This window comes from Gigantopelta aegis, chromosome 10 (genome assembly GCF_016097555.1).
Source record: "Gigantopelta aegis isolate Gae_Host chromosome 10, Gae_host_genome, whole genome shotgun sequence".
Taxonomy (NCBI): Eukaryota; Metazoa; Mollusca; class Gastropoda; order Neomphalida; family Peltospiridae; genus Gigantopelta; species Gigantopelta aegis.
This window is the reverse complement of record NC_054708.1, coordinates 19,343,531-19,415,619: the sequence shown is the minus strand read 5'-3', so window position 1 is coordinate 19,415,619 and position 72,089 is coordinate 19,343,531. Positions and strand designations below refer to the sequence as shown.

Below are 72,089 nucleotides of genomic sequence, written 5' to 3'. Positions count from 1 at the left end.
TCCCATCTACAACTCAAACTAAAGAGAATTGTAAAGTTGATCATAACCAGGTTTGTATTTTGTGTTAATCTTACAAGGCTTATTTTGATGCCCGTTTCAAATTATCCCAAATCATTTAATATAGTACCAACTGACCTATTTTAAGGTGCTCTTATATAAAAATGTCATATTTTAATATATTCTTTTAGCTAGCTGCTTAACACAAGTTTTCAGTATTTTTCATTCCTCTTTTTGGAATTCAATCCTTGGAATGTCAAAATATAAGCATAATGACGATGATAATATTTGAACAAAAACCCATGAATGTGAACAAAAAGTTCAAAGATGGCTGAATTCTTAAAATGAAAAAATCCCTCATAATTGTATATATTTCTTTTATTACAATAATCCATAAATACACATCTTAAAAACTTAATCTAACACACACCTGTGTTATCAATGAGTCAAATCAATAAACTGTGGACAAAAACAACTCTGTTTTTCGATGGGGGAAGACTAACAATTGTTCAAAATATGTTTGTTAATCTGAAAACAAGATGGCAGCTTGGAACTTGCGTTACCCATGAACAAACAGAAAACAGCGCAGTAATTGGGTGACAAGAATTTGCAGAGACATGTCTCACAAACATGACAATTGTCCTTATGGCTCAGCCGCAATTCTTAGCAAACATTTCCAAGCATCAGCATATTAGTGATTACAATGGCTTTAACATCTGAACTCCAGTTACCAATATTTATATATAAATATTTTTATTTGAAAAGACGAATCAAGAAAATAAATATATGTATATAAATATATATATATATATATATATATATTATTTCAATAAATGATTAAAGATTAAAAAAGAATGAAATTTCATTAAACTTTGAAAGCTGTGTGTAAAAGTGTACTAAGTAAAAAGGATCATAAAAAGATTTAGTGATAACAGATGACTCAGTCTGATTAGCCTTTTGCAATCAGGAGAGCTTGTACAAGCATTTTGTTTACTTCATGGGTGGTATTCTTTTTCTGTTGGATAGTAATCAGTTTCATATATTCAGTACCTTTAGCTTATTTAAGTAATGAACTTTTAAAAACATGTATTTACATGTATTAAAATAAAATATTATTTTAAAACATAAATAATTTTTATAATAATAATTGGAACTTGAAGTACATAATATCTTGGATGTATATTTGACAAGACATTTTCATTAACTGTAAAATGACTAAAATAACCAGTTTACTAATTGGTCATTTCATCACAATGTAACTTGTACTCACAAATAAGTAAACCTTTTAGGGAAAGGATTTTGTTTACAATGAAAAACAAATCTTCCAAATATTGGAAACTAAAAATATTATAGCAACAAAGAGAGGAATAAAACATGGAAGTGATCAAAATATTAAATCACTTCTTTAGACAAGTACGAATTATTCACATCAGTTCATAACCAATTTACTAATATGTCATTTCATCATATATAATGTAACTTGCAATAACAAATAAGTCAACCTTTTATGGAAAGGATTTTCTTTACAATGAAAAAACAAATTCTTCTAAATATTGGAAAATGAAAAATTTTAACAACAGGAAGAAAAAAACCCCATAGAAGATATTAAAGAACTTCTTTGGAAAAAATAAAAAATTATAGTGAAAAGGAGAAAAAAACCAATATGGAATAATTTTTAAAGTACTTCTTTGGAAAAAATGAAGAAAAATCATAGTGACAAGAAGGAAAAAAACCCATGCAAAAACTTTAAAACATTAAAGCACTTCTTTGGACAAAATTAAAAATCACAGTAACAAGGAGAAAAAAAAAATCTTTTAGAAGACCTTAAAGCACTTCTTTGGCCAAGTAAGAATAGTTGACACATCAGTTCATCTTGCTTGAATTCATTCTTCATGATGGAGATCAGAAATGCTCATCACCCCATAATGAGATATGGTCCTCTGCCGCCTGTCTGACAAGTCGTACAACTCAAGAGTAAATTCCCAGCGATCACTCACAGAGTCGTACAACTCAGAGTAGATTTCCAGCGATCACTCACAGGTACTGACTGATACTGCATAAAGTTTTATGAAGAAAAATGAGACAAAATTCCATGCTGCTATGCCACACATGAAGATGAATAAGTCACGATAAAATTGCAATGACACTTTTATATGACGTTCATTTTGATATATGTAATGATAACAACATGTAAATTTATACAGGTTTATCATATATTTTAACAAACTTTATTACTTCAGTAACCTGTTTAGTTAGCCTCTTGAATCTGGTTGAAGGAAAGTAGGAATCAGGGCACAGATTTTCGAACCTATTTCAGCACTATGATATCGTAAAACCGTCATAGGCTATGGCATGTCCAATTGCGACGTCATAACTTATGATGGTTTTACGATATTGTAGCACTAAGATACCTTCAAAAATCTGTAGTCAAGTTTTTAAATGTTCTACAATATTCAGCATACAGAACAAAAGGTGAACAAAAAGTAATTCATATTTTAATTATATTCATTAAATTTTCATCTTTATCCATAATAAATCTTACAATTATGAAGTGTTAATTAGTACAAATATAACTAATTGCCAAAATGACAGAAAAAGTCTAAATTTCCAAATAATTCTTAGTAAAATTAAGTATTTTATATGCATATCATGGAGCAAGATTCCCAAAGGGAAAGGAGCATAATCATTAAGAATTTCCACAATACCAAACTATTTATAATGAGATCACATTGGGAGACATGGCTGAAGAATTGGGTCTGTAAAATTCTGACACCCTCTAATAATTCTTAATTCAAAGAAAAGCAAGTCTATCACCATGAAACACAAAACAACTGTCATTACTTTGGCAAGGTACATTTAGTGTGAAAGACAGCCTCCGGGTAATACCGATGTTTTAACAATAGACACGAGTCTGGCCCTGAGTTATACTTTGCCTGGCTGCAGATGCATGATAACTGCTAATTTGGGCATGCGGTCGGATAACCCGACTAATTTTTCTGCAATTGTCACCCTGGGCCATTTTATTTCATTAACTGGATTACAGACATGCTTTTGGCCATCTTTAAACTTTCCCTTCTTTCCAAATTTGGAAACCCAATATGGCTGCTGAGATTTTTATTGTCTGCAGGCATTACTTCCTTGCGTAACAAATCAGGACTGGATTCCTGTCAGGGTTTTTTCATGTTTAAATTTACCAGCTGAGGTGTTGCGTTACGACATAAATATTCACACTTCATTTTCTAGTTCTTCAATATTGGAAAGCCATAATGAAACAAAATCAGGAACAGGAGAATGATGCATTTTACTTGTGCATACAAGACAATGAGACAATGGTCACGTAACCCAGTATATGTGGAAAACAATCCAAGACATTTTGCCTCGGATCCAGCACCTGGCAAAGTCAGAGGCTGAACCAAGGGTGGGTGTTTGATCCTTCAGTGGATATAGGTACTAAGTATAGTTATGGCAAAGTATCCCCAGTCATCAACATGCTAAAATGACAAATTTCTACTAATGTCTACTTTTATAAATAATTGCATTGTTGCTATTATAATGCATATATGTCCCTAGTGGAGATTAAAAAATGTGTTTAATATGATGTAGTATAAAATACGAAGAAACACTATTTCAATTTTTATTTAAAGTGATTTTAATCCAATGACCCTATTAAATAAATAAATGTATGCACACATCATATTTAAGTTCCATACATTAAAATGAATTCAGCAGTTTCAACCTATATTGAAATAACATATATTAAACACCAAATAACGTGCTTAGGTGTTTTAACTATTATTCGTAATTTTCTTTCCCTTTTTTATTGTATTCCCAATATGCTCACTGGTAATCCATCAAAACTGGGATTGCTTCATGGTGAAACAGGATTTCTTGTTTGTAATCAGACAACAACAAAAAAAGAAAGAAAAAAGAAGAAGAAAAAAAAAAATATATCAATGAGACATTGCTATTATTGGACATGAATTGCATCATTTTGCTCATTTCACATTGTTCAACGACTGTCACAAATATCTGACATCTGTGACCCTGCAAAACACAGTGTTGTATTAACTGAAATTGCGGCCCAATACCGGGAAGAGCAGCCAAATAATTACGCAAGCACACTCCACATTCTCTTGTTATGCAAAGTGCTTGTGTCTCCCTCCACCTTTTTTTTTTGTCTCCCTGCATCACCACTGTCTAAAGGACCCATCCTATCTGATTGGATGCCTGCCCCCAGTTGTGCATCGCTTGCGTATTACTCACACCGACTCACTGTGGAACAATGCAATCAAAGTTTTAATCCAATTTGGTGGCATTCGATTAGCACTTCTCTCTGCGTCCGAGTCCCCTCCTCACGATTACAACAGCAATTAACCTCTCCTGCTGGGACTGCAGACTTGAAGGAAAGAAGTTATTATAAATTTCTCAAGTACTTAAGCTTTTCAAGACTCAGACATTTTTAAATGCTTGAAAGACATTTTTTATTAAACGTGACATGAAATCCTGAGAGAGTAAGATATTACGGTTAGCGTCTCATAATATTAAATCATCATAGTTTTGCTCATGCATTAATATTTTTTTGTGATTTTTGTTTTTTTTAGTTTTTTTCAAGTTACAGTTTTATAACAGCCACAAAGTCTTAAAAAGATACAGTCTTGTGAACAAGGGGTAGGTTTTAGCTGTCTGTAGAAAGCTTGCTTGAGGTGCCAGCATCATAGGATCAAACCATCTCAATGGAGAGAAATTCTCTGTCTTTTCATCCCAACCAGTGCACCAGGCCATGGTATGTGCTGTCCTGTCTGTGGGAAAGTGCATATAAAAGATCCCTTGCTGCTAATATGAAACAATTTAGCAAGTTTCCTTTAAGACTTTGTGTCACAAATTACCAAATATTTGACATCCAATAGCTGATGATAAATAAATCAATGTGCTCTAGTGGTATTGTTAAACAAAACAAACTTTAAACTTTAGGAACACCAATGCAAGTTTTTTCCAGTTTATCTAATTGGTTTTTTTAATTCATCCAGTATTTAAAGGTAACCCATTGTCATGGTGGAAGGAAGGAAGGAAGGAAATGTTTTGTGTAACGACGCACTCAACACATTTTATTTACGGTTATATGGCATCGCGCCAATGTCGCTAACATGAAATAGGAAATTGTTTCAGAATTATTTTCGGTGGTAGTAGAATAGATGTTCTGAAAACCATAGCATACAAATATTTTCTTATCATTAGTTGTTTAGGAAATCTGAGATGTTGCTGAAGATTACTGTAAACAGTTTGCATGTTAAATGCATGTTGGTGCTTGTTAAGATTACCGTATTGTTTACAGTTTGCACATATCATGCATTTTAGTGTTTACAGTTTACATATAAGAAAAAAGGAAATGATTTATTTAATGACACGCTCAACACGTTTTATTTACGATTATATGGCATCAGACGCATGGTTAAGGACCACAGTTATTGAGAAAGGCTAATCTTTTCAATTAGCAACAAGGGATCTTTTATATGCACCATCCCACAGACAGGATAACACATACCACGGCCTTTGATATATCAGTCGTGGTGCACTGGCGGGAGTGAGAAATAGCCCAATGGGCCCACCGACAGGGCTGTTATGGACAGACAGAGGTGTATATCCAGAACCGTGTTCTTAAAATTTAATTAGATAAAATCATGGAAATACAGTCAAAATAAAATGAGTTTATATGCTCATTTTAAAGGACTATAAATGTCATCATTAGCCAATAATACTGTATAGTGCTGAATAGGAAAAAATTTACTTTTGGAAACAATGTACCGTAAACAGGATTAATATAGGTTTTTTTCTGTCGTGAATACGCATCTCGGTGCATGTTGGCAGTGTAAATTTTGTGAACAACTTTTTGGTATCTGCAATAAATTCCATGTCTTGAGGCTGAGCACAAACAATGCAAAATTCATATGTTTAAAAATGTTCCCGATATATACTACTACATAAATTAATATTTTTTTACACTTTCCAGATGTCATTTTTATTTCTGAATGGTTATATTAATGTAAAAATGTGTTAATAAATTTCAAAAAATTTGTCTCTGATGTATCGGGTGCATAATGTTTAAAAGACAATTGATCATGTTTTTGACATATTATTCAATTAGAAAACACAATGTTATAGCGTGCCTGTCTTGACGTCACGTGTTATGAATTATCTGCAAACCACTCTTGGCCAGTCAGTGTTTGTACATAAAACTCTAATGCCGTATTAATGGTGAATACAAACATTAACAGAAGATGGTTTAAAGTCTTGACACTCAAACGGTAATCATGAGTCTGGTCTTCCAGTTGAGCAGATTACGTTTTGTGATTTCATTAAATTGTTGACAATGATTTATTCACTCATTTTTCTCCTCTTTTCTTTTTGTCCGATTTTTTTTTTTTTGTCTTCTGATTTTCCTACAATCAGTTGGTGTCTTGTCACCTTAATCTTAGATGACTCTGACACCAGGGTTACTGAAGACAACTTGAGTCATTAATCGAACAATAGTGAATGTCATGTTGCCATGGTGATGTCACAAGATTTTTTTAGGAAAAGTTGACAGGGACTGATTAGATGTTATTGTGGTGACGAAACTTCACTAATTTGTGTTATTTGCAGATCTAAGGATTTGTAGTTAGTTTTGTGATGCTCCTTTAAACAAAGAGGTGAGGATGCAGGATTACATGACCGAATTGGCATCAGCTGTCATTGTGTAATGATAGGCAAGTGACATCAGGATCAAACGGAATGGAACTGAAAAACGTTTGTCTGCAAGTTAATCTAATTAATGTCTGTACCTATAAAATGGAAAAAAATTGCGGGAAACAAAATAAAATTCAAATATTTATTTTATTTCTGTTTAAAGGGACTGTTGTGAGTTTGCAGTCATCACAAGATATAAAATACCATGTTAAACACATTTTCTTATTTACAATACAAGTCACTGTATATCATTATGTTTGCAATCGGGTACAAATGTTTTGTGGCAGTCATTTTTTATAACACATTGTAATAGATATATATTATTTCAGCTAACACAAACATTGGGACAACGACAAACACCTTGTTTATACATGTATACACTGATATTCTAATCATGAAAATATCTTTCATTTGCAATTTTAGTCACCAAAACGGATTCAAATGTCATATACATGTTACAATGGCAGACTCGGGATAGTCCCTGTCATGATGTACATACATAAAATGGAGAAGGTAAATTAGTCATGAACCGGTTTACCAAACTGCATGCACTATCAAAATTCCAGTGTTGGCTCCAACCCAGAATGGGTGTGTACCACTTGGCTCTGTGGGAAGGTGTAAGGTCACATCACAGTTTCACCCACTTCATGAGTGCAATTATGGGTGTGTTTCCCAATGTGTGTATTCCAACAATGGGTGGAGTGGGGGGTGCAGATGATTAATTGTCATATCATGTCATAGGGTTTTACGTGCACATTCAGAACAAGCTGTTGTAGCGCACGCCTGTCGTGGGCACAAGAGCCGGCCTTGGCCGGGTCCTCCGTCTATGACAGGAAAGGTGGGGAGAGGGAGAGGAGGGACTGCCTGCACTGGCAGGTGCAAGGGAGCACCAGCAGCCCAATCAAATTGGTACCAGGTGGGTGGGGGTGGTGGTGGTGCTATGGAATTTGAATGGAGCAGTTAAATGCCAAAGAGAAAAGGGTGCGCAATTTTGATTGAGGGAATTTGGCGCAATTTTGAACGGTCGGTCGAAAGGTAAATGGCCGAGCTAATATAGGTTTTGATATTAGTGAATCAAGAGTAGCTTAATTGGCAGATGCACTACATTTTATACTGGCCTCGGTGGTGTAGTGGTAAAGAAGACATCAGACTTAAGACTGGTAGGTACAGGGTTCACCTCACAATATCTCCCACCCAGAGTGTAAGGCCACTATACACAGACTTCTCTCTCGCTAATCATTAACAAGTAACCACTAATCCATTGTCCAGGATGGACATCCCAGATAACAGAGGTGTATGCCCAGGACAACATGCTTGAATGCTGTGTCCGGTCAGATATTGGATATATCAGCATGAAAATAACTATAAATGAAATGAAATAATAATAATAATAATAATAATAATAATAATAAATTCTTTATTTAGTGAGGGTAACACAGTTAGCAAAAGCTAATCTTCCCTGAGGCCCTCAGGTACAAACAATACAGAATTACAATGCATACATTTATGAACAAATAGAAAATACATATATTGCAATAAACAGATGTACAAATGATATTATTTTAGAAAATATTTCTTGAGTCTATATTTAAAAACAGCAGTATTTGGCAATGATCGGATAGCTTTAGGCAATTTATTCCAAAGTACTGGTCCAGTGTAACTGAAAGCATGTTTAAATAAAGACATTTTAGGTTTTGGAATTACTAGATTTCTATCCTCTACATTTCGAAGGTTGTAGAGATTGTTTTCTCCAACATATATTAATAAGTTTGAAAGATAGTTTGTGGCTTCATTGTATAGACATTTATAAATTTGTAAACATTTGTGATAGTGGATTCATGTTTCCATTGTCATCCATTTTAACTGTTTAAATAGTAGGGCAGATGGATTAATAGGATCTACATCTAATATCATCCTTGCAGCTCTCTTTTGAAGTTTTAGTAAACGTTCTAATCCATCCTGATTACAGTTTCCCCAAATTACACAGCAGTAATCGATGAGCGGTAAAATATACCCATTGTAGAAAAGTTTTCTTGCATCTAAATTTAAATACCTAATGATTTTTTATAACAGATACAGACATTTAGAGATCAGGGAACACACATGTTTAACCTGATTTGTCCATTTTAAATTAATATCAACTTTAATTCCTAAACGTTTTTCACAATCAGTGTGTTGTAGACGTTCTGAATTTATTATAAGAGAAATATCATTTTGGATTGTAACTTTTTGTCTTGTTCCTATAGTCATATATTTGGTCTTTTTTGTGTTTATGAACATTTTATTATAGGAACACCATTTTTCTACACTATTCAGATTTTGCTGTAGTTTATCTTGAATTGGAGTAACAGTTTTCCCTGACATGAACATTGTTGAATCATCTGCATACATACTTGTGGTACAATGTTCAATGTATAGTGGAAGATCATTTATGTACAGTATAAAGAGAAGAGGTCCTAGTATGGAACACCATAAATAATGGATTTAGGTTCTGATGTTGCCATTCCTATAGTGACTTGCTGTGTCCTGTTACTTAAATAAGATTGGAACAAGTTAAGAGATTTCCCTTTGCAGCCATAAATGTTTAACTTTTGAATCAGAATTGAATGGTCTACAACATCAAAAACTTTTTTGAAATCAAGAAATATTACTCCATTTAGATTTCCTTCATTCATTTCATGTAACCATTTATCAGTTATATCAATAAGTGCTGTTTGGCATGAGTGTTTTGGTCTAAAACCTGATTGAGATGAGTGTAAAAGGTTAAATTTTGTTAAGTAATCATAAAATTGCATGGAGATATGTTTTTCTATTAATTTGGACAGCGTTGGCAATACAGATATTGGCCTATAATTTGTAGCTTCAGTTTTGTCACCAGACGTGGGTTTAGTATACCACCAACTCAGGTGATATGGAGATAGGTGACTGTCAGTTGGGTGTGAAACACTGCATTGGCAAGTACTAGTATCTAGTCGCATACCAATAGGGTAAATATCATGGCTTTGCCATTCATCTCCTTATTGTCATCAATAAATGTGCAATATAACATCCTAAAAAACCGTTTGTCTTTATACTGCATGTTTGTGGTGCTTTTTAAAACAAACAACAAGAAATGCACTATTGGAACATGGTGAATGTCTTCATACCTGTACACATCATGGAACATGGTGAATGTCTTCATACCTGTACACAACACTGAACGCCACCTGAAAGTGCAGGTGCAGGTGCACCTGAACATGCAGGTGTAACCACTCAAAAAATGGCTTTTATTGTGTCATAACGCATACTGCTGCCTCAGAACAGAGGCCATCATCTGCACAATCCTGGCACAGAATTTCCATTTATTGTGTTTTTGTGGCCCGACATATAAAACAAGGTATGCTGTAACAAACTATATAACCAAGGTAATGGGAGTTCTCCACTCCCCAACTCTTAGAGAAACAGAAACTATGACAACGTAGTGGGATGGTATCCAGACACTAGCAGTGGTACATATTTGTGTATCACACAAAGAAAGGAATGTTGCTTTAATGACACCCCAGCACATTACTTATTCTCAGTGTCAGACAAATATGGTAACCAATGTGTTTGGTATGAGGTAACAAAAAGACTATTCTTAATTATCACTTTTATATGTACATCTTTATATAAAAGTTAAGTTTGTTTTGTTCAACAACACCACTAGAGCACATTGATTTATTAATCCGTCGGCTACTGGATGTTAAGCATTAGGTAATTTGGACATATAATGTTAGAGAGGAAACCCGCTACATTTAGTAGCAAGGGATCTTTTATATGCACCATCCCACAGACAGGATAGCACATATGTATACCACAGCCTTTGATATACATTGGCTGGACATTTAAATATTTTTATCCTTTGTTACACTAGTTTGGGAGCACTAGCTGGAATGAGAAATAGCCCAATGGGGCCACTGACTGGTATTGATCCTAGACCAAACACATATTAGGTGAGAGCTTTATCACTGGGCTATCTCCCTCCCCATTACATTTTTAGTAAGGTGGTAAAATTTATCAAGCACTGAGACATATTCCATAATTATATCAAGCACTGAGACATATTCCATAATTATATCAAGAACAAAAATTTCTGTTTAAAAAAAAATAAAAAAATAAAACATTATAGCATGACAGTCAATGTTAATGCAAGTTCAAAGGTCATAAAGAACAGGTAGAAATATCCAATTTCTCTGGGATTTTTTATAACTGAAACCAATATTTTGACAACTAGGTGGCCACAAACAACTTCATCCTATATACACCAATGACTCTGGGCTCTCACGAGTATAATACATTACCCAGCCCCAACACTGGAAACCTTTATCTTCCTTTTATGATCACTTTATTCTTGCAGCAAAACACCAAGCAATGTTTATAGTGTGTTCACTGTAAGGCAGAGTTCACCTACCAAGGTATTCCTGTATTGTCTACCTATTTATTTATTCTTAATAGTTGTATTACATTTGGCAGATAATAGCAGGTTGACATTTATGATGGACCAAGTCAAATATAAACATGTGTTCCAGGAATTACGGAGATATTTTTGAGCTTGTGAATTTGATTGCAGCCTTTTATTGGTGTGTGGTGGAAGCATTATTTTGGGATGTGTTAACATAGACAATTATTTTCTGTTTGTATATAAACACTAATGTAGGACACAAGATTTTTTTATTTATTTAATGACACTATATAAACAGTACATAATTAATTTATAGCTATTTTGGTGTCTATCATATCTCTTCTTTGTTTGTTTTTGTTTTTTGGTGTTTTTTGTGTGTATGTCCCACCCCCAGAGTAAACAAAAAGCATCAATTATCTGTTTAAAGAGACCACCTAATATTCTCATAATTCATGTAATTTATGGTATAAAACTAACCTCTATCAATCAGAAATGTTAAATTACTATTCTGGTATGTAGCTCAGTATTCATCTGAGGTGCTTACATCAAAATATTGAATCACCCAAGTACAGGCATCGAAATCAGTCGAGAATGGTTGTTCAGGTTACCCTGCAGAGGTTACCATATGTAAGAAAGAAAAAGTCGAGAACAGTGTTTCATTCTCGACAAAAATTGCAATGTAGTTTCGTTTCCGAACTTAAACCAGGCAATGCATTCCGGACTTTTGCATTTCATTTTCTTGAAAGGAACTGCATCGATGTTCGCACACACTTGTGAAATTACAAGCAGCGTCCACTAGATGTCATACGAAATTGCAGTAATGTTCGTGTGCACTTATGCAATTGCAAGCAATTTCGGCAATCCACATTTAAGCAGAGCTCACTAGATAAATTTACTTCCGGATTTCGTTTCTCATACCAGTGTGGTAACCTATAGGTTACCAGGCTATATTTTGTGGTAACCTGTAAATGGGTTACCAAATACAATGCTTATTTCGATGCCTGCAAGTAGATGTATTTGAGTTGGTTTTCTCCCATTCCAAACACTCCCCTATGACTGGTATGTACTGTCCTGTCTTTTTTTTTTTAAGTTCATATAAAAAAATCCCTTTCTACATATAGAAAATATTGTGGGTTTCCTCTGACTATGTGTCACAATGACCAAACGTTTGATATCCAAAAACCAGTGATTTATAAATCAATGTGCTCTAGTGGTGTCAATAAACAAAACAAACTTTAAACAGTTTCAACATCACTAGATAATAGTAAGATCTAATTTGATATGGAAAAACTGTGATGCAAGCTTACTCCAACAGTCTTCTTAATATTGTGGTCTGAGCTGGGGGAGGGGTTCGAATATAAACTGTGATGCAAGCTTACTCCAACAGTCTTCTTAATATTGTGGTCTGAGCTGGGGGAGGGGTTCGAATATAAACTGTGATGCAAGCTTACTCCAACAGTCTTCTTAATATTGTGGTCTGAGCTGGGGGAGGGGTTCGAATATAAACTGTGATGCAAGCTTACTCCAACAGTCTTCTTAATATTGTGGTCTGAGCTGGGGGAGGGGTTCGAATATAAACTGTGATGCAAGCTTACTCCAACAGTCTTCTTAATATTGTGGTCTGAGCTGGGGGAGGGGTTCGAATATAAACTGTGATGCAAGCTTACTCCAACAGTCTTCTTAATATTGTGGTCTGAGCTGGGGGAGGGGTTCGAATATAAACTGTGATGCAAGCTTACTCCAACAGTCTTCTTAATATTGTGGTCTGAGCTGGGGGAGGGGTTCGAATATAAACTGTGATGCAAGCTTACTCCAACAGTCTTCTTAATATTGTGGTCTGAGCTGGGGGAGGGGTTCGAATATAAACTGTGATGCAAGCTTACTCCAACAGTCTTCTTAATATTGTGGTCTGAGCTGGGGGAGGGGTTCGAATATAAACTGTGATGCAAGCTTACTCCAACAGTCTTCTTAATATTGTGGTCTGAGCTGGGGGAGGGGTTCGAATATAAACTGTGATGCAAGCTTACTCCAACAGTCTTCTTAATATTGTGGTCTGAGCTGGGGGAGGGGTTCGAATATAAACTGTGATGCAAGCTTACTCCAACAGTCTTCTTAATATTGTGGTCTGAGCTGGGGGAGGGGTTCGAATATAAACTGTGATGCAAGCTTACTCCAACAGTCTTCTTAATATTGTGGTCTGAGCTGGGGGAGGGGTTCGAATATAAACTGTGATGCAAGCTTACTCCAACAGTCTTCTTAATATTGTGGTCTGAGCTGGGGGAGGGGTTCGAATATAAACTGTGATGCAAGCTTACTCCAACAGTCTTCTTAATATTGTGGTCTGAGCTGGGGGAGGGGTTCGAATATAAACTGTGATGCAAGCTTACTCCAACAGTCTTCTTAATATTGTGGTCTGAGCTGGGGGAGGGGTTCGAATATAAACTGTGATGCAAGCTTACTCCAACAGTCTTCTTAATATTGTGGTCTGAGCTGGGGGAGGGGTTCGAATATAAACTGTGATGCAAGCTTACTCCAACAGTCTTCTTAATATTGTGGTCTGAGCTGGGGGAGGGGTTCGAATATAAACTGTGATGCAAGCTTACTCCAACAGTCTTCTTAATATTGTGGTCTGAGCTGGGGGAGGGGTTCGAATATAAACTGTGATGCAAGCTTACTCCAACAGTCTTCTTAATATTGTGGTCTGAGCTGGGGGAGGGGTTCGAATAAAAACTGTGATGCAAGCTTACTCCAACAGTCTTCTTAATATTGTGGTCTGAGCTGGGGGAGGGGTTCGAATATAAACTGTGATGCAAGCTTACTCCAACAGTCTTCTTAATATTGTGGTCTGAGCTGGGGGAGGGGTTCGAATATAAACTGTGATGCAAGCTTACTCCAACAGTCTTCTTAATATTGTGGTCTGAGCTGGGGGAGGGGTTCGAATATAAACTGTGATGCAAGCTTACTCCAACAGTCTTCTTAATATTGTGGTCTGAGCTGGGGGAGGGGTTCGAATATAAACTGTGATGCAAGCTTACTCCAACAGTCTTCTTAATATTGTGGTCTGAGCTGGGGGAGGGGTTCGAATATAAACTGTGATGCAAGCTTACTCCAACAGTCTTCTTAATATTGTGGTCTGAGCTGGGGGAGGGGTTCGAATATAAACTGTGATGCAAGCTTACTCCAACAGTCTTCTTAATATTGTGGTCTGAGCTGGGGGAGGGGTTCGAATATAAACTGTGATGCAAGCTTACTCCAACAGTCTTCTTAATATTGTGGTCTGAGCTGGGGGAGGGGTTCGAATATAAACTGTGATGCAAGCTTACTCCAACAGTCTTCTTAATATTGTGGTCTGAGCTGGGGGAGGGGTTCGAATATAAACTGTGATGCAAGCTTACTCCAACAGTCTTCTTAATATTGTGGTCTGAGCTGGGGGAGGGGTTCGAATAAAAACTGTGATGCAAGCTTACTCCAACAGTCTTCTTAATATTGTGGTCTGAGCTGGGGGAGGGGTTCGAATAAAAACTGTGATGCAAGCTTACTCCAACAGTCTTCTTAATATTGTGGTCTGAGCTGGGGGAGGGGTTCGAATATAAACTGTGATGCAAGCTTACTCCAACAGTCTTCTTAATATTGTGGTCTGAGCTGGGGGAGGGGTTCGAATATAAACTGTGATGCAAGCTTACTCCAACAGTCTTCTTAATATTGTGGTCTGAGCTGGGGGAGGGGTTCGAATAAAAACTGTGATGCAAGCTTACTCCAACAGTCTTCTTAATATTGTGGTCTGAGCTGGGGGAGGGGTTCGAATATAAACTGTGATGCAAGCTTACTCCAACAGTCTTCTTAATATTGTGGTCTGAGCTGGGGGAGGGGTTCGAATATAAACTGTGATGCAAGCTTACTCCAACAGTCTTCTTAATATTGTGGTCTGAGCTGGGGGAGGGGTTCGAATATAAACTGTGATGCAAGCTTACTCCAACAGTCTTCTTAATATTGTGGTCTGAGCTGGGGGAGGGGTTCGAATATAAACTGTGATGCAAGCTTACTCCAACAGTCTTCTTAATATTGTGGTCTGAGCTGGGGGAGGGGTTCGAATATAAACTGTGATGCAAGCTTACTCCAACAGTCTTCTTAATATTGTGGTCTGAGCTGGGGGAGGGGTTCGAATATAAACTGTGATGCAAGCTTACTCCAACAGTCTTCTTAATATTGTGGTCTGAGCTGGGGGAGGGGTTCGAATATAAACTGTGATGCAAGCTTACTCCAACAGTCTTCTTAATATTGTGGTCTGAGCTGGGGGAGGGGTTCGAATATAAACTGTGATGCAAGCTTACTCCAACAGTCTTCTTAATATTGTGGTCTGAGCTGGGGGAGGGGTTCGAATATAAACTGTGATGCAAGCTTACTCCAACAGTCTTCTTAATATTGTGGTCTGAGCTGGGGGAGGGGTTCGAATATAAACCTAACACACTCTTTTGTCTACATGTTCCATGGACACCTACATAAATACATTTTTCACTGTAAAAATAGTTTTAGTCTCAGTAGCAGTCTAAACTCCCAACCCCCTCCCCCAGCCTACGTCCCTGGTTACCATGCATATTGAAACAGATCTGTGCAGTGTGTGTGTGTGTGTGTGTTGTGTGTGTGTGGTGGGTCTGAGCCCACAAACGCCCACCCTACATCCGTGGTGACCATGCAATCTGTGAAAAACCTACCCGGTCACCTTAGCAGAATACATGTGGGGTTCATATCACTTGTAAAACATCTGCACATGTAATGAAAATGTCATAGTTTGGGTTGCTGCACTGCCTGAACAGGCAAAAATGTGTTTAGGAAATGATGTATGTATTTCTGTCACCAGCCCACGCTTTATTACGACCAAGTCAAAGGTGTCATCTTGGGTTGCACATTTTACGACTCGGCTGACTTCGTCTCAAAACAAACCAGGGAAAAAGCATACATTTCTTGTATAAACAAGAAAAATGAAATTTGTTTGCAGCATATTTTCTTATTTTTATGTCCATACAACCATGTGTGGTCCAGTTAAGAGAATAAACAAGAGACTACTGAATCAGGCAAACATTTAAGGCATCAGTTAGGAGTGTTTGTGTCTTTGCTAGCATGAGTGGAGGGGGGGGGGGGGGGGCGGGATATTGCTCAGCTGGTTGAAGGAAGGAAGGAAATGTTTTATTTAACGATGCACTCAACACATTTTATTTATGGGTATATGGCGTCAGACATATGGTTAAGGACCACACAGATATTGCGAGAGGAAAGCTGCTGTCACCACTTCATGAGCTACACTTTTCGATTAGCAGCAAGGGTTCTTTTATATGCAACATCCCACAGACAGGATAGTACATACCACGGCCTTTGTTACACCAGTTGTGGAGCACAGCCTGGAATGAGAAATAGCCCATTGGATCCACCCACAGGGATTGATCCTAGACCGACCGTGCATCAAGTGAACGCTTTACCACTGGGCTATGTCCCATCCCCTTCAGTCGGTTGAGTGCTTGCCTGAGGTGCTTGTGTCGCAGGATCCAACCACCTCAGTGGATCCATTCAACTGATTGGGGTTTTTTCTCATTTCCAATCAGTGCACCACAACTGGTCAAAGGCTGTGGTATGTGTGGTGGCAGCAGGTATGCTTTCTCATTATGTGCTGTCCATAACCATATCTCCAACACCATATAACCATAGTTAAAATGTGTGGAAAGTGTTGTTAAATAAAACAGTCTTTTTTTCCTGCATGCACACTCGACCGAGTGCCAAGAGTCCACCCAAGAGCAGGACGCAGCCCAGTGGTAAAGCACTCACTTGATGTGTGCTTGGTCTCGGGCCGATCATCACATGTATTAAAGTGTTCTGGCACCATACATGTACCAATGAACTTTGTTTTCAATCCTTTGAATTATAAATAAATGTTTAATTATTTACTAATTTCTGTCAGTGGGTCCAGCCCATTGGGTTATTTTTGTTCCAGCCAGTACATTATAACTCGCACATCAAAGCCCACAGTATTTGCTATCTTGTCTGTGGGATGGTGTATATAAAAGATCCCTTGCTACTAATGGAAAAATGGGGAAAATGTAGCAGGATTTCTCTCTAAGACTGTGTCAAAATTACCAAATGTTTCACATCCAATAGATGATGATTAATAAATCAATGTGCTCTAGTGGTGTTGTTGAACAAAACAAACTTTAACTTTAACTTTTTCTGTTCACCCGTTCAGTTGAAAATATTCTTAAGTTGGCTTGACCTAGAGTGGGTCACACCAAATCCACAATCTTGAGAACATGAAGGTGATTAAAACATAAAAAATCTCTGCTGACAGTTATTCTGGATAAAACAAGCAAATAATATGACCATTATTTCCTAGCTGTCAGTTCTCAGATATATTCAAAATATTCTTTTTGTCAATCATAATAAAACTGTTTAAGTTAACAGTGAAAAAGTACCAGAATGTTGAGACTTGCATTTCCTTTCAGCAAGAAACGGTAAACCGTGCAGAGTCGAGTTGAGTGATTGTGAGATAAAACCAAAAAATTACTTGTCCTGTAGAGGAAATTATTCTAACACATTTTGAAGAAGAAAAAGTATTGTTTTCTGTAAAAGCATGAATGAATATTACTCCAACAAATACAGATGTATAAGTGTGCATGGCACAAAGACGAAATGTATAAATTAAAAAAACAATTATACATGTATCAAAAAACTTTAAAACGGATTCATTTACATCAACACAGCTTTATTATTAAGTTCAACTTGGTAATAAGTTTACATACTGCTAAATGCTATTTTTTAAAAATCTAGTCAGGATAAATTGTCTTGTTCAGCAATTTGCGTTGAAAGCTACTAATGGTTCCATACATGTATACATGTGAGATTTATGAATACAAATGTATGTTCAGTATGGTATTAATATGACAGACCCTAGTTTTTAAGCACTACAGTATATTTTTCACTATTAAAGGCATTTATAATCACTGAAATCAAACTTTACATATATTTTACTCTTTAGATTATCCATTTCCGTAGAACCGAAGTGTTTCTGGTCATCCTGGTGTTTCTAATATCAAAAAATGCATTTTTCATATTTTTAAAAACATACATGCATCTGAAAAGTAGCGGTTATTGATTTGAATTCTTGTCTATTTTTAAGGATATTTCCTGGTTTCAATATCCATCTGAGATTCTTCTTTCACTCTGTTATAACTTTATCCATATGAGTTACAGGTTTGTAAATTAAATAAACTTAGTGTCCATGTTTTACAGGTTAAAACTATGGTCTACACCTTTAACACATATTGTAAAGCTATATGTGACCACCACAGTAACTATTAATTTTGTCAGTAGAATTTAAAAAAATAAATAAATTCAAAGTGATCATGTTACCAAGCTTCAGAACAATCCAACCGAAACTCTACAAGAAGACAGGCTTTAAAAAGTTGATGGCAAATGAGAAATACTCCACTGAAGAAGCAAATGTAAATATTTTGCTTACGTCTTTTAAATTTAAAACTCTATGAGACAACATTTTGAAAATGTTCTATTATTTTTTTTATTATTCAATAAAAATTCACAAATTCAAAAATATATCTTTATTAATTTGTGAGGACTTCCCTGGAGAATCATTGTACCAAGTTTCAGAACTATTCAATCAAAACTCTAGCAAGAGATACTTTCCAATTTTAAATTTCTATTCAGAATTTAAAAATTTATTCAAAACTGAAACATTCAAAATTTCTCTATTAGTTTGTGAAGACCATCTGAGAATATTTATCCTAGGTTTCAAAACTATCCAATGAAACCTCTAGGAGAAGACAGACTTGTAAATGTTAGGGATAAATTTCTATTTAACATATTTAAAATTAATAGAACTTCACAAATTCAAACTTTCCTAAATATCACTCTATTAGTTTGTGAAGACTGCCTAAAAAAAATCATAGTACTTACCCACTTTCGGAATTATCCATTAAAAATTCTAGGAGAAGATAGACTTTCACATTTTTTATTTAAATTTTAAAAACATTTAATAAAAATTAAGACATTTCAAAATATCTTTGTTAGTTTGTGAAGGCTACCACAGAAAATACTTATACTAAGTTTCAAAACTATCCAATCAAATTCTTTATTATCCTCAGAAAATAGGTCATGTCAGGGTTGGGGAGCCCTGAATCATCACCTTACAATATTCTTGCTTCACAAGTCTCACAAACACTGGGAATAGAACCCTGGAGAAGATAGACTTTGTTGACTGATGGACAAATGGGGCAGATGCCAGACAAATTGGTATTTAAAAAGCTCCACTGATGAAGCTAAAGATGGTCTCTAAGGAAGGTGTCTGTTTAATACAGGTCCATTTGTACTTGATATGGGAGAAATATGTAAGGTGGCATCTTACAATTAAGACATGATGCTGTGTTAATAGAGGTGATCTTTACGGAGTTGGTCACTTGATCAGGTTTGATTGTAAATTGTTTCATATGTGTCAAAAAAGAAAAGAAAAGACCATCAAACATCTACATCAGTAGTCCTATTAAAATTAATTAAACCACTACCTGACATTGTTTCATGTTAGTGACTTGACAAAATTTAAAACTAATTTTGAATTTTCCAAACAGAAAACGTTATGTCAAGCCGAGTATCTATAAAATAATACCAGTTAATTCTCTTTAATGACATTTTTATAAGCTTTCTTATTCAACAAAGAAAAGACAAAAAAAAAATTCCTTTTCATCCAGACAAAATTATAAATTTATGACTTGATTTAATACATCAATAAAAAAGGTTTTTTTATTAAATGTAAAATTGTTTGTTTTATTTGTTATATAAAAAGAGTCATAAAAATGTTTATGGACTGTCTCAACACCGACTTCCAGGTAGTTTAGAACACTACCATAAAGGAAAGGAATGTTTGATAAGATTAATAAACTTTTGACTAAATAATAATCTAGAAGAAGAAAAAAACCTGCTGCCACTATATACTATAGCTAATATGGGATTTTTCCAGGTTAGTTGGTGCAATGTTGGGTTTTTCCAAAACGAGTATCTACTGTATTTTACAGAACACCAAAAGACATTACATAACACAGTCATCAGAAACACCAATATGATTTATATGCAGCATTTGAACTAAGCACTTGTCTGTCTGTCCTGACAAGTGAAAATCTGCTTGGAGCAGCAAAATGTGCTTCAATGGTTATCCAAGAAAGAGCAATCAAAATCAACATCGTCCTGGAACTTGGTAAAAGAACCCATTTATTTAGACAAGTGAAAACATTTGCAGGTAAGTATTTTTCTGGTGGACTAGTAAACATTTCAGCTTTTTTCTATCACTATGTATAGAGTATTTAGTTTTTAGAAACACCAACATGTAACCAACATTATATGTAAACTGGGGGCGGGATGTAGCCCAGTAGTAAAGCGTTTGCTTGATGCGCGGTCGGTCTAGGATCGATCCCTGTTGGTAGGCCCATTGGGCTAATATTTCTCGTCCCAGCCAGTGCACCACGACTGCTATACAAAAGGCTGTGGTATGTGCTATCCTGTCTATGGGATGATGCATATAAATGATCCCTTGCTGCTAATTGAAAAGATTAGCCTTTCTCAATAACTGTGGTCCTTAACCATGCGTCTGATGCCATATAATCGTAAATAAAACGTGTTGAGCGTGTCATTAAATAAATCATTTCCTTTTTTCTTATATGTAAACTGTAAACACTAAAATGCATGATATGTGCAAACTGTAAACAATACGGTAATCTTAACAAGCACCAACATGCATTTAACATGCAAACTGTTTACAGTAATCTTCAGCAACATCTCAGATTTCCTAAACAACTAATGATAAGAAAATATTTGTATGCTATGGTTTTCAGAACATCTATTCTACTACCACCGAAAATAATTCTGAAACAATTTCCTATTTCATGTTAGCGACATTGGCGCCGCACCCCAATAATTAGCCTGTTTTCCTATCAATTAACTGCCATACCAAATATCAATACCGGAGGACAAAAGAACTGAAACCAGCCTGTAGGGGACAAAATAAAAATCTATTCTGTCTCCAAAAAGTTGACAAAAAGTGAACAGAAGATTCAGATTCACATGATGAAATAAATGAACTCTGACAAAAAAAAAGTCTTAGTTTTATTTCCCATTTCCCATTTGATGCATAATATTAAGCCAATTTTCAGTTTTAATCCTCTACTCTTAACTCCCAAACACAGCCACAAAATCCCATACAGATGTTGAAGAAATTGTCAGAAATGAAAGATCTGAATTTTTATTGTCTTGGCGTAACCCATTTGACACAATGGGGACGAGGCACTCATTAATCACACACAAAAATGATGATTAATTAAAGAACACGCCAACCCATCAGTTGAGCTCCTGGCTATAAAGGCAAGACATGGAGATTTCCTTTTCAACAAAAGAGCTACTTTGGAGGGAAGCAATTTGTCAGCTGTATTGTAATTATCGACATCCAAGCCTGATCTCTTTCCACTGCTCACAGAATGTGATGTATAGATTAGGTCATGATCCAAACAAATTTAGAATATACACAAACATATTTAGTTATCAGTATTAGTAGTGTCAGCTAAACATGTTACATTTATTTACTCACAAAAACTAATGGGAATTTCCCTGTTATAGCTTAGGGCACAGTATTTCATGTTAATGGCCATTCTGTTCGCATGTCGGTGATCCAAATTTAAATCTATGCAAAATCAGTTATGTGTTGAACCATGATTCTGAAAATCACTTTACCAAGTATTAAAGAAACTGTTCATTAAAATTTGTAATAAAATATTTAGAGTATCAGTTGGAAATACAATAATTAAAATTAGTTCAATGCAAGTTTGAGGTAATTGATTAGGTTATGCAAATATAATTCACAAAAGTGGACAATCGCTTACCTAGGTAAAAAAATAAATGGAACTGATTCATGGTTACCTAAGATTTTGAAATACAGTATTGTCCCCTGTTAGCTTAGTTACTAAAGCACAGAGGTTTTGTTTGTAGTAGAAATTAAGTTATCTGTTTCACACAAATTTTATTTTAAATGGTTCAAGTTTGACTGTTACCAGAATATTTATAAAACACAAACAAAAAATTAGGTACTTATTTATACACAAATTACTTAAATTTACACGTCACTTTTACAGCATTAAAAGGTGAACTATGCCATCAATTTCCATTCTCTAGCTAGAAATATAAATGGAAATTGAAAAAAAAATGTAATAAGTTTGTTGGAGAAGGAACCAACATGCTGCCATGTAGCAGTCATTTCAGTGAAAAGTGTGGCACAGCACGGGCAGTATTGCATCTGTATCAATTGCCAAATTGTCAATAAAGATTCATAAAAACTGCAATGTGTGATTTGCAACCAGTTCTTGGTAATCTCGACTGACAATTTGACATGTGACCGACAACTGTTAATTGAAAAATATTGCTCAGCTTCTTTGTTGACGGCTGCATTATATTTTCACACATCTCAACATTATTTTGATGTTTATACATGTATATGTGCCAAAACAATTAACATACTTGAATGCACAAGATAATGAGACATAAAATATATAGTAGTCATAACAGTATATGATTCTGTTGGGTATGGATCACCATACTAAGCAATCCAATATATTTTTAAGCAAGTTATTTAATTATATACTTCAAGTACTTGATACAAAGATGGAAGAAAACTACAAATTATGTTTTCACAGACAGAATAGCAAGTGCAATGTTAACATGTTGGGGCACCATTAAACATTAATTCATCACGCCTCTGGGAATGGGAAATCTGTATAATCCATTAATGGTTTACATTTTTTTCTTCAGATAACACATTTCTTATCTGCCCAATGGTTATGACCTAGATTGAATGTACCATGAATGAATGAATGAAACAATCATTCTTTCATTTTCAGAGGTCTGTCATCTATTTATTTTATACCATATGAAATACTGGTTGAAATCATTTTATGGAAGAGGAATCATTCTATGACCAAACAATGGGGAGAATGCCAGATTTTTCTAAGAAATAACATGTACATCTATTATTAAAAAATTAATTAGTACATTTATGGTATTACACTTACAGCCTTACAGGTTGCATTACATTATCATTTGTGGTTAGTGTACCCAAGTACCAAAGACAAGTTTATATAAATTGAATAAATTAATATTAAATTTTTACTATAATGAGGAACGGTGGCGTGGTACTTATTTAAAATCATTATAATGATGCAATAAACATTGTATTTTCATTAATCATGAGTAAAACATCATTACGGACATCGTGTGAAATATACCGGAATTATACCCATTTCCGTGAGTAACTTTATGTCAATGTCAAACACAACATTTTTTAATTGTACAAAAATAATTTCTTGAAGTGTACCCTTATAACCAACATTTTATTGCACAAACATACAAAATTAACTGACACAAGTATGTTTATACAGTTAATTGGTCTTTTCGTTGTCTTGCTGTGACATGTGATTTTAACGTGCATCGTGTGTATCGCTGTCAACTCGGGAGTCTGGCAGTTCAGATTCGTCATAGTTGCATTATGTAATCCAGTGGGAAGACATTTTACAATTCAGAGGTGTTATTAGAACTAAATTGGATAGTTTTATATATGGCAACACTGAATGTCAATACACAGCCTGTTGAATTAGCGGCAACACACTTCGTAGTCATTACGATGACAACAAACATTATAATAACACGTCATTTTATAAACTCCATGTGCTTTTTGAACAATATAAATAGGCTATCCCACAATTCTCACTTCGGCAAAGGTTAAACAGTCTGGACAATTCGGCTTGTTACATTTTCAGAAACTGAAAGTAGTCGACATTTTCCGAATGAGAAAAAAAGGCAGTTACTTCCCTTATGTTATTTTGACAAAAGAGGATAGATTTTTTTTATGCTTACAAAAATATCATTTAAAAGGAGAAATTGTCTCCCGCACAGGTTAAAGGACATTTGATCAAATACCGGTAGACTCCCACGGAATCCGAGAGGGTTGACAGGTCTGATTATGACTGGTTTATCAAAGGCCATGGTATGTGCTGTCCTGTCTGGAAAAATGCCTTTAAAAGAGCTCTTGCTGCTAATGGAAAAATGTAATGCATTTCATCTAAGACAAGATGTTAGAATTACTAAATGTTTGACATCTAATAGCTCATGATTAATAAGGAAACAATGTGCTCTATAGTTGTACCACTTTAAACCTCCCCTCTTACTGCGCCTGCAACACACCTCAAACAGATCAGCGATATACGACCAGTAGGCCACATCCTGCTGTATGAGCTTGACAACGTGGGTAAATCAAATCAGGCATGACAAGAACCTACACAGTAACATCTTGTTTTCAGTGGGCACATCTGAGAACATGGAAATGTAGGTTTGGCTGGCATTTTTAATTTATTTGCTCAGCATGCAACATTACACGAATAAAATTTAGATTTTTATTTTTTTTAACTCGATCACGTTTATAAACCACACCTTTCCTCATTCAGTTTAACTCATTATTTTAATGACAAGGAGTGGGCAAACAGGATGGAGAAATATACAAACATTCTTTAGACTGAGAAATAAACATAACCAAAAAGATAAAATTAACAGATATTAGTGGAAATGAATGAGTGAGTGAGTGAGCGAGTGAATGAATGAACGAATGAATGAATGAATGAATGAATGATAAATGACACCCCATCACAAAAATACACGTCAGCTATTCGGTGTCAAAAATAGCAAGTATATGAAAACTTAATGAAAAGAAAAGTCTATCCATTTAACAAAACCTTAGTACATTTTAAACTATGGCTATCTGGCATGACAACCAGATAGGGCCCTTATCTACATTTAACTTCTGTTCTAACTGGTAAAAAAAAAATTGAAACCTTGGTTTAGGAGCTATCCTGGTTGAAATTTATCCAGTTGTCAGGCATATGAATCCTGGTGTCTAACATATGGATTTTTTTTTTTTTACACTTAGTCATGAAACAAAACAAAAAAACATTTTAAGTTTGTTCCGTTTAATGTCATCCCTAGAACACACCGACTTTCTAAACATTTATAATTTTGACTACCTACTACATTTTTCTCATTAGCAGCAAGGGATCTTTTGTATTTACTTTCACACAGACAGTACAACACATACCATGGCCTTTAATATACCAGTTATGAGGTACTGGTTGGAATGGGGAAAACCGTATTCAGAGAATGAGCTCACCATGGAGGTTCGATCCTGCAATCAAAGCACCTCAGCCAATTACTCTACCGACTGAACTAGATCCCACCCTGAAACAGAGAATAAAGCCACTGCTGCCAAGAAAGGCTACTCTACCAAAAAGACGTAACAAATCCCTAAAATGCACACCCTTATACATTCATTGGTCTTTGATGTGGACTGTAGTGGTAAACAGTATACTTTATTATTATTAACAAAATTTGATTAGTTTGTGAGTACACAAATGTGCTTTACAACAAATACATCTATCAGTGATGATGAAGAGCAAGATGTAACCCTGTAAGAAGGCACCAACTCTTGGTGCAAGTGGTTGTAAGGTCCATCACCCCATGGTGGGGGTGGGGGGGGGGTGTGTGGGACGTAGCCCAGTGGTAAAGCATTCGCTTGATGCGTGATCGGTCTGGGATCGATCCCCGTCGGTGGGCCCACTGGGCTATTTCTCGCTCCAGCCAGTGCACCACAACTAGTATATCAAAGGCCGTGGTATGAACTACCCTGTCTGTGGGAAAGTGCATATAAAAGATCCCTTGCTGCCAACTGAGAAGAGTAACCCATGAAGTGGCCACAGCAGGTTTCCTCTCTCAATATTTGTGTTGTCCTTAACCATATGTCTGACACCATATAACCATAAATAAAATGTGTTGAGTGCATCGTTGAATAAAACATTTCCTTCCTTCCTTCCCATGGTGGATGCAGGTTTTCTCCATTCCAACCAGTGCTTGGTTTGGGGGGTTTTCTCCTATGATTGATGACAGCACATTCAGCATGTGACTGATATATATATGTTACTGGTGTATTACCAAGATTATGATCTCTCTGTCTCAGGAAAACTATCACTTACACAATGCTCCGATTTTATTTTTGTAGAGTGGGAAGCAATCTTTGCTTCTGACAGTTCAAGATGGACGCAAATATTACAAACTTAGAAGCAGGCCTAGAAATTAGTCTAAAAAAATTAGTCTCCTAACTTGGACTTGTAGTTTAAATTTTTTAACAGCAATGTGGAAGACTTGAGACAAACATGGAAAAAAGCACAAGATTTATATTATTGATTCTGAAAGTGAAGAATTCTTGACGTATCTCCAATACTGAATACAAGAAGATAGAAAACAAAAACTGCTTGTGAAACTGGAGCAAATTTTACGTAATAAGTTTACATTTGCAAATATAGCAGTTATACCTGTCATATATTTAAATGTGTTTGGCATCTATTTCACACAGAAAATTTATTTTTTACGGAAGATGGAGCATTGTACAAAAAAAGAGGAAATATTAATGCTACGAAATATTAATACTTCAAACTACATTAGTTAACTGTACGTTAGTAGTAATATGAATTGTGGTTCAGTCATAGATTTACGTTTACATGCAAAATTTGGTTTACAATTTTTGTGTAATTGGTCTCTAGTCCTCAGGAAGCATACTATAAATTTTGAGCAGCATATGTAGTATATACCCAGAGCTTCTAGAATTTTATAAAAATCCACTAGCCATGGGATCAGTGATTTTAAAAATATACTAGCCATGATTGAAAATTCACTAGCCCTACTTTAAATAAATACAGTTTTACTAATACATGTAGTAACAATCAGATAAATCACCTAAAGAGGGAGATAGAGCTTACAAACCATTATATTGGGGTGGGAAGAGGGGCAGAATATTCACATAATTACAAAATAAGACTTAAATGCAGCATTTGACAAGGTATTTGTTTCACTAGCCATCAGGCTAGTTATAGTAGTTATTTACTAGCCCAATACTGAATATCACTAGCCATGGGAGTGGGACTACCATAATCTAGAAACCCTGAGTATACCACTGTTAATTTCAATTAAACCTTGTTGATGCCCTTTAAGTAGCCTTAGTACCGGTAGCAGTTTTGGGAAAGAAATACTGTACAAAAAATAAGCATAAGAAATTTTTGGAAAAGTTTTGTTTAAAATCAAACAAATTAGCTTTGTTTAGTTATCTAGAGAATTTGTGTACAAAATATTTCTATATGTTAATATATATAATTACAAACATTATCATATGAACAGCCATAAAACAATCTTGCAAAACATTATCTTCAAGATGGCTATAGAGCTGGACACAACATAAAAATATTGTTCAAAGCACCCACTAGAGGGCATTCCCCAACACTTATCAAAAGTGAGCAATAATGCCAAATGAGTGGTTTATCACAAACATCAGTGTGACAGGAAATGAAGAATTACCCACCAGCCCACAGGGTTTAGAGATCACACCCTACTGTGTTGCAGAATTTATTTCTAGATGCTGCCAAAACTGTCAGATGTATACCAGCAAATGTTTGATTTAGAGGAAAATGGTGATGAAACCCCCTCCAGGGATTCGAGATATTTTGTGAGGTAAAACACATAAAATAAAATTTCATCTTGTTCTGTCCACTTCTAGATATCAATTCTGCTGTGACTGAATGCACACAAACAGTATTATAATATGGATGGATGGATGGATGGATGGGATGGATGGATGGATGGATGGATGGATGGATGGATGGATGGATGGATGGATGGATGGATGGATGGATGGATGGATGGATGGATGGATGGGATCAATGATGGGATCGATGAATGGATGGATGAGTGGGATGGGATGGGATATGGGATGGGATGGATGGATGGATGGAAGGATGGATGGAGGGAAGGGAGGGAGGGAGGGATGGATGGATGGATGGAGAGATGGATGGATAGGATGAATAGATGGATGGATGGGATCGATGAATGGATGGATGGTTGATGGATGGGTCATAGGTGTTTTGGGTGGATGATGGATGGATGGATGGACAGATAGATAGATGGACGACTGGACAGAAGGATGGAGGGACAGAAAGATGAATGAATTGGTCAGTAAAAACATTAATATGATCAGCTACAAATGTACATTATAAAACAACTACTGTTTTAATGCGAGTTATTATTAAAAATATTACATATTATAATCAAGAGACAAAACTTAGTATGCTATATTTAGACCTACACACCATTTCATTGAACTAAATTAATTTTCAACTACACAAATGACAAGAGTTTAGAAATGGAAACCATATTTATACAGACGTGCACTTTCAAAATTTAATGAAAATGCCTATTTGACATGCAATGTTAACTTTGGATCTCTTTTTTTTCCCCTATCATAGCTGAATCCTATGTTGATCCAACTCTTCCGAGTCCAGGTTTTGGAGTTTGTAAATTACATGTTATTGTTATCAATGCAGCCAAGATGATGTTTAGAATGCTGGTAAACACCGCTAAGCCTTGAAAACCATGCACTGTCAAGTCCAGATCTGGACCAGACCAGAGATCAGGTTACAAACCACTGTGACAAAGATTAAAGAAACCCAACACCAGGTGTAAGAATATTTAGAAAATCATTATTAGATCTTCAGTGATAAACTTATTTTTTTAATATAAATCCAATCAGCTTTGTTCTGTCAACGTCTCCTCATCTCTGATGACTTTTGATTATCATGTGACTCAAAATGTTAAAGTTTGTTTTGTTTAACGATCACAACACCACCATTGTTTTGATTTGTAATCCAGAGGAAACTCACTACATTTTTCATTAGCAGCAATGGATCTTTTATATGCATTTCCCCAGACAGGACATGCCATTTGATATACCAATCATGAAGCACCAATTGATCCATCCTACCTACCACTCTCTCCTTCCCCTCCCTCTCTGTCTCTCTCTCTCCCTCCCTCCCTCCCCCATATACCCCTCCCTCCCCCATATATCCCTCCCTCTCTTTGTTTCTCCCTCCCCCAATTCCTCTCTCCATTCTGTCTGTCTGTCTCTCTCTGTCTCTCTCTCTCTCTCTCTCTCTCTCTCTCTCTCTCTCTCTCTCTCTCTCTCTCTCTCTCTCTCTCTCTCTCTCTCTCTCTCTCACTGAATCACTGTAGTTTAAAATCACACCAAATAGCCATACTTTAAAATATTCCTTTTTTTTCTAACTTCATCATTCCAAAGCTCATTGGTAAAGTCTACCACTTGTGGGGGACATTGGCTGAGAACAACTGACCTTACACTCCATCTGATGAGTGATCTGCTTGTCTGTACAAATTTGCTGAAGTTGTAGACAGAGGTGCAGAAAGTGCATGTCTCATTGGCAAAAGCAAATGAAAATTTTGACGGATGAGTTAAAAAATGTAACCACCAGTCTGTCTGGCTACCTCCTTTTTTATAAGAAAATAATCTGACATATAGCTGTAATTAAAATCTGAGAGTGTCGTTAAAAAAAGCAAATAAAGCATTTATTTTTATTTTTATAATTTTTCTTTATACTTTATTTTATTACTCCTGTTTTACCTATTTTAAATAATTATCAATATAAAGAAACATGGGCGTCAATCCGGCTTTAAAAGTGGGGGGACGTGTTAGTGCGTGTGTGCTAAACGAAAAAGTGGGGGGGGGGAGACATTTATAGAGATTGTCCCCCAGCATTGAAAAGTGAGGGGGGTGCATCCCCGTCCCCCACCGATCGACGTCCATGTAAAGAAAACATAGTTGTAATAAAAAGGAGATTTCAGCTGTTTATTTAATGAATAAGCATTTGAAGATTGTATTATAGCAAAATTAAAATGTCTTGCGGCCTGATGGACTAGCAGAAATTCAGGTGTATTAATAAGTTGTTCAATGGCCTGGTTCTAGCACCATTCGTAGATATTTAGAAGTAATTGCAGTTTGGTGTGCAGAGGGTCGAACCCCCCTGCTCCAAGCAAATTTACTTTTTATCAGGGGCGGGACGTAGCCCAGTGGTAAAGTGTTAGCTTGATGCGCGGTCAGTCTAGGATCAATCCCCGTCGGTGGACCCATTGGGCTATTTCTCGTTCCAGCCAGTGCTCCACGACTGGTGTAACAAAGGCTGTGGTATGTACTATCCTGTCTGTGGGATGGTGCATATAAAAAATCCTTTGCTGCTAATCAAAAAGAGTAGTACATGATGTGGCAACAGCAGGTTTCCTCTCTCAATATCTGTGTGGTCCTTAACCATATGTCTGACACCATATAACCATAAATAAAATGTGTTGAGTGTGTCATTAAATAAAACATTTCCTTCTTTCCTTCCTTTTTTCCAATGGATTTTCCATGGCAGCATATCACCCGACCCCCCTAAAAATTTCACTCACCAGTCTAGACCCCCCTGCACAATTTCCTTAACACGTGTTTAAATTACCAAGGAATACAGACAGCTACAGTCTGTCCCAGCCTCCATGAACAATGTTTTTCATAAATGATTTCACTTTCATTTGATGTAAGAAGAAAAGTAAAAGTAGTTTTAAAATAACAAAAAGACACCATTTTTGTGTGCAATTTAGAAAACAATGGGTTCAAAAATAAATAACTTGTAGTACAAATACCATAGTAATAAAATGGCGCTCCTTGTGAGAAAAACTATAGACACTCAGTTTTCAGTCAGAGGTGTGTGTAAGAGCACATGTGCATGCATGTATGACATGAATGATTACAAAAGACAAGACATGGTTGTGAAAAATGGCACATGGATATCACTGACTGCACTGTCCATCATTCAGCAGATATTTTACTGCACAGCATCATTTCTATCAAAGTGTTCATCATACCTCAACCATCATTCAGTATATATTTTACTGCACAGCATCATTTCTATCAAAGTGTTCATCATACCTCAACCATCATTCAGTATATATTTTACTACACAGCATCATTTCTATCGCACTGTTCATCATACCTCAACCATCATTCAGCAGATATTTTACTGCACAGCATCATTTCTATCAGTGTTCATCATACCTCAACCATCATTCAGTATATATTTTAACTACACAGCATCAGTTCTATCACACTATTCATCATACCTCAACCATCATTCAGCAGATATTTTACTGCACAGCATCATTTCTATCAGTGTTCATCCATCATACCTCAACCATCATTCAGCAGATATTTCACTGCACAGCATCATTTCTATCAGTGTTCAACATACCTTGCCATTATTCAGCAGATATTTTACTACACAGCATTTTCTATCACAGTGTTCATCATACCTCAACCATCATTCAGCAGATATTTTACTGCACAGCATCATTTCTATCAGTGTTCATCATACCTCAACCATCATTCAGTATATATTTTACTACACAGCATCAGTTCTATCACACTGTTCATCATACCTTAACCATCATTCAGCAGATATTTTACCGCACAGCATCATTTCTATCAGTGTTCATCCATCATACCTCAACCATCATTCAGCAGATATTTTACTGCACAGCATCATTTCTATCAGTGTTCAACATACCTCGCCATTATTCAGCAGATATTTTACTACACAGCATCATTTCTATCATAGTGTTCATCATACCTCAACCATCATTCAGCAGATATTTTACTACACAGCATCATTTCTATCATAGTGTTCATCATACCTCAACCATCATTCAGCAGATATTTTACTACACAGCATCATTTCTATCAGTGTTCATCATACCTCAACCATCATTCAGCAGATATTTTACTACACGGCATCATTTCTATCACAGTGTTCATCATACCTCAACCATCATTCAGCAGATATTTTACTGCACAGCATCATTTCTATCAGTGTTCAACATACCTCACCATTATTCAGCAGATATTTTACTACACAGCATCATTTCTATCACAGTGTTCATCATACCTCAACCATCATTTAGCAGATATTTTACTACACAGCGTCATTTCTATCACAGTGTTCATCATACCTCGCCATCATTCAGCAGACATTACATAGCACCATTCCATTCTATGTGCTATCACTGAACACATTATACTTGGTATCTACCGGCTTGTTTATAAGGAATATACATATGAAGAGTTTAGGCACAAAAAAACACGATAATGCCATTTTATCCCAAAACTGACTTCTGCTATCAATACTCAGTTCAAGACGGTATGTTCTGATTTTCATACTTGTTTTCTGAAATTCTGTCCTTTATTTACTTTACTTATTTCAGCTTATTTCCATTGTGGACTGGATATGTTTTACATAGAAAGCATTACAAAAAAGAAAATCTTTTGCAAAAAATTACTAAGATGGATTTATTGTTTTTTGCATCTGAACTCTTCATATAAATCTCTTGTAAGAAGAAGAAGAAAAAAAAAAGGCATCGAAATAAGCACAGTGCATGGTAGCCCAAGTTATCATAAATTAACGACCTGATAGCCTTTAGGTTATAACACATTTAAGAAGTTTATAATGAGGGAGCTAACAGAGATTTGTATTACATCTAGAGTACAAAAGCTTTGAGAGCTAAAATATTTAGTTAGTGGGATGGAAGGAAAGGAAGGAAATGTTTTATTTAACAATGCACTCAACACATTTTATTTACGGTTATATGGCGTCAGACATATGGTTAAGGACCATATTTATTTCAAATGAATAAATATTGTTTAAATTTAAAAAAAGGGACCAATATTGAGAGGAAGCCCGCTGTTACCACTTCATGGGCTATTCTTTTCGATTAGCAGCAAGGGATCTTTTATATGCACCCTCCCACAGACAGGATAGCACATACCATGGCCTTTGATATACCAGTCGTGGTGCACTGGCTGGAGTTAGTGGGATGGGGACCTCCAAATGACCATTCTTAAGTTTTCCAATTGGTGTATTAAGTAGTACTATTACATTCCCATTGCAAAGCTGATACTTTGTTATTCATTCATAACATTGTTCTGTGTGCACGTGCGTGTGCATGTGTCTGTGCATGTGTGCTTTTTATATACTACTCAAAAGAATTTAAGGGTCAAAAATTTATAACCAAATAAGTTTCAGAGTGTATTAGATTGATGATGTAAACTACACCAAAAATTTAATTTATTGTTCCATATTTACAAAAAACACACAAATAAACGTCACTGTATACAAGAAAGTCACATGACATGCTGTCAAAGTTGAAGGTTGTCAAACATGGATTTTACACATTAGAACATTCGTTTAATAGTGTGTGAATCCACCCCTGGCGCGAATACACTCGACACATCGTTGCCTCATGCTGTTGATCAGACGTCTGAAGAACTCTTGGGGAATGGCCTGCCACTCTGCCATAAGAAGTTGACCCATATCATGAAGGTTGGCCGGAGGGGCATGGTTATCCCGAACTCTCCTGCCTAATTCGTCCCAGGCGTTCTCTATTGGGGCCAGGTGAATATGCTGGCCAATCCATCCTGGCGATACCTTGTTGTCTGAGAAAGTCCGGTACCACCCTGGCGCGGTGGGGTCTGGCATTGTCATCCTGCAGAACTGCCCCGCCGCCAATCTGCTGAAGGCCTGGGAGAACCAACGGCCGGATAATCTCATTCAGATAGCGGATTCCATTCAGATTGCCATCCACCACATAGAGGGGGATCCTGTGGTGGATAGAGATGCCGCCCCACACCATGACGCTGCCACCACCGAACCGGTGACGTTCTCTAACGTTAACGTCAGCGAAGCGCTCCCCAGGACATCTGTAGACACAAACCCGACCTCGTTGAACTGGAGACTAAACCTGGACTCATCAGTGAACATCACTCGACCCCAATGAACACGTTGCCACCGCAGATGAAGTGTGCACCAGTGACGTCTGGCCATTCTGTGACGTGGTAGGAGTGGTGGTCGAACAGCCTGGCGACGGCAGCGTAGATTATTGGCTCTCAGACGATTGCGTATGGTTTGATCAGACACTCGAGTTCCAGTCGCAGTCCACAGATTGTCACGCAATCAGCGTGCAGTGGTTGTGCGTTGACGTAGAGCCATATTGGTGATGTAGCGGTCCTCTCTATTTGTAGTGCTTCGGGGTCTTCCCGAATGTGGACGATTTCGAACAGAATTCGTTGCTTGGTACCGTTGCCACAGTCAGCCAACGACACTCTGACTGACACCAAGTCTCAGAGCAACATTTCTTTGCGTATTGCCATCCTGAAGCCAAGCAATAGCCCTTCCTCGATCTTCGATAGTCAGTTGACGTCGTACCATTGTCGAATTTGGAGTGTGCACCGTACACGAACGCAAGCTCCAATTATACGGAAATTCAGCATTGGGAACATGGAATACACATGCAAAGCGTGCAAATGAAGCGCTTTGTGAAAAAGCAAGTTATGGGCACTTAGCAGACCTTTCGCTTTCGCCCTAATTTACGTGCAAATGTAAGCATGTTTTCGCCATTAGAACTAGTCGACAGTGTCAATGACAGTGGATTTTAATTCATTTATGGGTTGCTTAGACCCACTTTCGTCAAAATGGAACAATACCATGCGTGACATTATGGTCTAGCTAATATAATTGACATTCAGAAAATAATGTCGAAAATATCGTCTGACCCTTAAATTCTTTTGAGTAGTATATTTAGGTGCTGGGATTTTTTGTGTAATTTTTTTTATGGAAAATGAAATACCATTCTAGACTTTTTTGACACGTAGTATAAACCTCCTTGTAACCTGAACGACCATTCTCGACTTATTCCGATGACTGAAAAAAACACTCATATCTGGTGGCATTGGATTTCTTTCTGTAGATCACGTGCTGTGATTATCATTGCACAAATAGTATGTTTTTACAGAATATGCTTTTACAGCATGCGGATTTGAATTTATTACAATAATGTATGAGTTTTAAACCATTTTAAAATTCAAAGGTGTTTTTGTAGCATGGCGTATTGACTTTGTTGGCATTCACAAAATAGCAGTCAACATCTTTTTTCATCTCCCCCCTTTTTTTCTGACAGTATTATTATGCACAGCTGCTTTCAAGTTTACGTTTTAGTCTGTGATAGCCATTTCAATTCCATTTAACTCCTTCAGTGGGAAGTGCGACTGGCAAATTACAACAATGACAGGAATAAATTAATCCCCTTTGACAGAAAAGAATGACAAAATCATAAAAACACATTTCGGATGCAAATAAATACGTCACTGATAAGTTTTTATTTTGCATTGTACGGTTTCACATTTGTAAAAAAGGGAGTAGTTTAAAATTTGATCCACACAGAGCGAAACATTAAACCTCCAGTGACATGTTCTAACAGAGGAGAAACAGACACAGCAACTGCTAAATACAAGTTACTGCTTTGTGTCTGGGGTCACCAAGTGATAGAACAGCAAAAAAACAAAATGTCACTAAGCTTAATACCGGTACAAACAGGGGTATTCATTTTAACAGTGCATCTTTGTTAATCGAGACAGCTAGAGCATGCATGCATAATCTGTAATGGTTTAACACTTTTTGAATGACATATTAAAATGGATGTGTAGTGCAACCACCCCGATTTGTTTCTTCAAATATGAATAAGATTTTTTTTTTTTTTAACATTATAACAAAACAAAAAAAAGGGGGGAAAAAAGAGAGAAAAAAAGAAGAGAAAAAAAAGAAAAGAAAAAAGAGGCAATCTTGAATATATATGGATGTACAGTGAAAGGGGTTGAACATGGTAAAAGCGCTAGCCTGATGCATGGTCAGTCTGAGATCGATCCTCATCAGTAGGCCTCATCGGGATAATCTTGTTCCAGCCAGTGCATCATAAAATGCAATGGTATGTGCTATCCTGTCTGTGGGATGATGCATATAAACGATCCCTTGCTACTAATGGAAAAAATTAAGTGGGTTTCTTCTCCAAGACTGAATGTCAAAATGTTCAAACGTTTGACATCCAATAGCCAATGATTAATAATTCAGTGTGCCCTATATATACAGTGAAACCTACTATACAGGATATCCATGGGCCTAGTAAAAACGTCTTATTTTAACCTTCTAACTACTGCAGGCAAGATATCTCCCCCCAGGCGACATACTGTACACTGTTTGTTGTTTTTCAATGGAAAATAACTTTGGAATTTTGAGTTCAAAAAGTGTTTTTTGGCAAGTACTTTTGCTTGACAACAATGGCGGCACGTCGCGGTCATTTTCAGGGATGGATAGCTAATTGTGACAACTAATTTGATAATAAATTTAATTGTTTTATTAAAAATGAAAAACACCAAATATTGGGATATGAATCACAGTTCGTTTTGTTTTGTTTTTGTTTGGGTTTTTTAAAGGGTTAAAAAACCCACTGTTATCGGGAAGAATGGGCATAAATACTGGACAGCTGGTCAGAAATACCCATCAGTATAAAGTTATTTATGTCTGAGCCGATTGTTTTCTAAATTGGACACAAAAATAGTTTTTTTTGTTTTGTTATTTCCAAAATACTTTTACTTTTCTTCTTACATTGATCAAACAAACTGAAATTATTAATAAGAAACATTTTTGTAGAGGATGGGACTGACTGTTCAGTTATGTAAAATGTATTTGTGTATATAACCGGTGAGTTACCTAACCCTAACACAGTGTTGCAGTTCTATTCTACATTGACATTTCAAATATATATATTGTACTGAAACAATGGCCTGATAATACTGTGATGAATGATGAACTACATTCTTATGAACTATTCCAGAAATATGGAAGTAAAAAAACAACTAAATATTGATTCAAATTCAGAACTTGTTTGCCCATCTCTTCGCTCATCTTCAAGGTTGTGTGATCCAACTCGCCTGTCATATGTAATCACAATTATCATTTTTCATCTTCAGCAGAACAATTGTTTTCACTTAAGACACAGAAAAACAATAAACTAAGGCATTAAAAAAAGTGTGCTTTAAGGAATGTACCACATCCCCAAATTAGGTGTTGTTGGTTAATTGGCTTCTTGTTTTAATTAATTTTTTGTATTTAATTCACTCTTTTTACACACATATTAATAAATAATAATAATAATAATAATAATAATAATAATAATTAATAATAATAATAAAATACACTGAAAAAAAAGAGAAGAATTCCATGGAATTAAATGTCTTGCCTACCACAAAAAATTTCAGTGTACTGTGATGAACATCCATAGATGCAACTATAAACCAAGTTTCATTAACCTAGGATTTATAGTTTGTGAGAAACTGATCTAAATTCAAAACTTTAACACAAAAGTTGACGATACTGTTGGCGCCGTTGCCATCACTGTCAGAAATTAGGATCACACATTTTTCTAAAAGTATGGTTGGGTTCCTGGAAACAAAATTCTTCTTTTTAAAAAGTTTGTTTTGTTTAACGACACCACTAGAACACACTGATTTATTAATCATCGGCTACGGGATGTCAAGCCATATATAGTATTAGAGACGAAACCCGCTATATGCACCATCCCATAGATAGGATAGCACATACCACAGACTTTGATATACCAGTTGTGGAGCACGAAAAATAGCCCAATGGGGCCACCAATGGGGATCGATCCCAAACTGACTGCGCATCAACTAAGCGCTTTACCACTGGGCTACGTCCCATCCCTTTTTAATCTAAAGTTTTAGAGAGGAAACCCATTATATTTTTCCATTAGTAGCAAAAGGATCTTTTATATGCACCATCCCATAGACAGGATAGCACATACCACAGACTTTGATATACTAGTTGTGGAGCACTGGCTGGAACGAGAAATAGCCCAATGGGTCCACCAAGGGGGTTCGATCCTAGACTGACCACATATCAAGCGAATACTTTACCACTGGGATACGTCCTGCATCTTTTCTTTTTTATGCCTTTAAGTATACTGTATTTAAAAAAAGAAAAGATAAAAAGAAGACGATTGAACTATAGGCCTATTGTTGATAAAATGAGGGTAAACTGAATCTGCTGGATATGTTACACACCAATAACCTGACACTGACCAATACATCAAAAAACCACCTATTAGCCGAGCTGTCAGGTAGACTTGCTCCGGTCACTGAGATGGATTGCAGACCTCACATTTCTTTCCAGTAAACCACTGAGAATTGATAGCCAATAAAATGAAGACAAATGGCAGACCCTGTGTTAAAACATCACCTCTGATATATTTCACACCATTTAATTCTAGTCCACTTGTAATCAATATATAAATTCATGTATGATGGGTATTTTATCATTGATTTGTAGCTTAAGACAAGAAATAATACTCTGCCTCATAACTCTTTTCATCCCAGAGTCAGTCCATGAAAATGTCAGAGGTGGTGAAGCTTTGATTAGCTAAGAAAATAATACCACCAATACCTCCCCTCCCCTATCTTTTTGTCCCAAACAGTCATGCACTGGTGATGTCAGGAAAAAAGAGAAAAAAAAGAAATGTTTTATTTAATAACACACTGAACACATTTAACTAGTTATATGGTGTTGGACAATTGGTTAATTAAGGAACACAGAAATAATTAGAAAGGAAACCCTTTAGGCTATTCTTTTCAATTAGCAGCAAGGGATCTTTTATATTGGCAATGTCAAAAGTCATGTGCTTACGATTTATGTGCTTGAACCTCAATTGGATATATAGAGGATAATAAACGAGTTACCAGTTATTATCAAATTTATGTCCCAAGTGAAATAATTTTCAGTTGTCACGAGTTTTAGCGAGTGACAAATTAAAATTATTTCATGAGGGACATAAATTTGATAATAACTGGTGCTGAGTTTGTTATTCTATTTATTACCGGAGCTATTTTTTCTCTAAAAGCCTTTATTTTCGACACACACATGCACATACATGTATAGAAACGATATACGCCACTTTACGCACTGTTCTGAGTATTTCTATAACTTTGTAATTTAATCACGTTCATAGATAATTTTCAAAAACAAAAGTTCTCTTTATTCTGGTACAAAATCTATAATGAATTGCATTAAAATGACATTTTGTTATAAATTTAACACCAAAATCAGACAGCCGTAAATGCAAACTCTTTAAACTACATGACGTCATTCACTCATTGTGTGCGTTTGCCAAATCGTGATGACGTCATATTTAGTACCGACAAGATCATTGGTTTGTAAGCATCAAATTATCCAATAGTATTGTTCGTTAGACCAATGCATGATAATTTCTGTGAGAAATTATGATTTTTATTTTCCCCGTTATGAGTGCCTGCTGGGGTAATAAAATGTTGTATCTGGATTTTAAAGTACCCTTACACCCCTCAACAATGTTTAAAGCAAAAATGTAACTACATACTAACTAGTTTTAGGTATTTTTGGAAATGTAATATGTAATAATTATGGGATATTGGACAAGCTTCCATTTTGTATTGTGTTTGTGTCTCAAGTGAAATAGTTTTCAGTTGTCATGAGCTTTAGGGAGTAACAATGAGAATTATTTCACGAGGGACATAGACGTGGTGCGGGGTGGTGGTGAGTTTAATATCCTATTTATTACCCATAATCAATCTTAATTTATATCACCCAAATTGTTTGGTTGATAGTTCCTGTAAGGTTGCAGTGTGTTAATCGATGAGGTCATGGCGTGACGTCGAAGTGTTACATCCCACTTGGTGTTTTAGTGGGACATATCACTTTGATTATGTGCCAAGATATTTTTAAACATATGGGTAATAATAAATTTTTCTATTTTGTGTTGTTTCCAAAACAGCTGGCTAATAATTTGAACAACTGGTACCAAAATATTAATATATATATATATATATATATACCACTTGTATATATGTATATGCAGGGGACAATATTTCAAAATCTTAGGTAACTGGAAGTAGTTCATGTGAGTTTTACTTAGGTAACCGATTGTTTGGTTATGTGAATATAGTTCTCGTAACCGATGAGTCAGGCCTACCTAATCCTAAAACACTTGAACTATGGTTCTGTGCTACATTGGTGGTTCAAATGTATTTAAAAACGATACTTTTAATTATAGAATGTTATTGTTCATCACATAACCGATTGGCAGTTCTTGTGATTTTAAAGTTGCATTACCAACACACAAACAGAACAACGGTTCTTGGGAAATCTTGTGCCCTGTATATGTATTTATGGCCTTATATACCCTAAAAGAATTGAAATGAAAATGAAAATATTAGACTAGTTTGCATATTCATCTACACCAATAGCTACTTAAATGGCTTGCTTCACAGGTCCCCTCAAACTAAACCAGTTCCCATTGGTAATAATGTTAACAGTTTCTAATAAAACTGATATAAGAAGTGTTTTGACCCTGTCCTGCACCCTCTGCCTGTTACCAGCCCCGGTCGGACTGCTGATACTCCCTTGCACCTGCCAGTGCAGGCGGTCTCCTCACCAACCCCTTTCCTGTCCTGAACAGAAGAGCCAGCCGAGGCCAGCACCTATGCCCAGGACAGGTGTGCGCTACAACAGCTTGCTCTGAATGTGCACGTTAAACACTCTGACCTGACTTGTCCTGTCCTGTCCTGCATTACAAATGTATATAACACGAATTCTGCAAAATCATAAACTTAAAATTTAGGTGGTATATATATCACTCGTAGTTGAATCCACAGATATTCATCTTAGTGCTAACAAATATACTTAATTAATTTTTTTAGTTATTAATAATTTTTTAAAATTCAACATTGTAAAATTCAGAATCAATTTAAATCTATAAAACATAATACAAAAATAAATATTTTTAGAAAGGTTTAAAACAATTTTTTAATCTAGTAAAATTGTACAACTGTTTAACGTGCTGAAATAACATTCATAGATGCAACTTTAACCAAGATTCATTGATCTACAACTTATAGTTTGTGAGAAATGGACCTGACCATGAAAATTTAACATTGCAAAAGTTGACGTCATTACACGGTACAGGCCTACTTTCAGAAAAAAAGTAATACCTATAATTATCTCATATCAATGCGAGACAAAAACAGTAACATCATACGTTTAAAGTACCTGCATAACAAAAGTTTATAGCCGTGTCCAATTTAAGTTATCAAACAAAACCAACAAATCAATTCTTTAAGAAAATAACTAATATTTAAGGAACCGAAGGATTTCCATAAGTGATACGCCTTGTCACATTCAGTGAGCCAGCCAGCCGTGAGCTGGCGATTGCGACCAGCCACACGCAATCTTATTGTTCTCGCGATGAACGCACTGACAGAATTATAGCTTTTTGAATTTAAATATTATCCTCCCAAGATATCCGCCATGTCCGGTTCAGTTTTTTACGCCCCAGCTGCAGACAAAATATGGAATTTTAAAATCCTTTCGGTGCATAAAATATCTGTTCTGTCCCACCAGCAAATATTTGCAGCTCCTTTTTGATGAAAACTAATGTCTCTCTCTCAACCTTTGTTCCAGCAAAGTTGTAAAAACTTCAGGCTCTTGTGACATGTTAAGACCTTGATCAATAACGGAAATATAATTTCTCTGCAAAAATGTGGTGAATGAATCTTTTAGCTTTTTCTTTTTTTTTCTTTTCTTTTTTTTCATGTCTGTTAACCAATTACTACAAAAAAATTATTTAATTTATTTGGTACAATTTTGTGGATTCTGAAAATAACATTCTGCATTTATAATATTATATGCTGCCTAAATTTTATGTCTTGCAGCTTTAATTTCAGTCTACAAAACATTTTAAAGACATGAAGGCCCACATGGGTATAGCTAGGGCAGAAAGACAATGGGTCTCTCCCTACATCTGGTTTTGGCAAGAACAATCACACATGCATCGCAAATGCAAATCTAATTTTTGCATCACCTGTTTTTCAATTTTGCATTAAATTTAGGACACCATTTACATGGAAATAACAGGTTATGCAAAAACAAAATGGGTTACCTGAAATTGGCTACAGACATTTTCAATTCTCAGAGGCCTGGCATATCTATTGCTCGGTGTCCTTTCCCTAAAATTCTGAATTTATGACCAAGAACAGAACGAAACGGATCGGAACAAAATGGAACAGAACATAACATAAAAGAACAGAACAGAACAGAACTTCATTACTTTCAAGGTCACCATTCGGTGACATAAGAGGCTACAAAGAACTTCTAATATTTCAATAAAAAAACTTCTGCGTTCGTAATCAGCAAATTTGCTCATAAATAGGTTTACCCTAAGTTTACTCCATACACAGCATCACAAACAGAAGAGTAGGAAACACATTTTAAATTATACAGAGTTAATCTTGCTTGCTTTCGTACCCTCAAAAGATTTTTAAAAATTTCAAATATGATCTCACCTTTCATAAATGGCCCCTTCAGTTCCGGCAACTTCCAACACCTATAGATGTCATGCATCACAATTCCAAGTGTAGCCTTTGTGAAATTGGCAATGTATCAGGTGGGAATTTCACCGTCACTGAAAAATGGAATTTTAATAACAAATTCATGTGTATATGTACCAAATAGGTACATATGTAAATACTGCATAACTTCCATGCACTTCACACATTGTGATAATATCTATATTCCAGTACTGCCATAGGCAAACATAACCACTCCCTTGCAAGTTGTAGATCAAACTGTAAATAAATAAACAATGCCCATTATATAAGCTTGAAAATACTCAAAATCAACATTCAATCTAAATCTAAAGTCAAACATATAAATGATTTTAAGAAAGTAAAACCATCCATTGTCCTAATGTTCTTCAATAATAAAAATATAATATAAAGTGAATTTGTATGTGATCCAAGGGAAACAACTGTTGTAACTTCTAATACACTGCGTATTCCAATGGCTGTAAACTTGGAATAGTCCTCTTAATACTTAGGCCTGTTGTCCAAACATTAGTTACCTTAACCAGTTATTAACAATTTTTAAAGAAAGTTGGTTTTGTTTAATAACACCACTGAAGCACACTGATTAATTAATCATCGGCTACTGGATGTTAAACATTTGGTACTTCTGACATCAGAGGAAACACGCTACATTTTTTCTATATGCACCATCTCACAGACAGGACAGCACATACCACCACCTTTGATATACCATTTGTGGTGCACTGGCTGGAACGAGAAATAGCCCAATGGGTGGACTGGAACAATACAAATAATAATTACAAACAATGTTGAAACTTGATTTAGAACAATCAAAGATATTCATGTATAATAAAATCTAAATTTTATTTTGTATTTGTGCAAAAATAATTGAAAGGAAAACAGAACGAAGGAATGATTTATTGAATGACACACTCAACACATTTTAATTACAGTTATATAATGTTGGACATATGGTTTAGGATTACACAGATAATTAGAGAGGAAACCTGGTGCCACCACTTAATGGACTTTCAGATTAATTAGCAGCAAGGGATCTTTTATATGCAGCATCCCAGACAGGATAGTACATACCACGGCCTTTGTTACAACAATTGTAGAGCACTGGTTGGAACGAGAAATAGCCCAATGGACATAATGATGGGGTACCGACAACTGATTGTCCTCAGACTCCGGTCCCCCTCTCCCTTCTAACCAGTGCTCCACAACTAGTACATTAAACACTGTGGTATGTACTTCTTGCCTTTGGGAAAAGGCATATAAAAGACACCTTGCTGCTTTATCACTAGAAATAGCAGCTAGCCTATGTGTCAGTAGCCAGGGCCGTTCCCTGATCAAAATCCTGGGGGGGGGGGGGACTACTTTTTATAAACAGATGAAACACTATACAAATTAAACCCCGAGATGTATATGCTATTTTCTGGAGTTAAAAAAAAGAAGAGATTCTCTGGGGTGCAAATAATACATTCCAAACAATAAAGTCTGACCTTTTTCTGTAGGTAGGGTTGGGTTCCCGGGGAAAACACTTTTTACTATTGTCATTTTAAAAAATTTAAATCCCTACCGACAAAATACATGTCTACCTCTCGAACGGTAGAGTTAGTAGGGCTATGATCCTACTTTCAAAACTGTACCTAGCAGGGCAGGGGTGTAGGGGGGACGTGCTTTATGATCATGGTTAGTGAACTTTGAAAATCACTCATCCTTGATCCTATATATAGTTTGTAAATTTCTAAAACAAAAAATCGAGAAGCCCAGGGGCCTCATTTTACTAAACATCGTAAGTTTACGTCTGTTACTAGCAGTTTTACCAGTCGTGCATTTGCACATATTTGGCATCAATTTCACGCAGAAAATTACATCATTATAGAAACTGGAGTATTTTAAAGACAAAAGAAAATGAAATATATGTGTGCTCTTATCTATATTTGTTTTATCGCACTATAATAGTAATAAGAATTGTGGTGTAGTCGTAGATTTATGTTTACGTGCAAAACTAGGCTTACGACAGAGACTGCACCGGAAGACTAGTATCGTCACCCACTTCCGTTACACCATTGCTGTATGCGATTTTTGAAAAACATGTTCCATCAACGGGGTATAAAACATTTATGTTTAGTATTGTAAGAACACCAGTACTTGTAACAGGTATGAAATACATTGATAGAATTTTATACCAAATATAGAACTCATGTTACTTGCCACTTTACGTTTTATTCAGTGGCAAATTGAAAAAGTAACAATACCGCCTTTAATTATTGAAAAATAGTGTTGTTGTCGTTATTGCAAGTATTTATTTTTGTGAGCTAATTATATTTAATTTATTACTCATGCAGTACATGACAAAATTTAGATGTTTTGATTTATTGTATAACTTTGATAGCTTGTTACCAACAGCGTCCTATATGTGTTTTCAATGCAATACAAGATGGCAGATATTTGTTTACATTTTCAATGATTTGTTATTATGAATGCATTTGTTGTGGCCCTCACCCATCTGTTGTTAGGGAATCACACAAAAATAACCTCTTATAACCAACCTTTATTATTAACGGATGTAGGACAAAATGTCAGTGGAAAATTTGTCAAGTCAAAATGTCAGCCATTAAAGTGGTACTGAGGTCAAAATGTCAACTTTCAGATTATACCTTCATGTAGAGACTGCATAGGAAGACTGGTAGTGCCACACACTGCCACCAGTCCACTGCAGTGTTTCTTTGGTTGAAAACCACATGTTCGTTTGTAACTGGTATAAAATCCATTGAAATAACTTTGTACAAAATACAGAACTCATTTTAATTGCTATTTTTTATTTTATTCAGTGGCAAAGTCATAATTTAAGGAGACCACCATTAGTGGTGTTGTCATTGTGACTAGTGTCTATTTTTGTCACATAATTGTGGTTAATCCATTGCTGATTGACTACAACACAAAATTTAGATGTTTAGAATTATTAGTAGTCTTATTCAACTTACCGTACTAGCACAACAACAATGCTATACGACCCTGAGTTATAACCTCCACTACAGAATTATCTCCCCTTGATAGATGTATAACCTACACCTGCGCATGGGTAGACCGTATATCCTCGTTTTTGATTCTGCAGTCCTCCATTGCAGTTGTGTTCGAGTTCTGTAGTAAAAACATTTTCAAATTGTCAAATTGTTTATTAATTTGTAATTTTGTTTTACTCTGACATATGAAGTCTTTTGGGTGATTTACACAGGGGGTTAATGTCTGACACGGCTTCCTCGGGCTCCAACCGGTTGGTTGTGTGTGCCGAGGGGGGTTGTCTTAAACGACTGCCCCAGTTTGATCAGCATTTGTTATGTCGGGCATGCCGTTCTCGTTGTTTTGAACATCAGTGTCATATCTGTGTAAATTGGTCCCCCTCCACGTGGGGGAAGGTTAAGAAGCTGTCAAAAGACGCCGAGTGTAAGAGGATGATTAGACGTGAACGTGACAGGCGGAGCACAGTGGCAACCTCCGGGGTCGTGCTCCATACCGATTTGCCGTAGGTCGGCAAGTCGGTGTCCAGTTCAAAGAGCTCGCGGACAAGTGGTAGGCGCAAGGACACCTCCTCGTCTGTTCGCCATTTTCATGGTGATACCAGTAAACCCGAAGCGCCGTTTGGCACGGAGGGGGCGCTGTTTCTTCCAGGTCGGGCTCCGTTCCACCTGGGGATTTGCATTTGTCTCCGTCGGTGGAGGCGGCGCCTGTTACGGTTGTAACGGGGGCGTCAGTCAGAGGGAGTGCAGTCGTGGCAGGAACGACTGTGTCTCTCAGTTCCGACTCCCCATCTTGCTGGTGGGGGCAGGGTTATCGGTCCTTCTGTGGAGGGGTCAATTAGCTCTAGAAAGAAGTCATTTGTCTCACCACATTTCTGGTGCAGGGTTGGTTGTGGTGTCCGAGGGCGCCGTTTCGGCCAACGCGTCTTTCAGCACTACTTCGGTGATCGAGCCACGTTGTCTCGGTTACGGAGCCGGGTGCGACGTCAGTGGGCGACCTTCTGTTGTTGGGGCGCCTGTACAGCGTCATCAACTTTTAGATCGTTCGCATGTGGCTACGTCAACTGGGTTGGCTAATCCACACGTGGTACGTTGGGTTCAGAATTCGGTGCAGGATTCGTACGTGTACGAATTTCCTGACGGTCCAGTTCAACCGACACCACCAGTCCCGTCGTCTGCTTTGGCAGCTTTCTTGGGTGCGCCTGTGTCTACACCGATGGTCAATCCGGACCTGTCAGATCGGGGTAGAGGTTCCAGGCGTTATCCCTCGACTGCGTGGGCGGAACCTTTCGTTCAGGGTCCAATGGTTTTGGGTCGCCCTCAGGGGCAGACCCGGGGGGTCTATGTTTCTCTTTTTGAGAATTTCATGGCCTGGCTAGGGGAATCACCTCTACCAGTCCCTCCACCGCCAGGGTTTCCAGCGAGACCAGGGTTGGATCAGTTTGCAGATTCGGCCATTCCGCATTGTCCTGTCCATGCAGTTTCGTTTCCATTACGGTCAGCGCATGGGTTTCCAGCGAGACCGGGGTTGGATCAGTTTGCAGATTCGGCCATTCCGCATTGTCCTGTCCATGCAGTTTCGTTTTCATTACGGTCAGCGCATGGCGCATCGTTTCAAAAAATGACTTCTCCGGAAGAGGAATCAATGTGTGGTTCGGGGGAAGTGTCGGCACCAGGTTCGGTGCTCGATGAGATTCCCAATTTGGCCAATGGTATGCCGGACGGCGATTATGATTACCAGGCGGTGCTTTGTTTTGTACGGAAACAGGTCCGACTGGTGTGCGCGGATGCAATTCCGTTGGAGGAGGCTGCTCAGTCTTACAAGGGTGTTTCATTTTGGAAACCGGCCTTTAGCGACGGATGCTCCACGGCAGGATTTCGGCTTGTCGTTAGCACACGAGGCGCATGAATCTCTTGCGGAGATTGATGCTTTGATTGCGGATATCGATCGTATTTTGGGGGCGGTGGTGGAAGAGTTTCCGGCAGCGTTAGCTACCGGGAAACTGTTGCCTGCGGCGAAGGTTTTGTCCACATTTTCGTATAAGACATTGGGAGTTTCCTTCTTTCACATCCAGCCGTCGTTTCCGCTAGGGTGAAGGCACACTGCCACCCATCTCCTAATGTCAGTGTGAGTTTCAAGTTCTGCCGTTCGGATTGGCCACAAGCCCTCACTTCTTTACTCAGGTAGTAAAGGCAGTGGTGGGGCGTGTACATCTGTTGGGTATACGGATGCACAATTACCTGGACGATTGGTCAATTCCGGCGACGTCACAGACGGCATGTCTCGTGGGCGTGGAGTTCGACATGATTTTCCGATTGGGATTTATTCCCAATTGGGTCAAGTCGGAATTAGTGCCAACGCAGATTTTCACTTATCTCGGGGTGGTTTTCAACCTTGTGGAGGCGTCCGTTCTTCCGACGGATTCGCGACTTCACAATTTCATGACGTTGGTGCAATGATCCATGTGTTGATAGGCCATCTCGAATTGCTAGCGGCACCGAATGTGCGGTTCGGACGGTTCAAGAGACAGCTTAAATGGCATTTGTCCCGAGTGTGGGATGGTCTCAGCTGGGATTTGGTGATACCATTGGGGCCTTGGTTCATTCTTCCGATCCAAGAGTGTCTAGTGGACAAGTGTATGTCCCAGACCGTTCCTTTACACCCACTTTCTCCAGAGTTGGTCCTGTTTACCGATGCTTCCCTCGAGGGGTTTGGTGCACACTTTCTGGATCAACATCTGTCAGGGGTGTGGTCTCCTTCAGAGAGGAGTCGTCACATCAACCTGTTGGAGATGGAAGCAGTGCGTCACGCTTGTCTCCATTTCAGGACTGTTATTTGACATCGTCAAATTTTGTTGAGGTTGGACAACACGTCGGTTGTTGCGTACCTCAATCGGTGGGGAGGCACAAAATCCCTGTCATTGAGTCTTGCGGCTTTGGAGATTCTGGAATGGTGCAACGATTGGGGAGTGGTGTTATCAGCCAAACACATTCCTTCGTCCGTGAATGTCTTGGCGGACGCTTCGAGTCGTCGTTCCCCGGTTCAGACGGAGTGGATGTTGCACCGGACGGTGGCTTATCGAGTTCTTCAGTTGTGGGGGAGTCCTTAACTCGATATGTTTGCCACTCGCCTGAACAGTCAGTTGCCAGTGTTTGTATCACCGGGACCAGACCCACTGGCACTGGAGTACGATGCGTTGAGCATGACTGGACGGGACTGGATTTTTACACCTTTCCCCCTCCGGTTCTGCTTGGCAAGGTTCTGGCAAAGATCAGACAGCAACCTTGTCAGGTCACGCTCGTAGCCCTGAGTTGGGCAGCTCAAGCCTGGTTTCCTCCGCTCCTGTCACTTTTAGTGCAGGAGCCGGTGCGGTTGATACCCGATCTGCTCAGTCAAAGACTGCATCGGACAGAGTGGCATCCAAAGCCGGGGGTTTTCCCGACTTAACGCGTGGCGGTTGTCAGGGTTTCCCTCCGAAACCGAGGCTTTTCTAAACAGGTTGCTGAGGTCGTCTCCTCTTCGAAGCGCCTGTCTATGGAGAGGATCTACCAGTGTCACTGGCGCGCTTGGGTTCGTTGGGCGACTGAGAGGGACGTAGATCCCTTGTCGCCTACTGTTAATGACTTAGCAGAGTACTTTCTGGCTCTTGTCCAAGAAAAACAGCTGAAGGTTCAAACAGTGAGAAGTCACCGCTCGTCCATTTTCACTACTCTGAGGCAGTGTGGATATCAAGATTTCTCAACGAATTTCATGTTGCATGACTTGCTTAAGTCGTTGCAAAACATGGTCGAGAAGCCTTCCATTTTGCCTAAATGGAATGTTTTTCTAGTTCTGCATGCACTCAAAGGCAAGCCCTACGAGCCTTTGAAATTCACCAGTCTTCGTCATTGGACGTGGAAAACTGTTTCTGGTCTCACTAGCGGCTTGCGGTCGTATTAGTGAGATTCATGCTTTTTTGCATGATTTGGTGGATTACAATACGGACGGGTCAGTTACGTTACGTACTGATCCTGTTTTCGTGACTAAGAACCAGGTGCCAGGGGAAGAGTTTCCTCCGGCCATCATTCAGTGTTTATCTCGTACACTTTCTGCGGATAATTCTGATAGACTTCTTTGTCCGGTGCGGGCTTTGAAATTCTATTTGGAGCGTACTAGAAATCTCCGGCAAAACACTAAGAGACTGTTTATCTCTTTCACACGCCAACCGGGAGACATTACGAAGAATGCTTTGTCGAGATGGATTGCTGCAACCATCAAACTGGCATATGAGAAGGCGGGTGATCATGTTCTGCGGAATGTCTCCGTTCAACCTCATTAGATTCGAGCGATTTCTGCTTCCCTTAATTTCCATGATTCTTTGGACATTTTCAAGGTGTTTGACCAGTTTTATTTCCGTGATATGGCTGTTGGTCCGGACGGAACTCGGCGGATTCAATCAGTCATTGCAGGGCAGCAAGTCGTTTCGGTGTGCAGGGCCACGAGTAGGCGGCGACCCTTATTTCTTCCGGTCGCTAGCGGCAGTCTTTCTGGGAGATAGTTCTCCACCTCCTGTTTGGAGAGTGGGGGGTTGGATGGTTGACTATCTGGGGCAGTCGAGTGTCTTTTACCATTATTTGGTGTGCGGGTTTCCTCACCTTGTTAACTTGGTTTACTTTTAATTGGGGTTGTAGTTCTTCAATTTAAGTCACTTTGACATTTTATACCTCGTATGATGTGGGTTGCTTTTTCACTGTATCATTACTTGAGACGAACACTACTGGTTGAATGGGCAAGTCTGCCTTGTTTTCTTACCTCCTCCCTTTAATGTTAAATTCTCGTGCTTTAACGGTGTTATATCACGTCTGTTATAGCATTGTTGTTGTGCTAGTACGGTAAGTTGAATAAGACTATTAGAAAATTTGTTTCTAATTTTCATTATTATTCATACTTACCTAGTACTAGCACAACAACCGTTACCTCCCACCTGCCCCGAGGGAGGTCTTTTTTGATTCAGTCATTCCGGATTTTGAATCGATAACGAGGATATACGGTCTACCCATTCGTGGGTGTAGGTTATACATCCGGCAAGGGGAGATAATTCTGCAGTGGAGGTTATAACTCAGGGTCATATAACATTGTTGTTGTGCTAGTACTAGGTAAGTATGAATAATAATGAAAATTAGAAACAAATTTTCTAAATAACTTTGATGGCATGTTATACATCTCTCTGTTGGTGCATTTTCTGTGGGTGTAAAATGATGGACCTTTGTTTATGTTTTAATCAAGTACTAAATTTCAAGTAACTTATCCATCTGATGAGGTTAACCATCCAAAAATGACCTATTTTAACAAAACCTGTTGGGTCAGCATATATATTATTTCAATATAAGCTATTGTGAACAGACATTTTTATCTTCAATGTTTAAACACTTGCAGCTGACCTCAACTGTACAAGTATATTAAAATGTTGGTAATATCAAGCACTGTATTCTTGAACTGGACCATATACATAATATAATCTATATTATCAGGGGTGGATCCATGATTTTTTTAGGGAAGGTTGCAAGGTTTAAAAAGGGCAGCTATAGTATATGCTCATAGTGTAGATGCAATGTAGAAAAAGAGCACCCCAAAAAGTCAAAATAAAAGTAACTTGCATTACATAATAAACGTCTATAAAAAATATACAGCTGACCAAGATATTACATAATAAACAACTATAAACGTCTGGGCATTTTAAAAGGGCGGGTACACCCCCTAAAACCCTTCCCTTGGATCCGTGGTTGATTATTATATATGTATTATGCTATATATATAATGTCAAAAGATATTGATTTAATTAATTTAGAAAACTTATAAAAGCGATATACTGAAACAAAATTCATGTAACATATACCTGAGGCAAGTGAATGGTCCTTTTTTAGCATTGAAAAAACACTTGGGACTATTTTAATGACAATTTGGTGGAAATATTTATGGGGTTATAAATGCTAATTAAGGTATTAAAACCCCAAATAAGGCTTAAATTTAAAAACATTTCACTGTGCCAATTTTTGCTAAACGGAGTTATTTCCCCTTAATGGAAAAACTGTTTGGGGGGGGTTGGGGTAATTAAAAAATATATATATATTGTTTAAAACAGTTCTTTAAAAAGTATTCCATCAGTACATTAAATAATCGTTATCATCCTTCTCATATTTGGAAAGTGTCCGCGGTCCCTACTTACGATGTTTTGTGAAATTGGGCCTTCATGTTAATTTGTTGTTCATTCTCGTTTTATTGGCCTTTTATAATATATAGGTACGACTCTGGTATTTGCATTAAAACTGATACTATTAGATATTTGCGTAAAACCAATGTGTCGAACCTTAATTCTGCGTATTTCGTGTTTTTCCCCTTTTTCCCCTTCATCTGTCCAGAAGTGTGAAACTCGAGCAACTTTGCGTCCACCAACAATACAAACGAATGGTGCACGTGCAGAACGTTCTAACTTTAACTGGGGTTAAGTTCAGCCAGCCGTTTGTCGCTAACGCTTGTTAGACTGGTTTTTACGCAACACATTAAACCGAATGACCAATTCGGGAACCAGTCAAAATAGTTTGCAAACGTTACGCGGAAAACGTCTGGCTGAACGTAGGGATAATCCGTTGGCGGACTTCGTCAATTTCCGTTATTTTTCCGAAACATACCGAGTTCTTGTGAGAGACGAAAGGTCGAGTGTGACCCCGGAAATTATAAACCCAAACAAAATCATTTGACAGTAGATGTCGCAGTGTGTCGTGAAAGTTCATACGACGACGTTGTAGTGTTTGAAATGGTCAAATTTGATCCGTTTGTTTCAAGAATATGACAGAGTTGGTGGGTACGCTATACGTATACGGTCCTATGTCACATAAACATTGGCAATGTCACTCAGTAGGCCTACTCGGGTTAATACTGATTGAAAATAACAGGATTTTTTGTGTATAAAGAAACTGGGACATGCACTGAGGCTTATCCTTACGCTGTGTTTATCAGTATTTTTATAAACATTTCTTTTATTTTGTCATTTGTGCATTGGCAATAGCATACCTTTTTCACAACCATAGTCATAAAGTTAAATGTTGTCATTGATATATTCATTTAAATTCATATTGTCTCATCTAGTCCGAAATGTAAATGTTTTCTAATGTAAATGTTTTTGAAATGTTTTAATTTATCATTGTTATTTTAAAAGCTCAATTAGCACCAGATACATGTGCATGGAGAGGATTTTTGGTGTTGGACACCCCCCCCCCCCCCCAAACTAAATTTGTTTCTTGTTTTTCAGTATATTTTCCATTGAAACTAGTGGCAGTGCATGGCGAACATTAAGTCAATACTTTCTTAATGTGCAGGGCAAGTTTCTTCCTTCTTAAAATTGGGGGCAAATTTTTTATGTTGTTGTTGGAAGATTTATTGTGTTAATAATGATGCAAGTACTTCAATTGGGATTTAGTGAGTACGGTAGGTAATACATTCTTGGTTTGTGTGTCCATTGGTTTCACTATTTCGGTTGAGAAATGGTTGAAACATGGTGTCACAAGTTTTGAATACCAGCTATATACAGGGTATGTAATAATATTCAAACAGAAAGAACCACACTTACTACGTCCCTTCGGACTACATTGTAGCATGATGACACCCCACAATAAAGGGGCGAGGTGTAGCCCAGTTGTACAGCGCTCGCTTTATGCATGGTCAGTTTGGGATCGATCCCCGTCAGTGGGCCCATTGCACTTTTTCTCGCTCCAGCCAGTGCACCACGACTGGTACATTAAAAGCCGTGGTATGTGATATCCTGTCTATGGGATGGGTAATATAAAAGATCCCTAACAGTTAATCGAAAAGAGTAGCCCATGAAGTGGCAACAGCAGGTTTCCTCTCAATATCTGTGTGGTCCTTAACCATATGTCTGATGCCATATAACCGTAAATAAAATGTGTTGAGTGCGTCATTAAATAAAACATTTCCTTCCTTCCTTCTTCCCCACAATAAACTTTGCTTGCTACAGTCTAGACCCCAAGCTACAATTTGGCAAACTTACGAAGTCAAAACTACTCAAATAGCTCCATTTCTTTTCGATGAACATTTCCAAATTATATGTCTAAAATTACCTCATGAAAACTGCACAGATCTTTATATTTTGGACTTAATCCTACGGGACATTCAAAATTCAATATCACCACAGATGCCCCTGCATGCTACCAACCCTGGCCGGGCTGCTGGTCCTCTCTTGTACCTGCCAGCACGGGCGGTCCCCTTCTCCCACACACTCCAAACCCTTTCCTGTCCTGGACGAAGGAGCCAGCATGGACCGACACCTGCACCTACGACAGGCGTGCGCTAGAACAGCTTGCTCTAAATGTTCCCCATGACCTGACCTGTCTAGACTCCCTCCACCCTACTAAAATTCCTGCACATGTGAATGAGCAGTTGTGATTGAACTCTACAAATTGCATAATAATATTGCCACTGGGTATAAGCACTAAGCAGTGGTTTCCTGAAGAATTTATCAACGGCTGTGGTATGTGTTACCTGTCTGTGGGATGGTGCATATAAAAGACCCCTTGCTACTCCGATCGGGCTGCTGGTGCTCCCTTGCACCTGCTAGTGCAGGTGGTCCCATCTCCTACCCACCCCACCCTGTTTCCTGTCCTGGACAGAGGAGCCAGCCAAGGCCGGTACCTGTGCCCGGGACAGGCGTGTGCTACAACAGCTTGCTCTGAATGTTCCCATAAAACCCTATGACCTGACCTGACCTAATGAACAAATGTAGCAGGTTTCTTCTCTAAGACTATGCATCAAAATGATCAAATGTTTGACATCCATAAGCCAATGATTAATAAATCAATGTGCTCTAGTGGTGTTATTAAACAAAACAAACTTTTAACTTTTTATCAAGTAAAATTGATCATTACAAATGCTGATAATTGCAACACCTTTCAAATACTTGGGTTTTTACAATGTATAACATTTGTATACAATATCAATAACAAATAGTAGATCATTGTTCAATATATTATTTTAAAGTTAATATGTAAGACTTTGTATTAAAACTTTTAGCTGAACTGGTTTGAAATGGAAATGTTTTATTTAACAACAAACTAACACATTTTAATTACGGTTATATGGTGTCAGACATATGGTTAAGGACCACACATATATTGAGAGAGGAAACCTGCTGTCGCCACTTCATGGACTACTCTTTCCGATTAGCAGCAAGGGATCTTTTATATGCGCCATCCCACAGACAGGATAGCACATACCACGGTCTTTGATATACCAGTCATGGTGCACTGGCTGTGACAAGAAATAGCCCAATGGGCCCACCGACAGCGATAGACCCCAGACCGACCGCGCATCGAGCGAGCGCTGTACCACTGAGCTACAACTGCCTTAAATTGGTAGCATGTTTACATCATGCATCCCAAGGGCTGGACGGGACATACCCTAGTGGTCAGTCTAGGATCGATCCCCGTTAGTGGTGCCATTGAGCTATTTCTCATTCCCGCCGGGTAAAGTCAAAGGCCGTGGTATGTGCTACCCTGTCTGTGGGATGGTGCATATAAAAGATGCCTTGCTATTCATGGAAAAATGTAGCGGGTTTCTTTTCTGAGACTGTATGTCAAAATTACCAAATATCCAATAGCTGATGATTAATAAATCAATGTGCTCTAGTGGTGTCATTAAACAAAAAACAAACAAAATGCTGATGAATATCAGTGGGTGGTGGGGAAAAGGTGGATCTGACATAAAGAGTAGATTCTACGAAGTGGAAAACTAGAATTTCATGCAGCACAAAAAAAACACAAAAAAACCTTTGTTTTTTTGGAGGGGGTGGGGTGGCAAGATTTTGATGCCCCCTAAAATTTAGCACCCTAGGTATGAGCCTAGTTGGCCTGTGCACTAATGTGGCTCTGGTGCCACCATTAAGCTCTTCCCACCAACTCCAGACCCTTTACTGGCCTCAGACCACAATTAATTTCGCTATATGTTTCTATATAGCCTTAGTGGCTATAACATTTTTATTAATATCAGCAGGCCCGTGAAGTTTTGTGTGTACCTTTGCCTGCATGGGGGACACATACCCTGAAAAGGACAACCCCTGTTGTCCAGCTCTTTCTCCCAGCATATTGGTTTAAACAGACACACCCTCTAAACCAGGCCGGAGTACACCCATTTTACACAAAAAGCACTACTTTTGCATGGGCCGGAATTACCACAAACAAGTCTTCAATGTCAACAAGTTACACATGTTTACAAACTACATGCTATCCCCTGTCACTTCAGTCAAACAGTTGCCACTTCATAGCTGTCTGCCATGAAATAATCACAGTCAAACAGCAGACTACTTGCGCGGTGAAACTTCCGGATTTTGGACAACCAAATGGGAAGATAACTGTAATCTGAGGCCTATCACTGACCTGGACGGAGGAGCCGGCCAAGGCCGGCACCTGTGACCATGACAGGTGTGCACTACAACAGCTTTCTCTGAATGTGCACATTAAGCCCTATGACCTGGCCTGACCTGACCCGACCACCATTAAGTTTGAGCCCAGTAATATATAATATCTGTTGCAGAGTGTTTTTGTTTTTTTTATATAATTTTTAATTTTTTTTATTTATAAATAATTTTCTTGTTTAAATTTTAGATTTGAAAGCCATGACAGTTTTCCAGCAGGATGTTTATCTATGACTGGGCACTTGTTGGATTTGGATTGTTTATTTTGCTGATATGTTTTCTGTGTTTCTGTCGCATGTGGAGGTAAAATATTAAAGAGACCGCCCTGAGTAACTTTGCTGTCATTGTTAAGATGTCGCCGGCTCACAGAGACTTTTTAATTACATATTAAATATATTTTTTTGAATAAAATATCAGTGGCTTATAGTGTTTCTGATTGTCCAAATGTTTGTACTTGTTCCAATTTCACTACTACAGTGAAACTTGTCTTAACCGGATCACACAGGAGAACTAATATTTATCTGATTTACACAGGATCTGGTGTATAGAGGGGCACGTTATAGAATTTAAAAAATCCAGGACCATGAAACTTGGCAAGTTTTAACAGGATTTCTGGTTTGTCCAGGTTCCAGTTGAGACAGGTTTCACTGTATATATATATTTTTTTAATACATGTATATGTATTAAATTATTGGAAGTCCAAGTCCAGTTTGGGCTATCTGAAAAGAGTATGGCAATCAGAAAGACATTGATATTCCAAACAAGAAACTACATTTTGTATGGTATATAATTTTGCTCATTACCAAATTTATGAGTCAAAAACATATTACAATAGCAGCAAACTAAGGTCAATTCCTTTAACACTGTTTTGTTTTATGTGTTTTTGTGATAAAAAAAAAAAAAAAAAAAAAATTGTAATAAATACCGTATTGTTCCTATTTGTATCATTAAACGGTACCAGTAAAATAGTAAAAGTGGCTTACTTGACTGCCGACTTGCAATGATTATAATCGGTAAACAAATAAAATCCAAACAGGTGAAGCACTACGACACTAGTATGGGCGAACAGTATGTCACACATGTCATTTATCAAATGTATGTCGCTGTTATCTCCACGCAGAATGAACGCACGACACTCCGTTAACGCTGTTCAAAACCGGAAGTACAAACATACCGGTAGGTATTTACACCGACACCGTAACACCGTTTAAAAAACGGGTAAATGATAACTTTAAGCAAACTGCAAACTGGAGTCAAATGTCAACAATTTAACTTTAACTAAACCTACCATGTATTTTGATAAATCAGCTGACGATGTACGGTACGCTACGTCATTTCAACAAGAAAACGTCACTGGTGGAGTGACTCGGCAGCAAAGCTTTTGATGTCTCAGCGAGCCAGACGCATTGACAGTTTGATACGAGGATTTTTCACACGTATTACGAAACGTGTTCTAGTACTCTAATTAGCGCACCCCCTTTGTGTTTTGCATCGCGCCCGGGCGCTACAAATAAGAATAATACGGTAATACTAAAGTCTGTACAGTGTGTATAGTGGTATTATGTTATTCCAATGTTAGAAATTGAGAAGCAGTTCTATAAAGTAGATTTCTTATTAAGACTTATACCATGTATTCAAAACTGTTCTGGTGCTGGGAACATGTTCCTGAATGTTTCGAAGAGGTAAGAACATCTTCATGGACATGTTCCTGAATGTTTCGAAGAGGCAAGAACATCTTCATGGACATGTTCCTGAATGTTTCGAAGAGGCAAGAACATTTCATGGACATGTTCCTGCATGTTTCGAAGAGGCAAGAACATCTTCATGGACATGTTCCTGAATGTTTCGAAGAGGCAAGAACATTTCATGGACATGTTCCTGAATGTTTCGAAGAGGCAAGAACATTTCATGGACATGTTCCTGCATGTTTCGAAGAGGCAAGAACATGTTCGTGGACATGTTCCTGCATGTTTCGAAGAGGCAAGAACATGTTCGTGGACATGTTCCTGAATGTTTCGAAGAGGCAAGAACATCTTCATGGCCATGTTCCTGAATGTTTCGAAGAGGCAAGAACATCTTCATGGACATGTTCCTGAATGTTTCGAAGAGGCAAGAACATTTCATGGACATGTTCCTGAATGTTTCGAAGAGGCAAGAACATCTTCGTGGACATGTTCCTGAATGTTTCGAAGAGGCAAGAACATGTTTGTGGACATGTTCCTGCATGTTTCGAAGAGGCAAGAACATGTTCGTGGACATGTTCCTGAATGTTTCGAAGAGGCAAGAACATGTTCGTGGACATGTTCCTGAATGTTTCGAAGAGGCAAGAACATGTTCGTGGACATGTTCCTGCATGTTTCGAAGAGGCAAGAACATCTTCATGGACATGTTCCTGCATGTTTCGAAGAGGTCACTAGTGGTTACACAGTTGTTTGTGGTTACACAGTTGTTAGTGGTTACACAGTTGTTTGTGGTTACACACTTGTTTGTGGTTACACACTTGTTAGTTGTTACACACTTGTTAATGGTTACACAGTTGTTTGTGGTTACACAGTTGTTTGTGGTTACACACTTGTTCATGGACATGTTCCTGAATGTTTTGAAGAGGCAAGAACATGTTCATGGACATGTTCCTGGATGTTTCGAAGAGGCAAGAACATCTTCATGGACATGTTCCTGCATGTTTTCAACTCTCATACTACCTCACATAGGAACGTGTGGTTGCACAGTTGTTAGTGGTTACACAGTTGTTAGTGGTTACACATTTGTTTGTGATTACACAGTTGTTAGTTGTTACACACTTGTTTGTGATTACACACTTGTTAGTTGTTACACACTTGTTTGTGATTACACACTTGTTAGTTGTTACACACTTGTTTGTGATTACACAGTTGTTAGTGGTTACACACTTGTTTGTGGTTACACACTTGTTAGTGGTTACACACTTGTTTGTGGTTACACAGTTGTTAGTGGTTACACACTTGTTTGTGGTTACACACTTGTTAGTTGTTACACACTTGTTTGTGATTACACACTTGTTAGTTGTTACACAGTTGTTAGTGGTTACACACTTGTTTGTGATTACACACTTGTTAGTTGTTACACACTTGTTAGTTGTTACACACTTGTTAGTGGTTACACACTTGTTAGTGGTTACACACTTGTTAGTGGTTACACACTTGTTTGTGATTACACACTTGTTAGTTGTTACACACTTGTTAGTGGTTACACACTTGTTAGTGGTTACACACTTGTTTGTGGTTACACACTTGTTAGTGGTTACACACTTGTTTGTGATTACACACTTGTTAGTGGTTACACACTTGTTAGTGGTTACACACTTGTTAGTGGTTACACACTTGTTAGTGGTTACACACTTGTTTGTGATTACACACTTGTTAGTGGTTACACACTTGTTAGTGGTTACACAGTTGTTACTGGTTACACAGTTGTTTGTGGTTACACACTTGTTTGTGGTTACACACTTGTTAGTTGTTACACACTTGTTAGTGGTTACACACTTGTTTGTGGTTACACACTTGTTAGTGGTTACACAGTTGTTAGTGGTTGCACACTTGTTAGTGGTTGCACAGTTGTTAGTGGTTACACAGTTGTTTGTGGTTACACAGTTGTTAGTGGTTACACACTTGTTAGTGGTTACACAGTTGTTAGTGGTTGCACACTTGTTTGTGGTTGCACAGTTGTTAGTGGTTGCACACTTGTTAGTGGTTACACAGTTGTTAGTGGTTACACAGTTGTTTGTGGTTACACACTTGTTAGTGGTTACACACTTGTTAGTGGTTACACACTTGTTTGTGGTTGCACAGTTGTTAGTGGTTGCACAGTTGTTAGTGGTTGCACAGTTGTTAGTGGTTGCACAGTTGTTAGTGGTTACACACTTGTTTGTGGTTACACACTTGTTAGTTGTTACACAGTTGTTAGTGGTTACACACTTGTTAGTTGTTACACACTTGTTAGTGATTACACACTTGTTAGTTGTTACACACTTGTTTGTGGTTACACAGTTGTTAGTTGTTACACACTTGTTTGTGGTTACACACTTGTTAGTTGTTACACAGTTGTTAGTGGTTACACACTTGTTTGTGATTACACACTTGTTAGTTGTTACACACTTGTTTGTGATTACACACTTGTTAGTGGTTACACACTTGTTTGTGATTACACAGTTGTTAGTGGTTACACACTTGTTTGTGATTACACACTTGTTAGTTGTTACACACTTGTTTGTGATTACACACTTGTTAGTTGTAACACACTTGTTTGTGATTACACACTTGTTAGTTGTTACACACTTGTTTGTGATTACACACTTGTTAGTTGTTACACACTTGTTTGTGATTACACACTTGTTACTTGTTACACACTTGTTTGTGATTACACAGTTGTTAGTTGTTACACACTTGTTTGTGATTACACACTTGTTAGTTGTTACACACTTGTTTGTGATTACACACTTGTTAGTTGTTACACACTTGTTTGTGATTACACAGTTGTTAGTGGTTACACACTTGTTTGTGGTTACACAGTTGTTAGTGGTTACACACTTGTTTGTGGTTACACAGTTGTTAGTGGTTACACAGTTGTTTGTGGTTCATATGTGTGACACTGTTCATCTTTTTGCATTCAGGATCCGAAGATACCAGTCCCGCAAAGAAACTACTGGATGCATACATGTAAGTGTAAATCGTTCTTTATTATTATTAAAGTCACAGATCCTAGTTTCAACCCATTAAAATGGACACTAAAAGTAAAGTAAAGTGTGTTTTGTTTAACAACACCACTAGAGCACGTTGATATATTAATCATAGGCTATTGGATGTCAAACATTTGGTAATTCTGACTCGTAGTCTAGAGGAAACCCGTGACATTTTCTTAATGCAGCAAGGGATCTTTGATATACACTTTCCCACAAACAGAAAAGCACATACCACGGTCTCTGACCAGTTGTGGTGCACTGGTTGGAGCAAGAAAAAACCCAATCAGTTGAATGGATACACTGATGTGGTTCGATCCTGCGACGCAAGCTCCTCAAGCGAGCTCTCAACTGACTTTTAATAGAAAACTTTTAAGTGGCCTTTTTTTTTTTTAAACCTGATTTTCTTCTCTATAATTGGTTTCTATACAAACAGTTTATTGTTGGAATACTAAGAGAAACTTTTTTTTTATAGTTTTACTGAGCAGAATCCTTTATCATTGATGTTTAATAATGCGTGGGATTTTTTTGGTTGTTCTTTTAGGTGAGCTATGCCAAAAACAAGACTTGTTGTAATGATGTAAGTATGGGCTACAGCTTTCATTCAGTTAATTTAGTGACAATACATACCTCTACCAATTAAGCATGGTACATTAGAATGTATCCTGGCAGAGCAATTTAATTGATTTGACTTAGGAGTAAAATAATTACTGCTTGGCCATATACTGTATATACTGTTCGGTATTGGTATCGTGTCAATACTGAGATTTACTGTACCGAGCAAATCTCAAAATACTGAAATTTCTGTATTCAAAAATGTTATTAGCCATTTAGTACAGCACTAACAATATATCTAACAAATGCAAAATAGTTGAAAAGAAGAGACAGATGAGGGCCTTGTGTATGGAATTTAATTTTATTGAGATGAAATTAGTGTGTGAGCCTTAACTCAGGCATGCATTTAAAGCCGAGTATACCGAAAATACCACTGAATAGCAGTATCGGTATTGTGTCCGTACTGAATCCTGTACCGATACTGAGGTAAATTGTCCACAAAATACCGATACCAAACCGGAAATTTCAATACCACCCAGCTCTAAAAATAATAGTATTTGAGTGAAATTGTTTCTCACCTCCAAATTCAATACCATACATGTTAACTTTTGGCTACCTTTCTCATATATACATGTATTTGAATAACAATTGGGGTTTCATAACATTTGTTGGGTTAGGAAAAGATTTTTTGTTTTAAAGATTAAATAATTTTGATTTTGCATTATTTTTTTCATTTAATTTTTTTAATTTGATATTTTAGAATTGTGCTGTTTGCCTTGAAGAATTTCAGCCGAAGGAGACTATAACTATTTGTCCTTGTAAACATGGCTTCCACAAAAAGTAAGTTGCATGGTTTATTTATGATGTACGTAATATATCGGACTAAGTTATTGAGTATTTCATATGTGTATTTGTTGATACAAAGAATGTTTGTTGATTTTCATCAATAATGAATAAGATAAAAATGTGGTATTTATTAATGTTTCATGTCTGAGCCTGGATCCACATATCGACCATTTTACTGAATGTTTATGCCTGTCTATAGATAATAATTTTTGTCTGAAGTTCTTTTTAATAAATGTTTCAAATACTGTACTGTAATTGCTAAAGATTATAGATCTATTTTTGGGGTATACAGTATAACGATGTTTGAAAATGATTTGGTTATGAGTTTAAATTATTAAATGTAATTTGTTTTTATTTTAGATGTTTGTCCGAATGGCTTAAACAACACAACACATGTCCCATGTGTAAATCTGATGTAACTGTGTGTGGAGAAAGAAGCATCCTGGTGGAAACGTGACACGAGTCATCTACCCACTTTCTTCCAATGCTCTTTACATGGTCTCGTACTGCAGTGACAAGTGAAACAAACATTTCAAAGGTTTATCAACACAGCACATTTTAAACAGCAGCTATTTGGTGTCTAAAATATGGATATATTGACATTTGGTCATACTGCAGTGTCAAGTGTAACAAACACTTCAAAGAAAAGTTTGATCAACACAGCACATTTTAAACAGCAGCTATTTGGTGTCTAAAATATGGATATTTTGACATTTGGTCATACTGCAGTGTCAAGTGTAACAATACACTTCAAAGAAAAGTTTGATCAACACAGCACATTTTAAACAGCAGCTATTTAGTGTAATAACATACAGATATTTTGACATTTAGTCATACATCAATGTCAAGTGTAACAAGCACTTCAAAGAATAGAAGAGGTTTATCAACACAGCTCATTTTAAACAGCAGCTATTTGGTGTAATAACATACGGTTATTTTGTTTTTGGGAACTGGGAAACTCTTTTTACGTGCCCCTATCCACAAGGGTTCAGGCACGCCCACCCCGGATTCAGCCTCTGACTTCGCCAGTGACCGACTGTTTTTAGTCATACTGCAGTGTTAAGTGTCATAAACACTTCAAAGAATAGAAGAGCACATTTTAAACAGCAGCTATTTGGTGTAATAACATATGGTTATATTGACATTTGGTCATAATGCAGTGTGATGAAAGAAAAGGAAAGGAGTATCTGTTTAACGACTTCTCAGCACATTTTAAATTACAACTATTTGAAGTCTTAACATTTGGTTATTTCGACATTTTGTAGATTCAGAAAAAGGGAGCAAACCTACTGCTACTATATAGGCTATTCCTAGCAAAACAGAAGCAAATGATCTTTTATTTGCACTTTCCCTCGTACATACCACGGCCTTGATGAACCTGGCCTCGTGCTTATCAAACATTTAGAATCTATACTCGAGACTAATAGAGACTGAGACTGTAAAATCATGGCAACACCATACAATTGCATCCATGTGACGTAATTAGAGATCGAGTCTTAACTAAAAGTTTTATGGGTCATTGGTTGGGACGAGAATAATCTTAAGTCCACTGAGGGTGATCGATCGATCACTGTTGAAATTTTAAAATAATTATATAATGTTTGATTGCCATGTTGTAGCGTGGTCATGGTGCTTTTTTATAATGTACAGTGGCTCTTGAAGTCAGTATCTGTTTGTGGACCCATTGGGATATTTTCCATTCCAAGCTTCAAAACAGGAAAATGCTTATAAAAGATCCTTTGTTGCCAGTCCAGAGAACTACATGTATATAGTAATAAATTTCTTTGGTTGAATGCTAGGTCAGATGTCTTGATTACTTTATGTTTTAATATCTAATGCTGATTTTGAAAGTGTGCTGAGTGTTGTTAAACCATTTGCATCCTCTCCTTTCACTGTTTACAAAACATTTGGAGAATACAATGAAACATGATACAGTTATATATGCAGGGATATTTGTAGTGAAGAGGATGTAAAGAGAAGAGAGAATAACACTACTTGATGAATATTTTTACCACTGCATATGCATATTCAATATTGTAATGTGATGATATATACAGTCAAACCTGTCCTAGCGGCCACCTGTATTCAGCAGTCACCTGCCTTAAGCGGCCACTTTTTTCCCTCCCAAACAATTTATAACGTAAATGCACCTGTAATAAGCCGTCACCTGTCTAACGTGGCCAGCAGCCACCCAAGTCAGTAAAATACCTGTATTAAGCGGCCACAGTAAATGTTTACTATTATATAAAAGGGATATTTAACAACAGCGATAAGATGCAGCAAATAACCGATCTTCACACCTTCAGGAATACTAGTACCCATTCAGTCCCGACATCTGTACTGTGTATCAATTAAGAAAGTATGACTATGGAAAGCATCTAATTGCCTCTGGGCAGGCTACGCTTGACTTTTGTAGATTCACTTACTTTTACAATACACCACATGAAGTAGAAATTAAATGGAAAGAGAAAACAAACTTGTTGAGAATGGTTAATTTAATACATTCCAGTTGCAGTTTTTCCTGAAAGAGGTGACATGTCAAAAATGTATTTATAGTAAACTGTGAAGCACACATCCATTAATTAGCAGTAAAGATGCTAAAACAACAACATGTTTTAAAGACTATATGTCACAACCTGTAAACAGTGGCCACCTGTCCTAAGTGGCCACTTTTATCTACTCCCTTGTGTGACCGCTTAAGACATGAATGATAATATTTACTTGGTGATCCAAGATGCCTATGCATGTATACATACATGTATATATGTATAAGTATGTTAAAAAAGTGGACTGTCCAGAATGATATCTCTGTAAACTGGCATTATCTGAAAGTTCTGTCCAAATGGCAATAGTTTGGGTGACATCTGTCTAATCCAGCATTCTCTTACTACAATTGTGAGAACAATCATTTATGTCACATGTTGCTCACACAATTTTGTGTAACCTTTTTTGGGGGGGGGGGGGGGGGGGGGCAGAATTTAACTCGGTCAGTTAAGTGCACGCTCCTTCGTGGATCCATTAAGCTGATTGTTTTTTTTCTCGTTCCAATCAGTGCCCCACAAAAGGTCAAAGGCTGTGGTATGTGCTTTCCTGTCTGTGGAAAAGTGCATATAAAAGATCCCTTGCAGCATTAGGAAAAATGTAGCAGGTTTCCTTTGATGACTACAAATCAAAATTACCAAATGTATTAAATTTAGGACATTATTGACATCGACATAATGGCCAAAAATGGGTTCTGCAAATTAAAAATTTCCAGAGCCCTATGATTATCAGCAAATTCTATCATTCCCCCATGCTTATAACTGGTTTAGACAGATTCCGCTGTATTTGTATTGGGTGATTAAAAACAAATGTCCCACTTTTTTAAGGGACCGTCTCAAAATTTCATCACTTCTCCCTAAACAAATAACCCTCTAATACTTTCAACCCACAAATGACGTCATGACAAGATGACGTCATGTGTGAAACATGTCACTGTAAGAGAGTCTTATGCTGTACTCGTGGGGGGGTGGGGGGGAATTTATGACTTGTCAAACTGTAATTGCCGAGACTAATAATTATACTGTTCATGTGTAGTTCATGAAATTCTTTGTTAACTGTGGTTTCGAATTTCACTTTATAAATAAATAAATTTAAAAAAAAATAATAATAAAATAAAATTTTGACACTTTCATTTTTGACTTTTTATCCGCATGGGTGTTTTACCCCCTTCTCAATTCTGCAGGTTATTTGTTTAGGGAGAAGTGATACAATTTTGATATGGTCCCTAAGTTCCATAGTTGGAAAAGTATGCAATGCAGAACGTTAAAATATTGTACAAAATCAGTTTATTGTGTATTGATGTAAAATTTTCTCTCTTTTTTTCAAAAAAATATTTTTTTACTATTAAAATTGTGCATGGTATAAATATTAATGTGACAAATTACCACTGAGAGGTATCTCATCACCTAATGTGTGTACTAAAATAATGGTCGACTGGTCCACCTTCTTCTACCACACCCAAACATATTTTCCTTCTAGAATAAAACTTCGTTCTTTGATTTATGACACCCATCCCCCCCAGTTTTTTTATAATTTCCTTTTAATGTCTCTTGACTGCAACATTATGAACTATTCAGTAAAAGACTGTCTCTTTGAGAAAGCTGACAATGATCATTCAGATAAATTCAAATTAAATGGTAAAAATCTTAAAATGTTAATGGTAAAAATAACACTAGAATAATTAAAGATTACATTTCATCTTAGAAAAAAAACTGACTATGGGCTTTAGAAAAACAAAATGGTGGGCCAATCGACCATTGTTTTTATTACATACAGCAAATGTAGAGAAGGTTTTCATTGTGTAGTATTTTTGGACATTATGTTTTGTATTGCACACCATGTAAAAAAAATGAAAATTTTACCATCATTATACCACATAATAAGCTTGTTTTGTGCAAAATGTCAATTTTGTTAATATATATATATATATATATATATATATATATATACTCTTCAAAAGAAGAAACGCAAAACCACATTGTCGTAACATTTGGAGAATTGATTTAATTATTGAATGGTGAGTCCGATAATTACCAAATGTTGCAGGATTGTTCACAATTCACTCTAGTCCATTGTGAGTAAGTGATAGGACACACCACCAAGGTCAAGGTCATCTGGAGTCAATACCGGGTGTGGCCTCCACTTGTGTTGACAACTGCCTGGCACCGCCTGCCCATTGAAGCAACCAGAGTACGGATGACGTCCCGGGGGATGGTGGCCCACTCGGCCTGCAAGGCTGCTGCCAGCTCGGGCAGGGTCTGGGGCTGTGGTTGTCGCTGTCGGAGGCGTTGGTCCAACTCGTCCCATAGATGCTCAATTGGGTTCAAATCCGGTGATGTCGATGGCCAAGGAAGGACATTAATGTTGTTGTTCTGTAGGAAAGCCGTTGTGAGACGTGCTGTGTGAGGCCTGGCGTTGTCATGTTGGAACACTGCGTTGGCGTTGGCCATAACTGGAACGATGTGTGGCCGGAGGATCTGGTCAATGTAGCCCTGTGCATTCAGGTTGCCCTGCACGTGAACCAGGTCAGTTCTGCCAGTGTGTGAGATGGCTGCCCACACCATGACACTACCCACGCCGAATCTGTCCACTTCCTGCACGCAGTTTGCCGCATAACGTTCACCACGACGCCTATACACGCGACATCTTCCATCATGACGTCGGAGCAGAAATCGGGACTCGTCACTGAACCACACCGGTCTCCATCGCAGTTGAGGCCATTGTCGATGAATCTGGCACCACTGCAGTCGGAGTCGACGGTGTTGTGGTGTTAAGATGACACCTCGAACTGGACGTCTGGCACGAATTCCTACCTCACGTAGGCGGTTCCGTACGGTCTGGTCGGATATCCTGCGCAAACCTGGTATTGCTGCGGCTGTGGAGGTGGCAGTAGTCAATCGTTCCCGAAGGTGGCGTACCCGGATGTAGCGGTCCTGCCCGGGGGTAGTGACCCGTGGTCGACCGGATCTAGGGAGGTCACGTGTTGATCCATGTTGCTGGTAACGGTCCCACAGTCTGGAGATGGTGCTTGGGGACACATGGAATGCCCTGGCAACGGCCGTTCTGGATTCGTCTGCGTCTAGTCGGCCGATGGCATTGTTTCTCTGCGGTTCACTGAGACGTGGCATGTCCTGGATTGTCAACTGTCGGCCAGATACAGAGGCCAGGCAAGCGAACACCCTGCACTTTTATACTGTCGGTGTTCATGTTGCACGTGCAGACAACGCACGTGCAGTGGTGACATGGTTTGCACGTGGCTGCGTTTTTGCGAATATTCACATTTTGGAACTTTATTGTACAGTAGCTGCGTTTTATCGAATGTAACCGTGGGAATGTGTTTGGGACATGTAATGACCTTATATTCACAAAGCATGAACCGGTAGGAAACATAAAATCGGAGTTATAACCCATTTGTACCCTTTTGCGTTTCTTTTTTTGAAGAGTATATATTGCATACTGTACCCCACTATTCAACTTCTAAAAGTGATATGTTTGTTTTTTAATGATCCAATATATAATGTAAAGTAATGATTCAAAGCTTCCAACCTAGATTAAATATATATTTAGGAAATTATTCTTATATAATTATGCTATATTTCAGCAGGTATGCATGCGCTTGATATTTAATGTATGTATATATATATATCTCTTAACGAAAGTCTGATGCAAGAATTTTTTTTTTTTTTTTTTACTTTCTTTGTACATTTGGAAGTTTTAACATTTTTATTACTAGTTCTAATATCATTGCGACATTTATAAAATATGGGATAAAATGTAATTATTTGTCCAAAATATGTATCCATTTATTATATGGCATGCAGTATAATATATTTTTTTATGAAGTTGTAAGGTGTAGGATACAAGTCCCCAGAACATGATGCTCAACTTACATTATAATTTATGTAAGGTGAAGAAATACAGGGTTATGATGATCCAATGTTTTTCTCCGTCCAAACCAGTTCAGTATATCAAACGTTGTAGTACGTGATTTCCTATCTGTTGAAAAGCATATTTTAAAAAAATCCCTTGCTGTTGTTTGGTTGGCAAATGTTTTTTTCTCTCGTTCAGAAATTAAATATATATTTAAAATACATATGCAGGTGTAATATTTGTGCCGATTTTATGGTGACTCAGTCTTTCACAAATTTTTGAATAAACAAATTGATGCGTAACATTGATCAAGATGGCACATAAGTAAAAAAGACATGTATCACACAGGTTGTAGTAATACTAATATGCTGCTTTCTAAGATACATTCCATCAAATCAAATTGTATATCATGTGACTAAAGCTGCTACCTAGTTATATACTGTTCTGATTTTTTTTAAAGATTTTAAACAAAACTTTATGACAAGTCCTGTCTCATTTCTCGCTAATGACATACTTGGCAGTATTCAGTTTAAAATTAGGGGAACTTTGACTCATTGAGATGTTATTTGATATAGTGCTACTTACAACAGATGAATAAGCCTAAGTGTATTTAGGAACTGGGTGTAGCCTGAGATACAATAGGTCATGAGATACATTTCCGTTAGTGGATCCATTACAGGCCCATAGGAATAATATCTGTTTTGGGGAACATAATCTCTATTGGGGGTAGGAACAGTCTCCAGTGGGTGGGTGGGTGGGGGCACAAGCCATATTTTTTTAATTATTTATATAGAGAAGGACAACATTTCTTTTACATTTTCATTCTCATGGGGGGCTTGCATTAGATTACTTGTGTCCGTTACTATTTGTATTGTTTGTATCGGCCTCGGTGGTATGCTTAGTGTCTAAGCCATTAGCCTTGAGACTGATACCAAATGTACTCCAATCTGGAGAGTGGGCGGGACATAGACCAGTGGTAAAGCGTTTGCTTGATGTGCAGTCGGTTTGGGATCGATCCCCATCAGTGGAGCCATTGGGCTATTTCTCGTTCCAACCAGTGCACCACAACTGGTATATCAAAGGCCATGGTATGTGCTATCCTGTCTGTGAGGTGGTACATATAAAACATCCCTAGCTGCATTAGGGAATTACTAAATGTTTGACATCCAATAGCCGGTGATTAATTAATCAATGTGCTCCAGTGGTGTCATTAATTAATTAATCAATGTGCTCCAGTGGTGTCATTAAACAAAACAAACATCCAATCTGGAGTGATGCATCGTTAAATAAAAGATTTCCTTCTTCCAATCTGGAGTGAGTTTTAACAGCTCACGGTTTAAGACTACTCACTTACTGTACCTAAGCAGTAAAAACACTCTGGGTGGGAGGCGATACTAAGTTGTGAACCAAGTACCTATCATTCTTAAAGTCAGCGGCTCAACCACTGCTGAGGTCAGTGATTTTCATTACATACAGTGAAACCCCTCTAAACAGCACCTGGGGTGGATCCAGCTTTTCTGATGAGGGGGGGTCCAAGACAAAAAGGGCCCATAACATTATGAAAAGGCACTATTGAAAAATTACACACGGTTCACATGGGCCATAATATAATAGTGCTACAACAGGGACGCTGGCAGACGTATTCTACAGTGTTCTATACATTGACAGAAAATGCCAATATTTTATAATATTAAATTACCGTGGTATTTGAACAAATCAAAACGGTTATGATCGTTCAAATATCACGTGAGTTATACTGCGCTTGCGCTAATTTAGTATTTTTGTGCAGGCAGCGGGAGCCCTCTAATCGTTTGAAAATAATAATTTTAAAAAACTAAATAAATTTGTAAAAAACCTAAAAATCCTAAATAAAAGGGGCACTTCTCAAATTTGAGGAGGGGTCCGGACACCTTGGACCCCCCCTCTAGGTCCACCCCAGAGCACACTCATTGGCTTAAGTAAAAAAAAAAAAATCAGTTTTAAAGCATATCTTGTTTAAAGAGGTTCTATTATGTACCAATATTTAAAAAGAGATCATGAGAAACATCTGGTTTTGATGGAATTTTAGTATACTCAGGGTTGGGTTTTAAGAGGTTTCACTGTATCACGACTAGTTTATTTAGTCCTCTACCAGTCCAACCAGAAGAGACTATAGGTCCTACCAGTCCAAACGGAGGAGATTATAGGTCTTACCAGTCTAACCGGAAGAGACTATAGGTCCTACCAGTCCAAACAGAGGAGATTATAGGTCTTACCAGTCTAACCGGAAGAGACTATAGGTCCTACCAGTCCAACCGGAGGGGATTATAGGTTTTGCCTCTGTCCTTCTGTCCATCTGTCTGTATGTCATACATATTGTTTTCCAGACTTATTTTCACAATGCCTCAAGATAATGAGTTGAAATGTTGTCCATACTGTTATAGATCAAGTTTATCTTTCATGGTGATTTTACCCCTTTTTCACAGTTATGAACATGTATATTGCTTTAGCAGTACTTTTTTGTACAGTTGTGATGTACAAAAATAAAATTAATAAATTTAATACTTGATTTGTTTGTTTGTCTTCTCTGTTAGTATTATCCAGTGATATTTATGTTGGGACAATTTAGTAGCGAGTGGGTCTTCAATTTTTATATTTATTTTTAATTTTTAATTTTTTTGGGGGAATGGGGGTGAATTAGGGTTTTTAATTATTTAGTTCACTTATCTGAACCAGCATGCAAACTGGTGATTTTTTATTTTTTTATTGCGAACCTAATCGGTTAAATCAAGGTAATTCTCTCACACTTGATGACAGTGTTTTATGACAGTTGGCACAAGATGGGAATGATTTATTAGATGACAGCGGATTATTTATTACATTCCCACAATTTAAAAACATTTATAATCTTGATGTCAACTTTTTAAAATACCATGGTCTTTTAAGTGCAGTGAAGCAGTATTGCAATACATTTAAAATAAAAAAAAATTAAAAGAAAGTTGCAAAATCCTATTTTTCCCTATAATAATTCAAATCTTAAGATAAGTTGTAAAGGTAGTAAACATTTTTACAATATTTTATTGGATTCGAGATTTTTAAAATATAAATTTAATTTACAATGGGAAAAAGAATTAAATTTCAAATATGATGATAATTGGAAAATGGTAAATACAATACTTTTTCGCTGCACAGATGGTACAGAATTAAGATGGTTTCAGTACAAAATTATTCATAGGATATTGCCTACAAATAAGTTTTTACATAACATAGGATATATTGATTCACCTCTTTTGCTCCTGTAAACGTGAAATATTAAAACTAATACACCTATTTTGGGAATGTAATGACGTTAGGCATATTTGGGAACAATTAAAGCTTTGGATGCAACAAAAAACTGGTATAATAATGAACTTTACAAAAGAAAATAAAATTTTGGGATTTAAGACGAGTAACAATGATCCTATTAATGCTATTATATTAATAACTAAACAGTTAATATTTAAAAATCATTTAAAGTGTCTCATCCCAGATTTTACATGGATACAAAAGTAGCTGAGTCTATATTATAACGTAACAAAAAGCGTGGCATTCTCTTGTTGCAATTATGATAAGTTTGTAAAATTCTGGTCTATATGTCACAATTTATTCAAGGATTAAT

General features: G+C 37.3%; 2 protein-coding genes across 2 annotated transcripts; one reads left to right on the top strand and one right to left on the bottom strand.

Annotated features, from left to right (window-relative positions):
• Positions 1-12,411: 12,411 nt before the first annotated feature.
• Positions 12,412-42,474, bottom strand: LOC121383517. Its single transcript, XM_041513588.1, has 2 exons — positions 42,417-42,474; positions 12,412-15,635 (listed from the first exon to the last, which is right to left on the bottom strand). Exons 1-2 carry the CDS (start codon positions 42,472-42,474, stop codon positions 12,412-12,414), a joined length of 3,282 nt encoding a protein of 1,093 aa, XP_041369522.1.
• A 9,696-nt stretch (positions 42,475-52,170) lies between these two features.
• On the top strand, positions 52,171-63,839 carry LOC121384222 (RING finger protein 24-like). Its single transcript, XM_041514507.1, has 6 exons — positions 52,171-52,301; positions 56,117-56,229; positions 60,575-60,620; positions 61,185-61,220; positions 61,956-62,035; positions 62,402-63,839. The coding sequence occupies exons 2-6, from the start codon at positions 56,147-56,149 to the stop codon at positions 62,496-62,498; spliced, it is 342 nt and encodes a 113-aa protein (XP_041370441.1). The 5' UTR covers positions 52,171-52,301; positions 56,117-56,146; the 3' UTR covers positions 62,499-63,839.
• Positions 63,840-72,089: the final 8,250 nt, after the last annotated feature.

Excerpts from the sequence above, each read along its gene's own strand:
- LOC121384222 (XM_041514507.1), top strand. The coding sequence starts at position 56,147 with ATGTTTATCTATGACTGGGCACTTGTTGGATTTGGATTGTTTATTTTG. Across the intron at positions 56,230-60,574 it reads TGTTTCTGTCGCATGTGGAG|GATCCGAAGATACCAGTCCC; the intron begins GTAAAATATTAA and ends TTTTGCATTCAG. Across the intron at positions 62,036-62,401 it reads AAACATGGCTTCCACAAAAA|ATGTTTGTCCGAATGGCTTA; the intron begins GTAAGTTGCATG and ends TTTTTATTTTAG.
- LOC121383517 (XM_041513588.1), bottom strand. The coding sequence starts at position 42,474 with ATGCATGACATCTATAGGTGTTGGAAGTTGCCGGAACTGAAGGGGCCA. Across the intron at positions 15,636-42,416 it reads GAAGGGGCCATTTATGAAAG|GTGTCCATGGAACATGTAGA; the intron begins GTGAGATCATAT and ends GTATTTATGTAG.